General features: G+C 45.7%; 2 protein-coding genes across 2 annotated transcripts; one reads left to right on the top strand and one right to left on the bottom strand.

The window, feature by feature from the left end:
- The first annotated feature begins 43,397 nt into the window (after nucleotides 1-43,397).
- LOC104365590 (homeobox protein NANOG) lies at nucleotides 43,398-47,670 on the top strand. Its single transcript, XM_042795431.1, has 4 exons — nucleotides 43,398-43,674; nucleotides 44,177-44,445; nucleotides 45,144-45,233; nucleotides 45,712-47,670. Exons 1-4 carry the CDS (start codon nucleotides 43,434-43,436, stop codon nucleotides 46,117-46,119), a joined length of 1,008 nt encoding a protein of 335 aa, XP_042651365.1. The 5' UTR covers nucleotides 43,398-43,433; the 3' UTR covers nucleotides 46,120-47,670.
- A 5,498-nt stretch (nucleotides 47,671-53,168) lies between these two features.
- LOC104365581 (homeobox protein NANOG) lies at nucleotides 53,169-59,779 on the bottom strand. The gene is made up of 4 exons (XM_009972401.3): nucleotides 59,608-59,779; nucleotides 55,384-55,658; nucleotides 53,958-54,047; nucleotides 53,169-53,531 (listed from the first exon to the last, which is right to left on the bottom strand). The coding sequence occupies exons 1-4, from the start codon at nucleotides 59,777-59,779 to the stop codon at nucleotides 53,169-53,171; spliced, it is 900 nt and encodes a 299-aa protein (XP_009970703.3).
- Nucleotides 59,780-71,413: the final 11,634 nt, after the last annotated feature.

Below are 71,413 nucleotides of genomic sequence, written 5' to 3'. Positions count from 1 at the left end.
TCTGCTGTGTCGAATACTTAACAATGCCCAGCCAGTGATGAGAGCCTTCTCTGGTGGCCATATGAAGCTCATAGGTCAAGGCTGCAATAGAAAAGACTGCAAGGGACTGGCTTTTCAGGTCTTGTAAATGTTATGATGCACAAAGCAAGCTTGAAAGCATGCTGCTGATGCTTGTTAGTATTCAGCTTGCCAACAACGGAGGAAGACCCTAACAGGAAGAAAGAAACATCAACATTAAAAATTAGATACCAAAAGCTTAAGTTGTCTCTTCAACATGATCCAGAGTTTGAAAGAACATCATCTAGTCCAAGAAATCACCCTGATCCACCTTCAGCGTGTTAAATAATCTCCCTTGGGTCACAGCTTTCCAGACAGCAGGGTAACATCTCAGAATTTACTGTGCCATGTAAACCCCTCCTAGAAATACAGACCACACAGAAACAGAAGCATTTAAAAGGTGGTAGACTGCATATTGGAATCCAGAGCAAGTGGAGTTAGATCTTGTGAAAAGACAGACTTCTGGGGGTTAGAGAAGCCTTCTAGAGGTCTCTAGATCAACAGCATGTTTGTGGCATGGCTAACTCCAAAGCTACATCTGGCAGCTCAGTATCTCCAGGCATGGAGGTCGGACATGGAGGCCCTCTCTGGGCACCTGTTACAGTAAAGCACTGCTGTCAGGGGAGACTTTTTTCTTCTGTCCAGTTGGAATTTCCCATGTTGCAGCTTGTGCCCGTTGCCTCATTTTCCCTCTGTGTGGCTTTGAGGAGAGTCTGGCTCTGTCTTTGCTGCCTTTATGTAGTGGAAAACTGAAGTTAGAACCCTCTTAGCCTTCTTTTCTTTAGGTCTAACAAAGCCAGTTCCCTCAGCCTCTCCCTGTGAGGCAAGAACTCCAGGCTCCTGACCATTGCAGTGGTACTCTACAAAACCCCCTCCAGTTCCTCAGTGCCTTTCTTATGCCAGGGAGTCCAGGACTTGATACAATGGTCTGTATTTCTCTGGAGCATGTGCCTGGAACTCACTCTCCTTGTTATGACTCTTCATAATTAGTACAATGGGGCTGGGTGTTCACAAGGGATGAGAACATAGGTCTCCTCCTTCTTTCTGTGAAGGGTTGGTCAGTCAGAATTACTGATAATGGGCCCTATTCATCTTCATTTTAGAGGTGTCTTGAGTTTATCTGAGACAGCAAACGCAGCATGAGTGCCCCAGTGCAAACTTCCTAGCCACCAGGACTCTGCAGTAATCAACAAGGTTGCCAGGTGCACAGGGAGGGACAGGTCTTTGTTAGCTGGATCTTGGAAAACCAAGACCTGAAGGGCATATTCTCTTTGTACTGCTGCCCAGGGAACTGTGCTAAGTCAGCTGTAGTCTGTCAGTACTCACATTCAGCAGACAGATCTGTTCAGCTCCCTGGTAAGCATCACACTGTGCATTTGATTGTATGCTATATTATTTAATCATCATCTCAGACATTAGGAGACTTGGAAGAGCTGAAAGCCAAGGGAAAAAAATATCTCCTAAACCGTTACATTGAATTAACTACTTTGTTAGATCAACTGATTGACTGGATAATGCCACTGACTGTGTATCCTGTCACCTGAATGTCTTAGAATTAGAAAGGCCAGGTCCTGAGGTATTTGAAGACCTGTGTAAAATTTGAGGTTGATGGAACTGAAATGAAGTCTAATGCATACCTTTTCCTCAGTCAGAAATAACATAAGACATTTATAGCATCCTACAAACAGGTTAGTTTTTCTCCTTCTAGACCTTAAATTCCTGTCTGTATTATGTAGCTCTGTGCATCCCTTCCTCTGTCTCCTGCCATCCATTCTGCTAGCCCCTATTCTACATATAGTGACCAGTTCACGCAAGAACTGGCTTGCACCACAAAGGGTAGCTGAGCCAGGAAGTTAAGTCCAGCCCTGGTCTTCTCTCCTGTTCAGCAGACCACCTTATCTTTCTTGTATAGTAGGATGTCAGGCCACAGAAATAGCTTCTGCAGTTGTATGGATTGCAAGAAATAGGGAATGAAGATCTCAGTCATATGATACTCTTATATGCAAGATTCTATCCTAAAAGTGAATCCATGCATCTGGGCTTTTGAACTTGCTGAGAACTTAACTAAAACCAGTGACCCTGTCCTGAGAGGCAAAAAGAGTGTACTTGAATCATGTTTACACAGCTGAAGGAGCTTTTGGGACCAAATAGCTCCAGTAAGCTCCAAGCTAATGAACTTGTAGCTGATCCATGTAAAGGGCTGAAATAATTTACTGTTTCCTTGGTTAAAAAAATCTGAGAGTATTGCTAAATCTCTTCTCTACTCCTGGGCACAAAGGCACAATGTAGCAGCACAGTCCTGGGCAGTCTCTTGCCCACTTGGCCTTCTGTTCATGCAGTGTCAAGCACATGCTTGTTTTTCCTAATACCATTTTTGCTAACATCATTGTCAGGATCCTCCAAACCATCCTTTTCCTAGGATTTTGCATTACTTTTCACTCTCAGTGGTTTTTTTAAGTGCCTACTATCCAAAGGATATGAAAGAGCTCTGCAGCCAATAATCATCCTCTCCATGTTGGTATGCAACAAATCTTTTCCAGCAGTAACTGTAATCTGAGAAGATATATCCAGTCATTCTTAATGAAAGGCATGCTCAGTTCTTTCTGCATGAATATGTCAGTGAGTCACTTCTTTCTCAGTAAGAAAATGGGAAAGGGCAGGAGAAAGATATTTATCTGAGGGTATTCATGCAAGGGACCAACAATGGCTTGCCATTACACAAACAAGTTAGTGGAAAGGGGAACCAAAACTCTACAAATAGCAATATGTCTAAAAAGGGGAATTGCCAGAGAGAGAGAGATTAGTATAGTGGCTTGGGCAACCCCTGTCACAGATAGCACATCAAGGCATAAATCCAGAGCACACTGGCCAAGGGAGAAGGAAGCAGTGACTGGCAGGCTGCGCCTTTGGGAGGGACTGAAAAGGGAAGTGGCACGTGCAATCAGGGATGTTCAGGCATACCTTTTGGCAGCCTTGTGCTTGACCACAGCAGCTTTGGCTAAGACAATAAACTCATTGCTTCAATGATGAATCTGACTTATCTTGATGATCAGGGAAAACCTGAACACTCTAATATTTAGCAGTTTCATGTTGATCTTAGTGTCCATAGGATGGCCAGAGCTTCTGTCAATGCTCTGGTGGTATAATCCCAGAGACAGGTTCCCCAAGATAAGCAATGATGTCATTTAAATTTGCATTTGACCTGGTAGGTTTTGTAGCTGCACGATCCAGTAGTAAGTATTCAGACAGGTATGTGAGATTCATGTCTTCGAATGTACGTTCCCTTCTGTGAGCTGCTTGTCTTGACCATTTTGAACCAGCAATGTATGCTTGCAGCCCAGAAAGCCAACCGTATCCTGGGCTGCATCAAGAGAAGTGTGTCCAGCAGGTTGAGGGAGGGGAGTCTCCCCCTCTACTCTGCTCTCGTGAAACCCACCTGCACTACAGTGTCCAGTTGTGGAGCCCCCAACATAATAAGGACACAGACCTGCTCAAGTGGGTCCAGAGGAGGCCACGAAGATGATCAGGGGGCTGGAGCACCTCCCTTATGAGGACAGGCTGAGAGAGTTGAGGCTGTTCAGCCTAGAGAAGAGAAGGCTCCAAGGAGACCTGATAGTGGCCTTCCAGTGCTTAAAGGGGGCTACAGGAAAGATGGGAAGGGGCTCTTTATCAGGGAGTGTAGTGATAGGAAAAGGGATAATGGTTTTAAACTGAAAGAGGGTATATTTAGATTAGATATAAGGAAGAAATTATTTACTGTGAAGGTGGTGAGACACTGGAACAGGTTGCCCAGAGAAGTTGTGGATGCCCCCTCTCTGGAAGTGTTCAAGGTCAGGTTGGACGGGGCTTTGAGCAACCTGATCTAGTGAAAGGTGTCCCTGTCCATGGCAGGGGGTTTGGAACTAGATGATCTTTAAGGTCCCTTCAGACCCAAACCATTTTGTGCTTCTGATTTTTACAGTCAAACATCATCAGGCAAGCAAGATATACATGCAAAAAGACACACATGCAAGACGTCCTCTGTGATGCATCACCTGAAAGTCTCCTTTAGATATGTCTCCTTCTGTACTCCAGCTATCCATGGAAACCAACTACTTGCTGAAGCTTGCAACCTGATCTACATATATATGCCAGGAGGGACAGGTTCTATCTTTTGCTCAGGATTTTTCACTGTATATAAAGGAGTTGTGGGTGGCTACAGAAGTACATAACTCTCCTGGTTCAGATTTGGCAAGAAGAAATGACCATGATGGTCCTTCTGCTGTATGGTATTGGGGAAGAAATAAGGCAGAAGAGAGCGGCGTTTCTGCACTCACTGGTCCTCCCCAATGCCAGTCATCACCACTATTACAAAACACAACTGCTGAGAGTGCACGTAATCCCAGACCTTTCAATCCACACCTAGACAAACCAAAGAGTAGTTGGGTTACCTGCAAGATTCATGATATGTATAATGACTCCATTCATTGCCAGGCTCCTGATCCCTTGCCAGTTACAGATATCCAGGTGCCTGAACAGCTGGGCTGCATATCTTTCCAAGGCCACATTGGAATGTACCCTCAGGAATTCCAGAATTCTTCTGAAGCATTTCCCACAGGGTGTAGTAAATAGGACCCAGGTGACAGAGCAAAAAACTGATGGCATGGCCTTGAAACAATTTTCCAATAAATTGACTTCAGCATCTTGCTTAGAATTGTTTGAGCACCAGCTCCTCCAGGCGGTACCTCTGATCCACCTGATTTCATACATCAGGTACACCACCTTTGGATGTTGGCCAGGCAAAAAATTTCTTTTGAAGTCATTTGGCTGTATCTTCCACCTGCAACAAAAGTACCCGCAGTACTATGATCCTAACACTTCAATGATGTTTGGTCCCATTGTGCATTGCCTGCTCTCAACATCAGCCAAGCCTCCCACTCTCAGTCGTTTCTATCACAAATGAGCAGCTTGAAGACTGTTGCAATCTAATGATCTAAATCTGGAATTTGATGAAGGCTCCGGAATTATTCCCCTAGAGTGTCATGGCCATGGTGAAACACCCAAGGTTTGAGAGGTGTTGGGAGGGTAAGTAACCTCATCAACACTCTGAGATCAGCACTGGCCAAAGCATTGAAACAACTGGAAAGGAAGATCAGAAAAAGGGACGGTAAGAAGAAAACAAGACACAAATATTCTTAGCTTTACCCTTCTCTGGAAATTGCCATGGGGCCCAGGCAGCACACGGTGATAGAACTATAGCTCTTACCCTTGGTTGCTCTCTCTGGATTCAGGATCTATATAGAAAAAATTTGTGAGTCATTTGGGATAGTAGATCAGAAAAAAAAATTTCCTCTATACCTCCTGTCCTGTCTCCTTTCAGTCTATACACTCCCTGCCAAATCTCTTTTATCTAAAAGGGCTTAATAAGTAATCCCTGTATAGCAGGATAGACATTCTGGGGTGGAGGAGTGGTGGATTTCTACCTGGGAGCTAAACCTGGTGGTTGTTTAAACTATGCTGTACACGAACCCTTGTTCACTTTAACACATTAGGGTTGACTGTGATCTCACTCAAGTTTAACTCCACTGATTTCAGCAGTACTGCATCTGCTTTTCCATGACTAATGTAAGAGCAGAATCAAATCTTGTCTGTCTTTGTATTTTCCAAACCACTTCTACTAGGCAAAACTTGAGCTGTTTTCTTGTTGGTACTCATAATGTCAATCTAGACAAACACATTTTCACAGCCAACGGTTTTTCTTTTCTTAGTATGAAACTGTTTCAAAAGCTAAAAAAACATCAGTGCCAAGGAAAAATTATCAGTGCAGAAAGGAGGGTGATTACTGACTAACAAATACCTATGGGGTGTCACCACAGACCTACCTGATTATGTACATTTTGCCTCTTGTGGTGGCAAGGAAGCTTTACCCTATGACTCATTCATTTCTTCCCAGCTGACGGTCTAGATGAAAACAATTGCAGGTGGACACTTTTGTAAAAGTCCATCCATAGCAAACTTAAGGATCTAAAAGCCCTCATTTTGTTGAAGAAAAGAATTAAGTTACTTAGAATTAAGATACTAAAGACACTTTTCCATACACAGTGAAATTACATTTCATCCAGAATACAACAGTCTTCCACATCAACAGGGACCCAATCAGCTCTTTGCAAAGCCTTATTACACTGATTCTTTTGGAGGCATTTTCTAGTTGTTTATTGCACTGAAAACAAAGTAGGCGAAGAGATAAACCAACTAATTTGGTCTGTTCCTAATTACCTTTGAGATATCTTTCTATATTAAGAGGACTTCTGGAATTTTAATTCTTCCTGCCTAATGCCACATCAGGGTTAGCAAAATTATATTAATATTTTGAAGCTGTACCTAAGACTCAAGATAAGGTAATGCATTCAAAGAGATGACACACACAGGTCCACAAGGGTCTCCTGTGTATCTTCATGTGCCAACACACACATTTGTCTGTGCTCACTAGTTCCTTAGATACAACTACAGTAAATATCTACAGTTAATATGGAGAAATAGACCTGCTTTTCACATACATGTACTTACCTCTATCAGTGACAGCAGCCATGGATATTTCTGGATTGTCTGTTGCCTCTTGGGTGATGGATGTCCTTTTATTAGTCTTACTTTTGTTTCAGTTTCTATTCCCAAAGACTGAACTTTAGACGTTAGTAATGTTATTCAGCTGAATATTTCCTCACTGTGACTTGTTCTTATGCAAATAACCTACCCCACTGGATGAAACTGAAAGCAAGTTCCTGGCAACAAAAGACTGCAAAAAAGGGTAAGTCGCATACAGAAGTGGATCTGGGTCTGTAGACAAGATTGCCTGCCAGAAGCTGGAATTAACAGATGAGACATTTTTTTGCAGCACTGAACAGAAATTATACCTCTTTATTACCACTAGCCCCAGAATAGAAAAGCAACTCTTCCCCAGTCACTCCAATGCACCAAGAGAGAATGAGCGTCTACACAAATGGCATCAAGTCTTATAGCTGTGGCATGGCAGGTAGCTTTTCTGGCACCCAGATACCATGAGAAAGTTGAGCAGAACAGGGTGGAGGGAGAGAAACAGAGGATGTCATCTGGAGAAGTTTGTGATTTTATGGCTCTCCAGCAGGTGGTGATGGTTACTGCCATTTCCCTTCATGGGACCATTCTGTGGAGTTCCACGGACCACTCATCCACCCTTGAATCTGGGTCCTCACTTACACCCTCAGTGTGTGTGAGGACACATCTACAGTTGCGGTCAGAGACTGAGCAGACACTCTCAGGCTGACCCTAAGCAAGCTGCCCAGCATCCAGGAGAGCTATGGCAGTGGACAGGTTACTGTGGTAGAACACACAGATATTTATGAAACGTCACAACTGAGAAGAGCTCTGTACTCATGTGGGCACCCTGAGAGAAAGACCTGAGCCAGCTGGTGAGTATCTGCAAAAGCTGTTGGTCATGACAGGTTAGTTCCCTGATGTGAAAATAATAGACTTTTTCCAGTGTCCTGAGAAATCTGCTCAACATTAAGAACTGGTCCTCACCTTCCTGCGATCTGTTCTGTAACTCACACAAGATGCAGCAAAAAAATATTTCCTGTTTAACCTGAAAAAATTAGTGAAACAATGGTAGTTGCTAGTGAGAAGCTTTCCTCTGATTGATACACCCAAAACTGGCTTGCAGAGCAAAGGGATTACAAAAGAATTCTTCATATGGCTTAGCTAGAGGTGACTGTGCTGAGTCAGGCTCTATGATTTACAGTTTCTTCTGGTTTTGTGACATAATTATTTTGTGGCTGCAGATACGGATCCCTGGCACACATTACTACCTGAGGACAAAGCCATTGCCTTCCTCTGACTTGGGATTGTAAAGCTAGGGGAGTGACTTATTTCTATTCTTCCAGGCCAGCCCTCAATAATTCTATTGTCAAAAAAATATTCAGTTTCCTGCAAGGGCAGAACAAACAGAAGTGAACATGAATGATGGAGTACAGAGGAGAGGGACTCGGGTACTGGCAGGACCTTCTGTGAAGGAGAAGGCTAGTCATGGCAGGTGCCGACACAGCGTCTGCCTTCAGGGCCTCTTCTGCTGCGAGGTCACCACTCCACAGCACAAATGGTTCCACAGTGGTTGCATTAGTTCACACCTTAGGAAGCGTGAATGGGATCAACTCAAACACTTCAGAGATTTCTTGAAGCAAACAAAACAGTGTTTGATTAATGTGTTTTTGAGTTCATGGACATGATACTCAGTAAGACCAGAATTGCATTGATACTATAGTATTCTCTTCATTTACTTCTCTCTGTGGTATATTACAAATTACAAATATTACAAATTATAAACTATTACAAATATGCAGTTGCAAATTAGGCTTTGAGATGCTTAGTCTGATCTGCAAGAAATAGCTTGATTAGCAACAGTGCTCTGTAGCAGTAGTTCCTGGTATAAAATGAGCAATGTGCCACAGAAAGCAGAGAAGAAAAAGTTAGTCCAAACAGAAGCAAGGAATTTGCAATGCAACATTTCCAGCTGTCTCCAGAAAGCTGAATGTGCTTTATGATACAGTAGAAAACCAAAGCTTAAAAAATAAAAAGAGTAAATGTCATTCTGTCATTCCTGGAAGCCTAATGTGAATAGAGGAATCCCTTCCAAATTTGTCCAGCAGTTGGTTTAACCCTAACAAAATCAGAAAGGCAAGGTTACCACAAAAGTGAATTTTCATGCTTCTGGAAGAACTTGCATATCCTGTCTACAGGGATCAAACTTCAGTGCTTCAGAGGATGGTGATAACCTCCAGAAGAGTCATATATCTAGGTGGGAACACTTTTTATTGGCCTTTATGAGCAAACAGCAGTAATCCAGCATGCCCTTAAATTGCTACCTGTTTGTAGCAAGGGTCATATATATGGTTGGGACCTCATATTACTCAAACAGCTGTGACCAGAATATTTTTTTCTATTTCTCATGCTGTCAATTATCTCTCCTTACAGAAGTTGCTTAAGACTAGAATGTTAGGCAAGTGTGAAGGTGGTTTGTAATGCTGAGCTATTGGTAACATCTGAATATATCTCACCCACTCCAGCAAACGGGGTTTTTTTTAAATAACCACCACCCTCATATACATACCTCCTGAACGTAAATGCATTTTGGAGGAACATACACAGCAAAGGGGACACAGAATGGTGGACACACACTCACTCATGACTCCTTTAGCCACCAGGTTCCTTAGATCTTCACGACAATATTCCCTTTGGTGATAGTAGAGCCATGCTGTATATATATAACCAGATTCACCTATAATCATCTAGAAATGTCACAGTTTCTTCAGAACAGTTTGCAGAGGGACTCCAGGATATATACTAGCCAATAGAGAGGTGGACAGAGCCACAGGGAGTTAGCTCCCTACAGATGTCTCCCAGGAAACAGATTTCAGCATAACAGTCCTGCAGCACGACAGTATCACAGTAGTGGTGTCTACTGGATGCACCACGCCCCTGATTTACTTCACTGACAGCTGTGTCTCAAGAGAATGGTGACACAATTTGTAATTTTTCTCAAACACCTTTTGGCTTATCTGACACATGAAACCCAAGATGTGCGTCTGGCAACACCAACTCTAGCATCACACCGAACAATTTTATTCAGCATAAAACACAAGTTTGGACTGAGGTAGAAGTCATATAAATGGAAATGTATGGAAGAAATTAGGAAAGACAAGCAGGTTAGAAAGAAGAAAGAAGACCACAAAAGAAGGAAAGTTAGATCAGACATCATGGAAGACATAAAGGGACAAGGTTTGAATCAGCCAAGATCCCAATTTTCAAATCTCTGACAATTTTACAGGTACTGAGCTTTTATTCTCTGGCTGAATGATCTATTGGAAAGAGGTGAGAGTCACCCGTGGAACTCTGGAAGCAAGGGGGAAGGCAAAAATTAAATGTGACTGAAAGCTTGGGGCCCATGCCACACAGGCTTAGGTCTCAATCTCCACTTAGAAGCCTGGATTTCATTTGTAATGGTAAATTTTGTGTTAGTTCACATGTTCGGTTGATGGCACATTTGACAGTAAAAGGAAAATCCAGTATATGTTTGTCTGGATTTAATGGACTTTTCTCACTAGATATCTGCATTTTTATGGAAAGAAAAAACTCACAAAGCCTTTTGAGATTTACTCTGTGAACTTCAAATTTAAAAAAGGGCTAAAACATATCTCTGTGTGTGTACGAATATATATGTATGAGTACACATTCATACATATATTTAGATATAATGTATGCATGATAACGCAATAATGCATATAAAAACAAGCTTGTAGATATGCAAATGCACATCCTTAGATGCATATGAGTTTACAGCTCTGACCAATAAGCACACCCATCTGTGGCCTTTTTCTCTCTCCCAGCACCTTTGCTTTCCTTTCCTCTGCAGGTTACACGTCATCATCGTACCTCACCGAGACTGTGTTTAGCTTCCATACGTGGAAACTGAAATGTGAGAGATTAAGACAACTGACTATTCCCTGCTACTGCTGAGTGAGCTTTATGAGTCCGATGCTGAACAACAAAGTGGAATGGTAGCCAGCCATAAGAGTGTGCGGGCAGAGCCCTCACCCAGGCAAGGTGGACAACAGGTGGTTAGTGAGAAGGACTTACATTTGTGCTCAGTTTAGTATTGATTTTTCTTAGATAAACAAAACATCTTAATATCCTTGTAATATAATTCTTTCACATTAACTGGTGAGGATATAGAAATCAGAGAAATGGATCAAATATTTCATGAGGAGTCAGTGTGAAAAAAAAGAAAAGCTGCAAGTGAACACATCTGTATTTCAGACTATGATTTTCTACTCTAAGCAGTCCTTCTACCGTCATCTCACACTACTTTGTAACACAGAAGTTCTATATATTTATCTTTCTGATTTTGCCTCATTTGTACCTCTTTGTTTCAATGCATATGCTGTGTCAAAGCACTTGGCAGAACAGTAAGTACCTCAAACCCGGTGGACATCAGACTTTGAGAGGCTGAGTCTGGCACAGTCATCACACAACTGGCAGGGTTTTAAATAGCGAGGGGGACAACAAAAGCAGGTGGACTTCACTTGAAAGAAAGCAATGATTCATCTGTTCCTTTCCTATCAGTCATATCAGAAACATTGTGCAGAGCAGCTCTAGGAACTTTCAGCGCTGAGCTTTTCTTTTCCAAGCACTCAAGGATTGCTCAACAGTGACCATATTGTTAAACTCTCCCCCAAACTCACCTGTAAGCTGTAGCTCCCATGGGAATTAAAACCTCCATCAGAAGCAGAAAATGTCTGCCAGAACCAGGCATTTACAACCAATTGGCACCATCAAGGATGGAGTTCATTTTCTTCGTAGCAGCCTATACGGTGCTGTGGTTTAGCCTGGTGACCAAAACAGTGCTGGTAAGACACCAGCATTCTCGCTGTTGCTGAAGAGTGCTTGCACAGCATCAAGGCCTTCTCTGTTTCTGACTTTACCCCCAAGTGAGTAGGCTGGAGGTGGGCAAGATGCTGAGAGGGAATACAGCTGGGACAACTGACCCGAACTGACCACAGGGATCTTTCATGTTATCTAATAGCGTGCTCAACAATAAAACTTGGGAGGGGGAAATTTTCTGAAGCTGCTGTTGTTTGGGGACTGGCTGGTCATCAGTCTGCTGGTGGTGAGTGAATATCTCTTCATCATTTGGGGTGTCTTTTCTTTTTTTCCCCTTCACTTATTAAACTGTCTTTATCTTGATGCATGAGTTTTCTTTCTTTTGTTCTTCTGATTCTCTCCCCCATGCCATTGGACAGGGAGAGGGGAGAGCAAGCAGCTGTGTGGTGCTTAGCTGCCTGTCAGGGATAACCCGCCTCACCACCTCATGTCCACAGGCAGGCTAGATATCCACCATACTTGGGTATCCACAAGTAATCTGCTAAAAAGGTCTTGTAAGAAGTTTTCAGAAGACTTCAGAGATAGGGGGTTGCTCTGCCAGAATCTTCATGATTCAGGCCCTATGTTACTCTGTAAACATCACAGTTTCTTCTTTCACACTCCTTTTCCTGTCACTAGCATGAGGTGGGACTGTGAGATAAGAACCTGTGTGCCTAAACAGCAGTAAGTGCTTTATGCTTTATGATATTTCTCACAGCAGAGGCAGGACAATCTTCAGGGGACCGTATATCAGCAATCTTGATAGCTTTGAACTCAAACACTCATGGCATGTGGCACGGGTCTAGGAGACACCTGGTACAGCTGTGAGATAACTATTTAAGGGAAGAGATTTAGGGAATGCAGCTGAAAGGGTGGGTTCCAGCTACCTTTTCCCAGGTTGAAGTTGTGTTGCTTAGTCCAATCAGCAGAACAAGGAGGACCCATACCTGCCACTGTGATGGTTATGGATTATGTTCATTGTATCTCAATAGATCTTAAGAGAAGTGAGGGATTAAAAGGTGGATAAGGGGCTAAGCAGTGTTTGTGAGCAGCAGATGGCAGAAGTGGAAAACAAATGAGATGGAAACCAAGATATAGCAGTGGGTGAGGGTGAAGGGGTGAGGGTGGAAGGGCAGAGCTTATATCCAAAAATCCTGCTGAGCTGTCGTGATTCACTCAGATGAGTACACTCATTGGGGTCAGCATAGCTCATCAGATCCAGCTATGAAAGTGGCCTGAAAATCATCTCCAACTACCCAGATAGTCTTGGCCCTGGTACTATGAATTACACATTTGCTGATCAGGATACTGCTATGGAAAGACTTTGCTATGGGTTAGACCAATAATCCAGATGGTAGTTGGAAGCAGAGGGATTTATGATACCATGCCTCAGCAATCTGCCCTGTCTCAATTTTCCTGTCTTAGAAAAGTCATGCATGATGCTGACAGAGAAGCCCTGTCAGATCTCACTATGACAGTTAACACAGATTTCAGATTTGGAGGCTAACACAGTTACTGCATTTCCTGTAAGACTGGCAGGGCTGCAGAATGGGGAACATATCCATTTATACCTCCTTTGCCACAGCCTATTTACTGCTCAGTCCACAATGCACCACCATCAGAGACACTTAAACTGAGACATTCTGCCTCCCACCACCATGGCTAAGCTTCAGGGATGAACAGAAGCTTCATCTGGCAGGAAAACTGCTCTTGGTTTAACCAGACCCATGGTAGCAATGCATGTATCACAAACAAGGCAATGCCAGTGCAAAGTACTGTGGCTCTGCATCACATCTCTGGGACTGCAGATCAGGAAGCCCAGCTGAGCTAGGCTCTCTCAAAGCCACTTTGGGAAGATAAAGCTCTGGCTGCTCCCTGGGTCTGTTCAGAGCTCTGGGATGCCACCAAGTGACCACCCACCACAAGTGGGGTGGTACATACAGAGCATTCTGGCATAGGAGCTCTGATCTGCTGAAGGAAAAGTCCAGGCCAAAACAGTGATGGAGCTCTAACCTCTTCAGTGCCTGACAGTCCTGAGCCTCAGCAGGGATGCTTCAGGGAGAGACACAACAGCTAGCAGCACCTCTGTCCAGTCAGGAAAGAGTCTGTGATCAGTCATGACACTGTGTGGCAGGACATGAGCTTGGGCTAGAGATGGAAGGGATGTGAATAGACCATGTAGCCATAATGGAGTGCTGGATGAGGTCTTACTCTACATATGATACATAACCTCTAAATGACTGCGTTTAAACACGTATTTTAGTCCATAGGAGACTAAAATATCACATGCCTCAGGCAGGGAACAGGAAGGCCACAGTGCTTAAGTGACCATAGAGGTGCCACTTGGGACTGGATTCAGGCCTTTCTGTTTCTCTGTACATGAGAACTACAAGACATCAAAGTACATAACATCATCCCTCAGCTCCCAGATCTTTTTCCCAGACTCATATGCATGTGGCACATGGCTAAATGGCAGTGGTCCAGCCAGCTAGGGCAGCAACAAGAGCATTCTCCTGTTTCATGACTTGGCTTTTCTCTGCCACTTCAAGAGAGATGGCTTCTGATTTCTAAGTTACTATTGAGAAACACTGCTCAGCTGCATCACTGCTATTTTGCCTATTAGGTCTCATTTAGTGTGTTTATTTTTACTATTACATTAGATACAGCATTCTGCATTTCATTTCCTTGTTCTCCTCTACACACACCCCAGGGAGAACTGACCTGAAGGTGATGTCTCTTCTTGCTTACTGCTCGACCACAGACTGATTTGCTAGGCAAATGTGACTCAAAATGAATGGCTTGAAACACAGATTTCATCATAGTATTATAGATAAGAAGAATCTAGACAAGTGACCAGGTGTTCAGAGCCACTGTTTCCTGTGATCAAGTCACAGCAGCTCTTGCCAGACATTGTCAGGGCACAGCAAAGGCCAGCTACTCCCTAAGGAATGAGTAGAGTCAAGCAAGATAAAGCAGACAGCAAGGAAGGAGCCTTGTTAGCCAGGGGCCATCTCAGTGTACCCAGAAAAGGAGAGCAGGGCAGGCCCAGGACTAGCATCTAGGATCAACCAAGAGTCCAGATTTTCAGGCAGGTTCATGCTGACAAGGCAGGTCCTAGGTCAAGCTGGATAGTCAATCCTCAGGTCAGGATCAGGTTCTGTGATGGCAACCAAGGCCACACACAGACACAGTGATCACTGGGCTGGTTCACAAAGATGAGACAGGTCTGAAGTCAACCCAGAAAATCAGTTAACAAGTCAAGAAACAGATCAACAGGATCCATGTCTGGTCATGGGCATGGACATAGACATGGATGTGAGAGATGGAGACAAACACACCTACGCCATAGCTCAGGCTGGGACTAATAGCACAGACCTGAGCTTAAATTGAGCTCCTGGGCCATCTGGGGGCAGTGTGTCAATGGAAGACACAAGTGAGGGTGGTCAAGGCAACTAAATTCCTTTTAATGCCCTCAGGGGCCCTGAGAGACACAGACCATAAGAATTGCCTTCAGTTTTTACTGTGAAAACAATTTGAGGTTCTTGCTTGTTTGTAACATAGGAATGTCACAGCTTTGCTTTGGTCAAGAGCTGCTTACAGTGCAAACAGGGGCTGAGTGTGGTAGGCCGAGGACAATGTAAGTAAGAACTAAGCATAATGAGCCTTGTCATGGACGGTAGATGAACAAATGACAGAACCATCCCCAAAGCTTCTGGGAAGGTACACTGTGATATCATTTGATTGGCAGCCTGTGCCACCTACTAGCTACGAACAACTTCAGTGATAGAGATTGAGGGGGGGACATGGTTCTTTTCACAAATTGAGCTTAGTGGTTTCACATTGTCTGCATTTCTCTTCCCCCAAAAAGACTTGTGTGATCAATTTTCTCTGCCTCTTTAAGACCAGCTTGAAAGCATCAGCTCCTGAACTTGTAGGATGTAAAGACCCGTATCTAAACAAGGGGACACATCTATTAAAGTGGGCATGACTTAATTAAGGAGTGCTGCCATTTTGTGAGTTACAGGTTGTCATCTCTTAGTTTCCATAAACCAGATTCTCTTTAGTCTAGAGTGGTCCAAAACTCCGAGTCATTCTACTGACTATGTTAAAAGATTAGCAATACAACTGAGAGAAGAATCATGCCCAATCATAGCTTTAGAGTTTAATGTCTAAAATGGGTATAAGTCAATGAGCATTTATCCCAGTCTCACAAAAATAATCTAGTATCAGGAATAGGAGCTGGAGAGAGGTTCCATTCCCAAGCAGTCGATACTGACAGCAGTGCTTGTAACTTTACACAGTACAGAGGAGCAAACAACCCAGCTTGACTACTGCAAAGGATACAGCTGCATTCCTGCAGTTCTTTATGCAGCCTAGTGTGCCTTGTGTTCCAAGAAGTTTCCAGTGAATACATCTAGTTCCAGGATGGATTTCCGGATAAAAATACTTTCTTACTTCTTCTAGCCAGCTGAGTGGAGCTGCTGAAAAACAATGTTCGTGGATAGTGCAATTATCATTTCACAGTCACACCATTTGGTAGATGGGGGATTTGATTCTGTTGAATGGAGCATCTATGGATTTTTTAAGTTGCTCTTTTAAGATGAAGTGCTGCTGTCAGTTACATGTTATAGCTCCCACTGAGCCAGTGGAAAATTCTCTAGGCTAGAACAGTCTTTCAAATATAGACAAGTGTTTCAGTGATTAATGGTGAGACACTAGTATAGCAACAACTGGCACTTATTGTGATTAGTTGATCAGTTTAAAACAGCGACAAGTACTTATTTACACAGCAAATTGTGAACTTCTGGAATCTGCTGTGAACACAGGTGACCAGTTAGGATCAAAAGAGATCTGAGAAATTCATGGCAATAAGTCCATAAACAGACACTAAAGGGAAGATGCAAGGTTCCCAGCCATAGTCATTGTGAGTACTGAGGTAGTGTGACTGGATCGTAATGAACCACAAATAATGGCCAGGCTTGTCTGCTCTCTCTAAAAATCATTTCCTCCTGCTACTACTAGTTACAGTGTCTGGACTATGCTCTCTGTCCTAATGGGGCATTTTCTATGTTTTTAGGTCCACTTTTGTTCCTCTTGCAACATGAGGCAGGAGACATGGCTAGGCGAGAGGACAGCAAGTCTCTAGAGATGTTCCTTTAGGCACCCTGACCTTCTCTTGACACTGATTAATTTTTCAAGAGTCAAGGAAATAGACTGTTTTCATCAAAATGCCGCAGTTGAAGTAAGTTACAGTGTATTAATCAACTGTTTGGGTGCTAATTTAGCAGTCCTCTTTAAGTACCCTTTTCCCATCAGCCCATGCACCACTGGGCCACATCAAAGGAAGAGCAATGTTAGCTCAGTATTGGGCTTAGGACACTGTTCCCCATTCTGGCTGCTACCTGCCTCTATTTTCATAGCCAGAAGTTTCTCATTGGGGATATTTAGCACTGTCCAGTATACTGAAAACTCCCAGTGTCAAGCTGTCTGTCCAGGATATTGGTAGCTTTTGGAAACTGGGGAATGTAAGCAACATTTTATGATTGTTATCTTCTACATACAAGCACTAAGGCAGCTGGCCATCTTCTGTGAGTGAAATCTCTTAGTAGAGAATTTGAGAGAACATCGGTCCATTACTTAATGAGGTCGGTCACCTCACAAAAAGGGATATAGACAAAATAGAGATGTTTAATACCTTCTTCACCTCTGTCTTTAACACTAGTGATGGGCCCTGGGATCCCTGAAGCCCTGTGTTGGAAGACCATGACTGGGGGCTAATAAACTCCCAGCTAGCCCTGAACTTGTTTGACACTTGTAGCTCCAGCTGGACGTGCATAGATCTATGGGGCTTGATGGGATTCATCCCAGGGTACTGAAAGAGGTGGCTGATATTATCATGGGACCTCTCTCCTTTATTTTTTAATGGTCTTGGGAGTCTGGAGAGGTCACAGCTGACTGAAAGCTGGCAAATGTCCCAGTTTTCAATAAAAGAAGGAAGACTCTGGTAATTACATGCCTGCCAGTCTCACTTCAGTGACTGGTAAAATTATGGGGAAGGTTATTCTGAGAGTTATCGAAAAACACTTGAAAGACAGAGCAGTCAGCGGTCATAGCCAGCACAGGTTCATGAGGGTAAAGTCCTGCTTTACACTGCTTAACTAACTTAATTTCTTCTTATGACAAGGTGACCCATCCAGTTGACCAAGGGAAGCCAGTGGATGTGGTGGGTTTGGATTTTAGAAAAGTTTTTGATACTGTCTCTCACACTATCCTTCTGGATAAGCTGTCCAGCACACAGCTAGACAAGTCCATAATACGTTGGGAGAGCAATTGGCTGACAGGTCAGGCTCAAAATGTTATAGTAAATGGGATTACATCAGTCTGGCAGCCAGCCACCAGTGGGGTCCCCCAGGGTTCAACTGTAGGGCCAGTGCTCTTTAATGTTTTTATAAATGATCTGGACACAGGAATCAAATGTACATTGTCAACGGTACTAAACTAGGAGGGGCTGTGGACTCCCTTGAGGGTAGAGAGGCCTTACAAAAAGATCTGGATAGACTAGAGAGCTGAGCAATCACCAACCATATGAAATTTAATAAGAGCAAGTGCCAGATTCTCCACCTGGAACAGGGTAACCCTGGTGCTGATCTCCTCTCTCTGGTGGCCAGCAATAGGACAGGAGTGTTACAGAAATTACAGATGTCAGCTGTCACAACAGCATTCGACTCCAGGTTTCTGCTGAATGGATAAGCTAAAAGATAGATTCCTCTATAAAAGTACTTTTTATTAATAGCGCTACAGCTGGAGCTGGGTGCCTCTGAAGAGGGATCTTGAACAAAGAAATCCCTTACAATCCAAATTCCCCACCCCTCATGTGACAGCTCAGACCAATAATAATACTAGGGTCTGGGGTCTTCCCATTCTTCATTGGGTCCCTTCATTGTCTCTACACAAGCCATTTCTTTTCTTATCTCTAAGGTTGTAGCTTCTGTTAATGAATGTAGCTTCCTTATCTTCCCACTCTGGGGCCTTCTTTTACTTGAGTAGGTAAAAGTTCAATATACCTAGGTGAAAGTTCACAGCTTGCAGCTTAAGGTTTCAGCAAATTTAGCTACTAGCACTAAGTAAGTTATATTAAATAAGTTCTATATAGGTAATATACCAAATTGCACAACAGGAGGAAATGGAATGAAGCCACATCAGGGGAAGTTCAGCTTGGATGTTAAGAAAAGGTTCTTCACTGAGAGGTTGGTCAGTCACTGGAACAGGCTCCCCAGGGAAATGGCCATACCACCAAGCCTGTCAGAATTCAAGGAGTGTCTGAACAATGCTTTTAGGCATATGGTTTAGTTTTAAGTAGTCCTGTAAGAAGCAGGGAGTTGGACTCAATGATCCTGATGGGTCCCTTCCAACTTGAGATATTCTATGATTCTATGAACGGAAGGATCCTGAAATGAAAATAAAACTATGACATTTAGTTCCTTTCACTTTGCTTTTGCTTTTGGACTTGCTGTGATTTGAAATGGACATAGTAGAAGTTTTTTACTTGTAGTAGCCCAGAATATTTCTTTTCCACGGATACCATATAAAATGGATTTCCCAGATGTTCAATGACCTACTTAGCCATAGATTTCTTTCACTCTCTTTCACTAAAAATAGCATTTGTTTAATACATTGAAATCAAAATGCTGCTGAACTTACATTAGTTTTGCTAGACTTCTTTTTGTACACAGTCCTTCCAGGACAAGGATTCTAGTAGGGTCTCTTGTCTGCAGGGGCACAAACTTTCGGCACCGTTGGTGAACACATTCTCTCTTCTCACTCCTGCTGTTCAGGAGGTCTGGCACGAAACAAAAACAAAGGTTGGATTTTCCCAGGGGACGGACATTCTCTTTTGAGCAGCCTTTCTCGCTTCACAGAAACTGCACCCTTCAGACCAGTAAGGGAAGTTGCTGAATCAAATCAGGGGGACTTTAATGTAGTATGTAGGGGCCCAGTGACTGGGAGGGGGTGTCAGACCACTGCAGATGTTGACAGAAAGCAGCTGAGTAGCATCTTCTGGTGAACAGAAACCCATGCTTAGATCCAGATTAGAAAGGAATCTGGTGGAGGGTTTCTCGGGTGAGACTGGAGTTTCAGCTGATAATCAAGGGATCTCCCACTCTGGAGTCCAAAGGAGAAAAGCTGCACTCTTAGCCTTTGCTTTGTAATATGATGGAAGAAAATCATCAACACTTCTCTCCCAATGGGACAGAAAAGTTCCTATGATTTTACTATATTACTTTTTCCAAAACATTCTGAAGCACTCTTTAAAATTCAACTAGATATGAACAGCTTCTTTCCTGCTCTTTACAGCTCAGTGATCCCAGGCTGAAAATCATTTAATGTGGTTCCCCCCTATCCATCACAGTCTGCTAACCTCAAAGATGTCCTTGAACTTCAAACAAATCTTACTTACCTCTGACTGAAAGCCCATAGTCTAGGAATCATCATCAGCATCTCCTTGGATAAAGGTTTTCCAACAGTAAGTATAATCTGGAGAAATGGAAGCAAGATGACTAACCTGAGTTTATTCAGATACCAGACAAGTACAGGGAACAAGACTTTTTAACTTCTTCCTTGTGCCCATGACACAGAGACAGCTTGGCTGTGGACAGACCAGCTGACGGATGCTGTCCACTCCACTTTTGGAACCAACACCATTCTCTCTGGACATCTTTTTTCCCTCTCTTATCAGCAGAGAGCCCCTTCAGCCAGCCTTATCCCAGCAGCTGCATTTAGTCCCCTAGAACAAGGGAGAAACACCCTATCTCCCATTCCCTCGGGACTGACAGAAAGACGTAAACAAGGGAGAATTGTCATACAAGTCTGGTTGCTAAGAGTTCTGTCCCTCTTCTCCTGCATTACTTGACATCTTTTTTTTTGGACGTGATGCTCAGGCACCGGGTGCTGACGGATGTGCCCCCAAAGAAGCTGGGCAAGACACTGGGCACAGAAACCAGACCATACCAGATTCACCCATGCACAAAGTTCACCAGTTCACCCTTGCCTGCTCCCACAAAGCACAGGAAACCTTGCCTTTAATTTTCATGACAGCAATGGTCACTTCTGCCAAGCTCATAAGGTTCTGCAGACCTTGGCAGTTTTTTTCATCTTCTGTGCAATAAAGCTGTGCTACATATACCTTTATGTTCACATTTGAGTGCTTAAGAAATTCGGTATTTCACAGCAATAGTTTGACAGGGGCTCCAGGACAAGTACCAGGTGACGGAACAGCTGACATCATTATTGGATCTTCTCATATTAAAGATCTTCCAGGAAGCAGACTTCAGCATGGTAATGGTCATTTTTGACCCAGTGTACCCAAGGCATTCTGGTCTTATCCCACATCAGTCTCAATCGTATGTATGTGTCCTGTGGAGCCTTACATGGGTCAAAATGATGCTTTAACAGCTTCTTAGATATATGCATGCTGAAACAGAAGAGAAAGTTCAAGGAATCACAGGTTACAACTTTGTTTTCAGTAGCTCTCGAGCACACAAAAAAAGGCAGAGGGTGGAGGAAACGAGAGCATAACTGAGAAGGGCAAAACATAAGAGCAGTGCAAGGAAAATGGAGAAGTGGGCACCACGGCAGGGTTAAGGAACTGAATCCCAAACCATCTAATCCTCCCTTTGCTGCAATACAGAGCTTTCACCACCTCAGCCCTCCCTGTGGCTGTCCTCTTCCTCACCAGCATATTTCTGAAAGCTTTCTGTATCTTTTTATGCCAGACACTTTTCCAGGGCTCCTATGTAGCCCTTTTCAATGTAGGAAGCCATTGCAAATTTTGTAAAAACTGAAAAAATAAAAGAAATAAAATAAAACCACTGATGAATTATGAAGCTGAGTATTTGTCCTTATTGGATTATCTTGCTGTTTGTATTCTCATAAGGATTAGCGCAGTCAGCACAATCCTACAAGAGAGAAGGAAAAAGAAGTGCTCTAGACAAAAAGATGCAACTCCCAAGAATTACATTTTCTGACAGATAGTCCATCTCTTAGATCCAGATCTATTCAGTTCAGAACAGACCTCTAAATATTGTCACTTAAGTAACTATACAAGACTGCTAGTGTTGGTCGTGAATGTATCCTTTATATCAGTAATTATCCATGATAGATAAATAATATATGAAGTCACCACTGGCACTTTGTAGCCTTTGTACAATTGCTTTATGTAGGGATTTATATGAGAATGCACTTCAGATATCTATTTTTCCACATTAGAATAATTCAGAATAAATCTATTAGACAACTGGACAGACCCTTAAAAGAGAAGCACTAAGCCTGTAGAATGTTTTATTGATTAGTACACACCAATAACGAAAACCCACTACTGTCTGAACTAAGGACAAATGAAATCTTGCAGATCAAGCAACCGTCATATAGCTGCAGAACACATCACCTATGTAAAAAAACATCTCATTTATTTGAGCCAGTCAGAAGGCTTTGTCTTCTTACCATGTTTCCTTCCCCATCCCAGATTCCTACGCATTAAAATACATATGAACATAAGCCAGTTTATAAACCACAGAGCGTATCTCTGTTTATGTTCTCCATATAAACCCTGTGTATATAAATCACAGAAACTATGCATGCAGATTTCTATATCAGACTTTCTATTGAATTTATGTAAATGTAGCAAATGTAAATGTCACCAAATGTTTAATCCTGGTACAGGAATAATGGTTTTTTATTATATTTAATTCCTTTAGTATGTTGTTAAAAAGCAACAAGGAGAGACAAAAATGAAGCACAGGCTTAATTTTTATTTTTTCTTATTTGAAGTGTTAAAAGAGAATATTTTTTCTATTTCTATTATGTTATTTGTAACGTAATGCCTATTAGCTTATGTTTATTTAAAACTTCATGATTAGGGAACATATATATATAAAATAAGTATATCATATATACTTTATATATATATAGTGCGTGTGTGTGTGTGTACATATAAGCAGTGAATATAGTGACAGTGGTTTAAGTTCACCAAAGAAAATACACTGAACTCCCAATACTCAAGCCCAATCAGTTCATCATTGTTACAGAAGCTGTCTTTAAGGTTTTGGAAAGCAGTTTTACAATAGATCACAGAGATCTGATCTGTTCAAAGGTATATGTAGTTGTTAACATCTGAGCATAACATACAGACAAGTTAAAATTTCCAGGTCTTACTTAAAGTGGTCTTAAGCACTCTCTTGCCTGTGTCTTGACCATAAAATATTGCAGTTTGGATAAGATATTGCAGTGGGCATCCTGTGCATATTTTCAGGGACAAAAAGCCATTTCTTTAAAACAATCTTGCAATACACTAATCTTCAAGATATAGCCACCTTAAAGATGTTAAGCCAAGCAAAATTTATTGTGCAATCAGCTTAATGCAATATAAACAAAAGTCTGAATTCTTATAAGTATCATCTATAGATATAACTTGTTATTTTTAAAATAATGGATTAATGTAAATTTAAACAGCTCTAACAGAAGGACAGACAAGAAACTTAAAAATCAACATAAAACATTCTCATACTACAGAATATATATAGAATCCCAGCACTACTCCCTTTTCTCCCCAGGCCAGATGAGGAAATACTTAAAATAAGTTGTGAGTTTACAGATAAATTGCGCAAAGCCATGAAATCACTTTAATTTTTCATTTTTATAGCTATCACAAACAGCCCTTGCTGTTCCACATTGTTATGTATGGTACACATGTATACATGGAGTCTAACTCAAAAAAATCAACCATTTAATAGCTGGTTCCTTGATATGAATATGAGACAAGATTAAGAGTTAACAAATAAAAAAAATAATAAAATTTTTAAAAACTGCAAAACATTTTTAGTTTTCTTTCTAAATTTGTTTCATCAATCTCATGAAGGTGAATTTGTAACCTTTTCAGAATTTAAGAGCTGGAGAGAAATAAACGAACTGTAAAGACTGATTGAATATTTGAAAGGTCAATTGCACCCAAAAATATTTAGAAGAGTTAGGGGAGAAAATGGCAGAGGGATGACAGACAACATAATTGTCTCCTAGGCTTCATTTTGTTTTCCATTAATATGCAGCTGCTGTGTAAACGTGCATTAAACCTTGAAAAATTATTAACTGATTACAAATATCTTTTAAAATGTGTTATTTATATCTTTTCTATTGTCCCATCATCCATAACTTGAACAGGAATGTAATGAATTTGTTTTAAAATGTACTAATTTTATGAAAATAGTTCCTAAAATTAATATCTCTCTTATTAAAACTTTGTGTAATAAACTGCACCATTATAGGTATTTAATAATTTTCCTCCCTTCCTCTAACACTTTTTATTAGAAACTATTTTAAATTCTGCTTGTTGCAAGATGATGATAATAATAATAATATCTAAAAATGTATGAGCATAGATGTGTCAAAACTTCTTTGTGTTTTTCCTCCATTGCTAACGCTTTGCACAGACAATGCACTTCTTTAATAAACTTTGCATTAAAACATTTTTTTTTTTCCTCCTCTATTGTACAGGAAATGTCTGGTCTGACACTTGTTTATTTTGTGGCACAACAGCCATTTCAAGACCTCAAAACAGTGAAGAAGGGAAAAGGCAGATTCTCCTGCTGCCTAGCACTGGAGTGACCAGATCCTGCTTTAGCCCTCCCCCGAAGCACCTCCATCTTTCACTCGTTTTCACTGGCACCTTTTGTTCCCTGCCATTTTATGTCTCCTGTGACAGTTTTATGCTGTTGGGAATTTCCCCAACAGGCTCAGGCTTCGTTGTGGCCCCATGCCCACTGCAGTTACACCGGGGACCAGGGCTCCCACGTGGGTGTGCAGGCACCAGCATCGCCCTCGCCCTTCCCCATGCAAGGCAGAAACTTTGCACAGACAGCAAGCACACCCCAGCAGTGACGAGGCGAGGGGTCCCCTTGGGTTGGAGCAACAACAACACAGAGTTGAAGGTGAGGTGTGGGTTTTTGGGTCAGGAATTTTTTTTTACCCTCTCAGCTTTGTCTTCGACATGTATTCACCTGTCCCTGTGAACCCTCCTTTGGTGCTGTCCTACTTTCTGATCCTGCAGACAGGGCTCAGTGCCAGCGGATGACACAGCACACCCCCCAGGCTCTGCTGGCACAGGGTGATATCAGAGGAAAGGTTAAAAAATGGTTTGACTGTGGTTACTATCACATAGTGACACCTCTCTACAAGCCTGCCCTTAGCAGCACTCTTTCCTCACACCTTAGCTGGCGAGTGAGGGCTGATACACATTTCTGGTTAAAAAAGTAATATTTGAATATTTTGAAGACTGCTTGCAAGTTTGAAAGGGATGATAATGCTTCACTGGCAGAAAAATGGGATTTATTCTTCTGTGCAGGAAACTCCTCCCAGTAGCGCAGTTGTTCTGTGTGACACTCCAAAGCAGCTGAAGCTTGGTTCTGTGGAAAACGTGGCGATTTGTCTTCACGCATCACAAGATCTTTGCATGTGGCCAGAGCTTTGTCAAGGACGAAGTGCTCACAAATACCTCTGATGAGACCCTTCACTCGCAAGGTATCAGCAAAGCTCACCTTCCCTGTTAAACCCAGAGGGTGGAGAGTTCCCGCTGTGGAGGAAGAGTGTGGGCCGTGTATTGGGAGCCTTGCAGGAGACAGGGCGTTTGATGAGCTGGTGATCTCAAACTGGCTGTGTCTGCTCTCTCAGGCCCTGTGCTTAAGGACTGAGAAGCCCATATGCTCCTGATGTAATCTGTAATTTATACACACCGGACTGGGCTGGGCTGGGCTGCAGGTGCGGTGTGGCCCCCAGGCCGTGCCATGCTGCCCAAATCCCTTGGCCACAGGATAGACTCAGCTGGTGTATGGTAAGAGAGGAGGCTGCAGGCAGTTCCCCCTCGGCACCAGCAGCCACACCACCGGCCTGGCCCTGCCGTTATCTACATGTGCAGCAGGAAGTTTGAACGTCCTTTAGGAACAGAATTGTCTTCCTGTAAGAAATAATAGCTCAGATGACCAAAAAGGGGGAACTTCCCTTTGCAGACCGGATCTGGGGAGTGTGCTGGGTACCCAGTACCTGAAGGAATGCTAGATTTGCTCACTGTCTATACTCCTCTTCTTATTCTGACTTATTAAAAATGCTGTTTTATTAAGCCATTTGTTGTCAGACCTTTGTTACTGAGATTCAGTAAGCAATCTGCACCATCTCTCTTGCACATAAGTGATCCCGGCCAGGCCACTGCGATGCACATATCTTGGTGCTCATCAGTATATGGATAAGAGTGCAAGGGGGGAAAATCCATTTATTTTGAGATTTGTAAAATAAAATGACATTCCCCTTCCTTAAGGTCTTTCTGAGTTTTGTTATACTATTTTTCTGTGGAGACATTTAGGAAAGATAGTACCTCCCAAGTCCTACAGAGTTACTGCTGTTCACCTAACTACTACGCTAGCAGAAGACAGTACAGCTCAGCAACTTTGCCAGCCCCCTTCTGAAAACACGGCCAAAGCAAAACTAGCAAGACTCACAATCCTAGGGTGATATCGAGGAGCAGCTACAATTACCAGTCACTTGGGAGCTCATATTCTGCTTGAAGATTAACTGCACTAGGGATGCAGGGAGCTTCGCTGGCTCCATGCAAAGTCTGGCCGGGTTCACTAGCTGAGGCCCAGCACTGCCTGCTCAGGTCTGGAAACATTACAAATCCTTTCACGGGACACCTAACAAGGACCAAATGTATCCAGAGAGAGCACTGCAGAGACTCTGCAGACGTGTTCCTGAAACAAGGAGCCCAAGGGAGCAGCGGGCAATGACAACGAAGTGACTCCTCCTAGACCCAGGAAGGGGCCAGCTCTGCCCCAAGGCGTGCTATGCCACACTTTGCATGCTGGCAGCACTCTGTGTTCCAGGAGGGTAGGGTACCTCGGGCTCAACACTGCTCAGATGCACAGAGCCAGCTTTGGCCTAGTACAGAGACAGAGCTATTTAGCTCTCCAGGAACTGGCCTTGGGTTTTTTCCATTACCTCAGATATCCCAAAAGTCCATGAGTTGACAGTATGAGGATTTTGGTTTCCGTTTCTCTTTTTATGGAGTACCTGAAGAAAAATGCTAAATCCTGTCTCTTCTGAGGGACGAGGAGCTTCAGTGATTTCAGGGCTGATGCTGGAGCTAGTGACAGATGTTGACACCAGCTTGTCAAACTCTCTTGGCTTGAGTGCTGACTGCCTCAGAAATCACCTCTTTCCATGAGGGACAAAGTGAGCACTGTGCACTGTTGGCTAACCAAGATATGCCACCCTAACCTGATGGGCAAACTATGTGTGTGGCTTGGAAGAGGTAAAGACATGCATGACCAGTGTGCTCATTTTGACGAGGTTGGTTCTACATGCATTGTAAGTATCTGTAGCAACAGTGCAGCTTTCTGAAAGCTGAAGAGGATCACAGATATTAGCAGAAAAGGTCTGCTAGGTTTGCATACATGTGAGGTATTAAATATGCTACATCCATAATAAAAAAAGCACAAATGGAAGTTTGTGGTGGAAATTCATGAAGATCAAGGTTATGATAAACTCACCTACCTTTGACTGAAAAACTGACATTAATAAGGAATGGGCTTCTTTGGAGATTTCAGATTGAGATACAGAGCACTTCTAAGATAAGACGGTGACACTCAGCCTGTAATGGACTGAGTGGAGATTTGATGGGAAAGTTTCCTGCAGGATAATGTGCAATATGCGTCTGTTTATATGATCCATTCCGGTGACCCTGCTCTGATAACAATAAAATTCAGCTCAGATTAAAAGAGATTTCCTAAACTGCAGCAGCTCTGTTCACTAGAATGTGCCTCTCAACAACAACTTCTAAAGATGTAAGCAGTATGTGACAGGCTGACACTAAGCAATGCCTAATATCACTTCTCCAGAAGCCATTTCACATTCTACATATTACTTCACCTCTAGCTCCACACAAACCATATTGCTTGTATCTGTGACCCCCTGAAAGCCCTTAGTGGACAGACACACAGTCATTGAAACAGTTACGATTTCTTAGGATTAGTAAATTTACCTGTGATTCTCACTCACATACTCTCCATCATGCAGCCAACACTAGTGAATGGCACAAGGGTATAAAACTAACACAGCTTGAAATACAAGAACATAACATTTCCTAGGTCAGGTTCTCTTTCTGTCTTCCAGGCTTCATCATCTCTTGTGTACTGCAACAGCAACATGGCATGCTGATCTGGATTTCCCACAGCTTGGGGAAAGAAATGCTTTTGCTGTGTGTGACAGCTTCACATCATGTTGCCAAGTCACAAGTTAACCTTCTCTGAGTGAGATGGAAACAAAAGGCTGGATGTTGGGGGTTTCCAGTTTCCAAATGCTCAGACTTGAACTGCCTCCTCCTGCTGTTGCAGTGTCCTAGGCCTGGATGAAAATGACACACTGCCCTGCAAAGATAATGCTAGCCCTCCCACCACAGTGTGGGATGTCTGTACTTAAGGTCATGGGATGGTGATTGCCCACTGCGACAGTCCCTTCCTGGGAAGCTGCCCAAATATCTGCTCTGTGCAACAGGAGCGCATCCTTGCAGCAGACAGCACAAGTCATGCTCGGTACCACCTTTACCACCTGGAGCACCAGCTTCACACATGCAGGGCATATGCTGGCACAAAATCACAGCTGGGGAGAGTTGGCAGAGCCCTGTCAGAATGTGACCAGGGGCCCACACTGTAGCTAGAATAAATCTGCAGCACCTATCAATGACCAACAGCACTGCCTGGGTCTGGTATTAACAGTCCGGGGTCTGCCAGGTAATTAATAAGTATTATTAATTACAGGGGTCTGACAGGGTTATAGAGAAAGCAAGTTAGGTAACTAGATTGGTAGACACCCGATGCAGAAAAGAAGAAAACAGATTATTTTGACTGATGTATTGACAGTCATTTTGCCTTTTGAGCACTCTGGCATATTTGTTATTTTAGTGAAAGATTGGATACCACAATGAAAAACGGGATGTGAGATCATCAGCAGGTAGGTAACTCAACCAGGAATACAAAACATCTTGTTCTGACAGCTCAGTCATGGTACCTATGAGTCAGAATGTTTTAGTTCAATTTATCTCATTCACTATGCTGCTCTTTATTACTCGATGAAATAGAAACCATAACATAACTGTATTTTTGTGATTAATTTTCCTCTTTTAAAAGCTTTCAAATTAACAGGGAATATTTCCTATGCACGTATTGGACACTGGTCCCCCACCAGCTGGCCTTTCTGTCCCCCACACCTATTTGGGATCTCATTAAGGAGCCTTTATCACCTCCCAGGGTTGAATAGGGCAGGAGAATCTGTACAAGCCAGTTGCTTTATAGGAAACAATTGTTACCAAATCCGGTATATCACAAAACTACAGCATTCCCCAGCACATCTCTCCATAGCCTCTTGGATGTTGTTGTCTTTTGATGTCAGGTTCTGAAGTTTTTCCTTATATCTCAGTCCCTCTAGCCTCAGACCTGAGTCACAGCCACTCATCTGACAGTATGTATTTGTTCAGGCCCTGGGGCCAAAGAAAAGGAGGGACAGTTCAGAGCTCAAAAAGCAAAGGGCAAATAAATACCCCAGAAAAATTGCTGATCCCTGTCATTAAGCTTGTTTCCTTGTTTTATAAGGCACATGCTGCCCTAATGATTTTCGAAGAGTTTGAATTTGATGATAACAGGGGCAGACAGTGAAATAGCTTCTGTTTTGAAAGCTGGTGTTTGAAGAAATAAAAAGGGAATGGGAAAAGTCTGTCTGAGCAGTGCAACAGCATAAAGGATTTCTATCACTCTTTAAAGGAGATTTCTCTTTCCTGCATCATCCATGTGCCATCCGAATGCTTCTCTCCTCCCTGCCAAGAGACTGCCCTGAATGGTGACACTGCCCTTCAGTTACTCCACCTCAATTAGCCAGCCAAGGAAACTCTTCCCATAAAGCAGGAACATGAATCAGACAGAGGCAAAGAAAGCCAGGCTGGGATGCAACACATTTCTGTGTAGCTCCAGTTGTCCATTTGCAAGGCCCTTCAATTACCAGAGGAAGTTCTTGGAGACATTTATGGAAACAGTAGCCAGTCCACCCCTCAGCATCACTCATCCTCCTCCATGCCACCCCAGAGGCAGCAGGCCTCTACCTACACACCCGTGGCACTGCAGTATGAGGGATGGCCCAGCAAAGCTGAGTAGACTCAAGCAGGATTGGCCCCTGTTATCGCCCGTGGGATAACCTGCACTGGGTACAGCCAGTGGGGAATCTGCCTCCACGTGCTGGGGCCATCGATGCTCCTATTCCCAGCCTGGAAACACCCCATCTCATTCCAGACCATGTACAACCCTTTGCTGCACCAGCACAAATAGCTCTGGGAAACCTTGACCGCCCTGTGGTTCAACCCTAATGTCCACAGGGTTCTTTGCAGACACAGAGCATCACTGAGGATCACAGAGATGATGTAGCTAGGCAGTGGAATTTGTCTCTGATCTCTGTCCCCACGTCAGCCCTGTGTCCATCTCTTGTCTTGAATCTGTGTGTCTCCAGAAAGAAAATTCAAGCTGCAGCAGTGAGTAGAAGATGGGTGAAAGGAGAGATGGGGATTAAGGGCATGGTGCCTATGCAGGAGGTGGTAGGGCCAAGGGTTTTGGCAAAAGCCCATGGCAAGAGAAAGAATCCCAATTCAAGTGAAATCTAATGTGAGATAGGGAATGAGGAAAACTTCATTTTCTTCTCTCTGGCCCAGTTTGTCCTGGGTCTTTAGCCTTAGAAAGATACAACTTGAGCCAGGACAGCTTTATCTTGACTTCAAGCAATGGACTGTGTCTATACTGGGATTTTGTAGTCATGCCTAAAGGAGAAGGAGCAGGGTGAGTTGTAAAATGGGCTCAAGTCCACATCCCAAAACAACAGTCGAAGTTGCTTTATTGGGCTTGCATCATATCTCTGTGGATGGTTTGAAGCAAGCTTGCTCCACTTACTACAGCACAAATCATTCATAGGGCTGCAGTAGGACTATCCCTGGCTCTTTGTTACTGCTTTCTGCTGTCAGTTACCACCCCTGAAGTTCTGTTATTGGGAAGGACAGGATGAATCACCTCCTCTGTAGATTTCTTAATGTTTAATTCTAATCCAGTCAGTTCTGCAAGAGGTAGTAAAAGAGCTTGGAGAACAGCTCTGCAAAAGAACAGATGGATTTTGGCCAAAACTAACCTGGCATGCGAGCAAACCAAAATGGAAAGCTGCAATGTTGATATGAAACAAGGTATCACAAACTTGGGAAATCCCATTTTCCCAGAAATACTTTTCCTGATTTACTTCAGCCAAGCTTGAAGACAGCTGGCCAGAAATCAGCTATTTGGTTTCCTGAAAAGCATCACCCTGATGAGATATTTTTATTCTGACTCACAACACAAACACGGTTCCTCCTTCTCTTCCCTCCCAGTCTCACTGGCTTCTCACCCACATACTGTGTTGTACTCCGAAACAGCTGATAGCCTGTAGCATGCAGCTGGGATGCCAGAGAGCCAGGTTTAAAAAGGGGTATGGACCTGAGTCTCACCCAGGAGTGGCTACCCAACTAACCTCCTTCTTTTCAGCCCGGAGAAGTCTTCTCCAAAACAAAACAAAACAAAACAAAACAAAACAAAACAAAAGCACACTAAAACTTCCCACAGAAATCTTTTGGTTCAGTCCAAGCAACCTTCCCCTATGAAACCCTATGAATCCTGGCCAGCTCAGCTCTCATTCCTGCATGCACTGATTTATCCTAAGATAGAAACCAAGTCAAAGGGCTGCAGAAACAGTGTCCTTAATTGAGAACAAAAACTAGGACTGAGCACTTACTGGTGAGATTTATGTTTTAACAGCTTCATCCTCAGAAAGCTAATGCTTTCCTTAAACATAGCCATCAGGCTCTGCTGCTTTAGGAAGTACAGCTCCTACCTGTTCTCCTGATGTCTCCCACTCCCACTGTCTTGTTGCTGCTACTGGGGCAGGAGGGCACAGTTCCCTCAGGTGAGTCTCTAAGTTTTAAATAAGGTGTGAGCATTGTCAAAGCCAAAGGGACTGCTGAGCTGGTTAGTGTCTATGGCACACTGAAAATAGTACGTATATTCAACATGATAGTGTGGGAAAGTCATCCTGCCCTCAACAGTGAATGGTCATGAACTCCTAAACCTCACTGTGCTACAGCCACAGAACCTTTGTTTTGTTGGTGCTAGTAGATGTTGTTATCTCCCCCAGTCTGGGATCCTGTCATTCTTACCGTCAGGCAGGAAAGGAGTACCTGTGAGGCTGTGCTGCAGCACACTAGCTAGGTGGGCAGGGCTTTCTTCTAACACACGAATAAAGACCATCTGCACACAAGCAGACATTGAAACAGGTAGAAGTTGGAGATTAAAAAACCCTATTGTTACTTTGGCCCCTCCAAACACGAAAAGAAGCCTGATGCACTCTGACTGTGATTTCGGAAGCAGAGCTGGAAAGCAGATGAAGCTGCCAGATTGGTATCGTTCCCTGGTTTGCTTGGAGAGATTGCCACCATGCCAGAGAGGCTGTCACAGCAGCATGGGTGGTGGACAGGTCTTACCACTGATGTCCTTGACAGTGTCCTCAGTGGTGACAATACCATGCATGCTGAGAGCACCTAACTGTTCCCACATTATAAATGGACAATAATAATGAAGGAGGATCATAAAACAACAAGTGAATTCTACCTCTCCATGAAAAATAAATAAATAAATAAATTTTAAAGGCATTAAATAAAAGAAAATAGAAAGGGTCAAAGCAGAGGTCTGGGCTATACTGGTATGATGCCTGCATTCTTGTAGCTGATGGCAGCTACTGTTGCAGTCACATTGGTACAAGCAACGAGTGTAACAAAATCAACTCTATCAGCAGCTATGTTTGTCTTCAAATGAAGTTATCTTTGGTTACAGGCAAGTAAGGAAACAGAGCAGGGAGAGACACAGTCGTGAAGGCAAAAAACTATAGGGCAATGGGAATTTAGAACGGCAGACCATCTGGAGAACAAAATGATCGGGGGGAAAAAAAAATGCATTGAGAGAAATAATAACAAATAAGAGAGAGAACGAGAATAAGCAGAAAAACCTGAAAGGAGATCAGAGACGGGCCAGGCACAGGAGGCTCCCCCGGAATGCCACACTTCCCTCCTGTCTGTACAAGGGGAAGAAAATGCTGGATACCCCATGCAACGAGGCTCACTCATCCCATGCACAGAGGAGACAGACCAGAAGAGTACAACAGGTGGTGGAGGGGAAATAAATCCTTTTCCTAGCTCAGCTGAAGCCTTTCATCTTTGCCAGCCTGGCTTCTAGCATATGCCCCATCCCTGACAGGAACCATCAGCAATGTTATCCTAGGGGAGGGGCAGTTCAGCCTTATTACATATAGCCTGACATACCCTTGCCATTTACACCCTACAGATTAAGATCTTTAGAGCCCATTTTAGCTGAAGGGTTTATTTGCACAGGAAATTTCCCCTGGTTGTGGCCTTTATCATACAGGTATCTGTCGAGTGGAAACTCTAGTGCATGAGTCACCTGCAGCACAGGTAGCAAAACCAGCATCCATGGAAAATCGGAGTGGTCTGCAGCAAAGCCAGGAGCTGGTAACTGTCATACTGAAAGAAACACAAGTAAAGAGTAGCAAGTTTCAGTGTCACTGAGAACAGAACAACTGAGTCAACACCTCTGCAAGATTTCTAGTGGCACTTTCCGTGCTTCCTTTGCAAAAAGAGTTACAGTCTGGCATGTCACCCTCGAAAGGATGCTAGTCCCTCCCTCGGTGCAAACAAGCGAAGATGTGCATTTTGCACCAATTAAGCTAGGCCCAGCTTGCAGCCAGTTAAGTTGATGCCAATGCAAATACCAGTTTATAGAGGTTGTGTCTGGGACTTGCTGCCAGCAACAGAAATCACGTCTAAAACACAGGTGCAGAGGAGTGCTGTGAGCCTGAAGAAGAGAAATCAAGCAGAAGGGAAAAGCAGAAAGGCACAAGAACCATTGTGCATGGGGCAAAGCTATGTTTTCAAGCTTTTATTTTTAATGCAAAATGAGTGAACAAGATTTAATGGATTTATGTGCTGTCACGGCAGATATCCCTGACTATCTTATTCAGGTTCACAACACTCTCTGGATGTCTTGTGAAGATACCTGAAATGGTCTTCTCAGGAATAGCCTTCAGGAGCCAACCATGTTATAAATTATTAGACAAGACAAGAGGATAATAAAAGAAAAAAGCTTGTGCCACTAAATTCCCCACGGTTTTACTCATGTGGTAGCAATGGACAATCCTACAAGACAAAATGCACAGCATTCCCCCTTCCAAGGAGAGGGTCATGTTTCCTGGTTTGTCCTATCCCTCAGCTGCATCTCAGCTCTTGTTTGGAGACCTGGAAAGAGTTGTGTGTAGAAAGAGAGGCCCAAGTTTGTAAAAGACCTCTGCACTTCAAGCCTGTCCCACCCTATGTATGGAGCAGCCGTTACAGAGATCTGTGTCCGTGGTGCCTTGCTGCGGTGTTCATAGCAAGCTGGTGACCAGGAGGAATTTCTCAGTCACTGGGGCAGGGAGCAGTTCTGCTTCATTAAGCTGCCAGCTGGAGATCTCCTGGAGAGTGTCACTGAGAGATGGGAAGGAGGGAGGCAGGACAAATGCCCCCTGTGTATAGCAGCCCTGTGTCTCCAAAGGCGCTGGGGCACCCGGGGCACCCCCACTGTTACACCGAGTTCTCTGCAGCCGCTCTTACTCAGCACCACTTTGCCCTGCCCGGGAGGGGCAGCAGTGAGGGGGGTAACCTACCCCACCTCAGCTCTCTGCCTTTGCCTTGCCCAGTCCTGCTCCCCTCATGGGAGACCACCAGCTCCCAGTTCCCTCACTGGCTTTCCTTCCAACCCCCCCCCCCATTTTCCACGGGGAGGCCTGGGGGCTCCCCCACCGCTCCCGCGGCTGTCTGCTGCACCTCGGTGGCTGCCTGAGAGTGAAGCAGAGGAGAACCAGGGGGAGCCCCTCTGCCTCGGCCCCTCAAGTTCAGCCCCCCCCCGTGACCTGTCCCAGAAATCTGCCATCCGGGGCCAGATTCTGGCTCCCCAAAAGCGACCTGTCAGCAAACGCTGGCTGCGGGGACCTTCTCCACCCATTCCCCATCCCTGCGTCCCAAGACCAGCTGGTGGGTTCCCAGTTGCAGTCCCAGTTCCACCTTCTTTTCAGGGTGGGAGACGGAGATGATTGCATAAATCAGAAACTGCTTACTCGGGTCAATGCAGTTATTTGAACTAGTGTTAAGCGACTCACTCCTTGCCTGATGCATCATTCCCTTGGAAGTCTGAAGGGATTTGAGCACCGCAGTGCCCCAGCTCAGGTAAGGCCAGGCTGCCCCTCTCCCTGGGCAGCAGCACAAGGCAGGAGCACCCAAGGAAAGTGTCAGAGCTCCCTGCAGCTATATTTTGGGATAGGCAATAGCCAGCTTCCACACTGCCCTCCTGGCATGGGGCAGCCATCCCAGCAACCCAACAAAAGGCTGTGGGAGAAGCTGTCTTAACAAGTACGTGATGAACCCAAACAGCCTCCTGCCCTGCTCTGTGCAGTGCCTATGGCAGTGTCACAGCCTGTATACTCTTTCCCTAAATACAAGCAGCAGTCTGGTCAGGAGGCATTGCCAGCATGTGATCCCCAGGCCAGATCTCAGCCTAAGAATGCAAGGTGTCAAAGACGTGTGAATTACCTGATCCTTGCTCCAGGCCTGACAGGACAGCAGGCCTCCACAAAGCCTTTTGCCTCAGTTTCCCGGCATGTGGGGAAAACAAACTCCATCATTATCCATAACCAAGCCACAGAATTAATTGCTGGCTTGGAGATGTACCCTAGAACAGTGGTCCCCGTGGTAAGGTAAGGTCTTTCCATGATATGAAAAGCTGCCTGCAGCTGAGTCAGCTGATGAACACGGGCTTGTGATGGACCCAGCACAGTGGGGCGGTGGAGATCCTTCAGTTAGCTTGGACATTTACTGTATTCTAAGAGACCACTTCCTAAAATACTGGATCAGACCAGCTGACCAGTTATCCTTTTTCTGATAACTCATACAAAGAGAAACTCTCCTTCCCCCCAACATCAGTTAGCAAACAGTGTTGGCAGCCTCCAAAGTCAATTGACTATAGCAAAAGGACAGAGCTGGGGAGTGTATCCCCCAGCCCTACTGACCTGATTTTCTTTGTACCTGACCCATGTTTTCTAACTGAAACTTCCCCCTACTTATCAAACCACCCAGTCCACAGTCTTCTTGATAACCCAGTGGCCTCAGACCAGCATACAGAGATTCCTTTAAGGCTTTGAAATCAACAGCTGGCATCTACTGGTGCCATCAGCTCCACTTTACTGGTACAGGGAAGCTCTCTAACTCCGTGAAAATCTAATCTATGCAGGAGGCAGTGCTGTCTCCGGGGTCTTAGTAAGGCTGTACTACAACATACCCCAATCTCACTGCTTTGCTTTCCAAGTAAAAGGTGCACTTCTCCAGCATGCACCTCAAATGCAAACAGTTGTGAGCACATTATGAACAAGCTCTGAACCAAGCCAGATAACCCAAAATTAAATCCTCCACAACACGTGCATCCTGCGGGGAGGATGAGAAAGAGACAAAAAACCACACGTGGCGGATCTGAGTCAGGGCACTGAATACTCCAACCGAAAATGCTCAGCCACCATAACGATGAAGGCAGTCTAGGAACCTAGATGGAATAGACTGGTTTTCTGTTCTCTTTTTTCTCATTCATCCCCTCTACTTAATGTGGCCCACCTTTTTCTCACTATGTCTATTTCCTTGTCCAGGAATGCATATACTGCCATGGTTAAATAAAGGGTCAGATTATGCACTCAGGTACACTGTTACAAGAAAAATTTCAAACCACAGTGCTGCCCAGGCTGATGTGAAACTCTCTTTGACTGTCATGGTACCAGAATCCATCCCGACTGAGGAATTCTTCCAGTTACACAGAGGGAACGGAAATCAGCACCTGGCCCCCTGGACTAATTCCATCTCATTTGGCCTTAACTTCAGGAGGTTGAAACCAGATGCTCTCGTGTCTTACCACAGGAGAAGTTTTAAAGCTAGGTAGAGGATGTTATATAGAACAGCCTGATCCTGAGCACTTGCTTTTCCTCCTGTTTTCTGTTGCTATCGCAGATTGCTGTTAAGCAGACTGCCAGCAGCCCTTTGCATTTCCATGACTGCATCATTCAGCACTGCAAGGGCCAGGTTCAGGTGCTCCAAGTGGCCCTCTCAAGCCACTGAAATGTCAGTACATGAAGGACACATGCAGGGGACAGGCATTGAATCCTATGACAGTGTACACCTATTCTCTGGGGATCAAATCACAGAAGAGGGGTGCAGCAGGGGCTGGCCTTCATCACTGAGCTGTGCTGGAGAGCTTGTTCAACCGCCTGCTCTGGCTGCAGGGTGATGCTGCTGCGTGTCCCCATCCTGGCTACACCTGGTGGACAGATCAGAGATCACACCTCCAGCTGGGGCCAGCACACAGCTTTGCAGAGCAGATGGGTACTGATAGCGAAATTTTCGGTGGTTTGTGTCAACGTGCCGTCTGTGAACTGCAGTGTCTGAGGAGAGATGAATTACATCCGCTTGACCATTTCTGCTGCAGAGATGGGGAAGTCTGGTGGGTGTAGTAAGTGAGGACAGGCAGCTGAGCTGTCACTCTGTCAGAGGGTCCTGCTGGATCACAAATCAACACCTGCATCTTTGCACCAAAGACATGCAACACTCAAGGTTACTTTGCATCTGCAGGCGCTTTGACACTATTATTAGGCTGTTTACAACTACAGTAAAGCAACTTAGTCATGAATGGGGTTAAGAGAAGGTGTTCCCAGGCCTGTCTTAACCCCAGAATTTGCATGGAAGACACAACTGGGGTTAGAACAGGAATTTTTAGCAAGATGTTGTTCCCAACACAGACAGTCATGGCTGCTCCTCCTCCTCCATGACTAAGCTGTGCTGGAGAAAAATTTTTATTTTGTCACAGCAGGGGCTGGGGGTCTGGAGTTCTTTCACTGTATGATTCTGTGACTTTTTCTAACCTTGCAGCCTGGGAAGAGATGCAATCAATAATACTGTCTCTTTGATTTTTCCTTTGCTGCCCCAAAAGATGTGCTTTCACAGCCTGATATGAGCTGGTTCTCCATAGACAATCTAAAGGAGATGAAGTACAGATAATTTTTACTTTTGCCACTAGCTGATGTCAATACTGCATTCCCCTCCCCAGCCTCCACCCTTCACTGGATTCAATTCCTAGACAATGACACCCAGTTAAAAAAGCTACAGCCTCTCACTGTTTTTCTTTGTCTCTTTTTCTTTCTATCTCAGCTAAGTCAGCCATCTAAATATTGTTAGACAAAAGCAGGTAAATCTTTTTCTTCCGTCAGTCCCAGACAACATCCACTTGTAGATCCCATTCCACAGCCCTGGGCTTCAAGGGCCCTGCCATTCAGATGTAGAGCAGGTGCCAGCCAGGGAGCCTCAAATTCTAACACTTGCTAATTGCTCATGAATGCATGTGCAAGAGCCAGTCTTGGAGAAAAGGAGAGGGTGTATAGATGGGAGTAAGAGCCAGGAGTGTGGGGATACCTGTCTCAACCCTCTACAGATTTGAAAGATGAGCACCCTTTTCCCTAATCCCATCCTTCCCTGTAATTAGACACTTGCCTCACAGGTGACATGCTCTTATGGGGACTTTCTGGGGCTTAAAAAATCCAGATGGCGCAGAAAGGACACAGTGACCCGCTGAAAAGTATGAGCTAACTTGGAGGAGCTTGGTTAGTGGGATGTATTAGCAGCACTTGCAGACTGTGTGCCCATTTATGACCTGCACAAGTGTAATTACAGTCATACACTTGGCACATAATCCTCATTACTTCTGTTCTGATATGCATTAACAATGGTGAAATATGTGGGATTGGCCTCAGATGAGAAATGTGAAAGAAAGCAAGTGCCACAAATCACAGTGAACTTGAGAAAGCCTCCAACACACATGGAATCTAGCTACCGCTTCAGTGCCCTGCTCAAACCAAAGGCTCTGGCAGCAATGTATTTACAGAGACTTTTCCCACTGGGTAAACTGAAGGAAGCTGTTCCCATTGGAATGGGGAAGACGAGCAAAGAAGTCTCACGAAAAAAGAGCTTCTGTTTCATTTCAAAGTTCATAAGCGGTGTGTGTTTGGGGAACAAAAGGAGAACTGCCTGATACAGAGCATCCTTTTGGAGGAGACTGTGGGAGGTGAGTCATGTTTTGAGGCTTCATAGGGTCTTTGTACACTGAGAAACACAGGATTTGCTCTTCCCTGTTGGCGGTGGAAATGGCAGAAAGCATTTGAACACAGCTACATCTATGTCGTTTGCTTTTGATAAGAGAACATCTAAGCGAGCCTGTAGGAACAACCACAATATGGGTAAAGGGAATAAGGAAGAATTCAAGCAGAGGATGCTTAGAAAGTTTTTGCCCAATATGCACAATCTCTCTGTGTACCCCGGGACTTGGCACAACCCTGGCTCCAAGCTATGCTGCTCACAAGTCTTCCCATGGGAAGACTATTCTGTATTCCAGCTGATGGGCACTGGTAGGGACTGCTTCTTGAGATGAATGCTTAAAACTATACCATTCCATCATCACATGGGTGGCAGGCATGGATGAGGGGTTGGTAAAGAAAGAACAGACACATCCAACCCTGGAAATCTGGGCTGGCTCACTAGCCTGCCTCCCACCTGCTTTTTGACACTCGGCTTTCCCGCCTTTTCAGGGAGTTGCTTGGTTTTGTGCTATGACTCCTCTGTCCCAGTCTGCCTCTCTGCTGCTAACAAAGGGCTACATCATCCAGTAATTCTCAGGTGATTGAGAGACCTGGCTGTTAATGGGAGGGAGAAGCTTTGTCCTTTTCTGACCTGCTCTCCTAAAGAGTCAGGCGAAAGGAAAACTGTATTTTAATATGAATGAGGGTCTAATTTTGGGGGGGGTTTTTTGTCCTCTTCCTTCCACAAACATGACATCTTGGGTCCAGACAGTGAGCTGTGACCACACTCCAGAGCACAGGCTGTCCGGAGCCAAGTGCTGGGCAAGTACTGAGAGCTGCAGGGCAGGAGTGTTTTCACACACATAAATTGAGGAGTGGTCAATTTTAGGGAAAAAAAAAAAAAAAAAAAAAAAGCAGATGTGTTTGCTTGGGAAAAAAGCCAGACAAGCTTAGCAGAATACAAGGGAGGTATTTCTACCTGCCTTCCCTGACAGAGGATGATGGCTCCCAGGTAAACCTCTGAGAGGCAGTGGGACTCAGGCCATGATTCCCTGTTCACTAACACGAAGCCTGCAGCCTGGCACCTTGCTGAGCCCCAGGAACATAAGCAGAATGACAAAGCGACACTCAGTGACAGCTCACAGTATTAACCAAAACACAGATGAGCCAGGTTTAAGCTAGCTACAGGAGAGCAGAAGAGCACTTAATCTCCATAAAATTTGAAACAAGCTCTAGCGGTGTAAAATTAAGCTGCTGATTAAAAAGAGTTTAGCAATGCTCTGAGGTAGGAACCCACAGCATTTCTGACACAGCGGAAGGAGCTTCAGAGCTGAATTTACAGTATCAGCCAGCTGCTGCTTCCCCAGCTCCACTCTATGTAAATTGGTGTTTTCATCCCTTCGGTGCGAGGTTGAACTCCAGCCCTCTGAAGGTAGTGACCCTACTGACACTGCTGGGGGATCCCCTTTAGGTGAACTTGCTGGATGAAAACATCTTCCAGGCACGGTCCTGTCTCACCTGTGCTTAGGCCAAGAGGCCAAGGCTGCTTTTACACGTGAGCTTCTAGCTCTGTTGGTGAAGGACTATGGAAATGGCTTGTTAAGGCATGCTGCAGCCAGGTGAGTGATTACATTCACTTCCATTCACTTCATGAGCCAGCTTATGCTTACTCACCTGACTAATGCTCCACTGTATTAGGCTTATAATGAATTGAGAACTGCAAAAGGGAGAGTGGGACATAAGCTTGGGCCAAAAAGACCGAAATTGCTGCTGCCATCTGGTCCTGTTGAGAGGAACAGGACTAAACTAGAACTGGCCCATGTTGCTGTTCCAGATGAAAACAGCTACAAAAGAAACATGAGTTGATACTTGCATCTGCTCTATGAGTCATTCCCAACAAGTATTTTTTAAAAAGAACATCGATTCTAGATATTCATGAGTTCCAATTTGCAGTCTTATGGTCCCACAGGGCAGATGTCCCAGACCTAGCATCCTGAGGAGCGTCTCAAACATCTACATCTTGCTTCCCATAGCATTCTCTGTGCCTGTATGACTTCTGGATTTACCTTCCCAAGATGTTTTTATGTATATAATTTATTTAGGGGGGAAATAACTGGATTTCTTTTCCTAAATAAATTCTGACTTTAAATAGTATGGTTGTATACAATCACACAAGTCTTGTTTCACAAAAGATATGTTTGGTCACCTGATTAGAGGTATGGTTGGAGAGAGGGAGAAAATTATCCTCACTGTAAATGAATATACAGAAAATAAAAGAGATTTGGTGGTTAAAGCATAAATCCAAAGGGAATGGCAGACAAGTGAGATGACAAAAATCAATATATGGGCAAAGACATACAAAAAGAAAAAGGAAAGGGGAAATGAAATCAGTTCCATTCACACTACAAAGCAGGTCTGTCTCTGAGATGGAATCTGATCTCTATATGAAAACCAATCCACATATGAAAATTGCAAACTATGAGCTGTTCTGCTGAGGTTCCAAACACACACACACAGAGACAATTCGCCGAAGGAGGATTTGCTGGCCTAGACTGTGCTACTTTGGCTGTAAAACCCTAATCCCTCTGCCATGGATGTCCCTCGAAGCCATGTTCCCTCCAATAACTCAGGGGTTCCTGCAAGCTTGTGAGGGGACAGGCAGTGCCCCCCGGAGCCCACCAGGCATCAGGGTCTCCAGCCAGGTGCCCCTGCCTGTGGTATGATATCAGTACAGAAAATCATTTTGCCTGCTGCGTGCTGTAGAGGCAGAGACGGGGAACCTCTTAAATTGTCATTGCCAAGAAGCAACCAAATGTAAGGGCTTTGGTTTGTAGACACAGTTTCCCCACCCTGCAACCCTGTGTTTTCCTCCATCTTTGCAACGGGCTGGTTCTGGTGAACTCAGAGAGTCCCCTTGGGGAACGTGCGTGTCCCAGGACAGCCCTGTCCACGGGGGACTGTGGGGACTGGCAGCCCTCACCCCCACAACAGATGGCACAATGGCTTCTCGCCCGTGGGGGACTCCCTTTCTGTGCGTGTGTATCGGCTGGGCTGACAGCAACAAGCCAGCGACCTGCCCAAAACCCAGAGCCCAGGATCTGCGAGGGCAGGGGGAGCACCCCGGGGCAGCAGGCAGCACCCTGGCTTTGGGGCTAGAAGCAAGCTCTGACTCTAGCTCTGTATTTCATCCCACTTGCCCGACGACTATAATCACTTTCCCCCACGTTCCTAATCATCTCTCCATCTGGATCCTGTCCAGATTCTAACTGAGAAACGAAATCACTGTTAATTAGGAGGTGATCAAAGGTGGGCCTGCCAAGGACTCATCCAGGCACGCAGCACCCCACTGTTACCCTGCAGGGGTTGGCTCAGGGCACCAGCTGGAGCTTGTTTCCCATCATGACTCAAGCGGGGAGGGGATACAGGGAAGTCAAGGGAGGCCCCTCTCTGTCATCTCCAAAAAATATTTACCAGTGTGACAGGTCAGTAGCTATTGCCCTGCCTTTGTACACCGGTAGGTGCCTGTGTCTTGTTTCCTTGCACTGGGGTAGGTGGGAAATTTGCTTTATGTGTCATAGGCCCTCGTTTCTACTTCTTCCAGATTTTGTAAATCCTGGGCTGTGAGATCCTCCCAACAAGCTTTTCATTTCCTTAGTGGAAGCGGCAATAGTTGGGAAGGCGGGGAAGGAGTTTATCTTCCTCAGGTAGACTATAGGCTCTGGCTGCTAATCCTTGAGATCTGTAAGGTTCTTTAGCAGAAAACAGCTCTCGTTTTCTCTGGAATCTGACCGGGTGATTCACACCTCCCGGTCACGTAGCAATAATAAACCCTTTTTTTTTTTTTTTAAAAAAGAAAAAAAAGTTATCACTTTTTGCAAAAGAAAAAAAGAAAAAAAAAATGTCAAATGGCCGAGGAAAGAAGCTTCAAAAAAAGGTGAAGTACCATTTTTCTGTGCCCCTGCAAAACAGGACTGCCTGTCCCAGCCTTGGGCTAGCCGCTGGAGAAGCAGCTTACTTTCCTTTGAGCCCCCTCCCCCGAAACACAGACCCCGCTCTGCAGCGCCGTCCCCCCCGCGCCCGGGCCGTGTTCACTTGCGGGGGGGGGGGCGTGGGGGGTGGAAGGTTTATCTGTTTGCAGGGACGGTTGTGATCTGCAATGCAGACACGCAGCGCCTCCGCATGCCCCGGGGCAGGCTCCCAGTTCCCGTCCATTCTTTGCATTTGGGTGGGGGCCGGTAAGGAGGCGGAGGTGGGGAGAAAAAGTGTTAAACGGGAGGGTGTCTGCCCAGCCCCGTTTAACTCACCAGGCGGTTCTGCTCGGGCCGCCTGGCCCTGAGGGGGAAACAAGGCTCCTGCCCCCCCCAGCAGGGACGAGCCTGTGGGCAGCAACGGCCTGACCCCCGCCGCGACACCTGGGAGGCGAATTGGGAACCGAGGCCTGGTGTCCCAGCCCTCCCCCACTCCCTGAATACCCCCCCCCCAAAGCCCCTCCCCTCCAATCAACGGACCTTTAACATGACAATGGCCGTGACAATCCCTTCTGGCCGTGGCCGGGCTGAGGAGGACATAAAGCATCCCCCCACCTCCGCCTAATGGGGTGCCTGCCCGCAGCCTCTGCCCTCAGCTCGCTGCCTGCTCGGGGGTGGGGGGGGCCCAGCCCGGTCATGAGCGCCCACCTGGCCATGCCGCCCTACCTGCCCTACCCCGGCGCGGTCAGGTACGGGGACTACTTCTGGCCCTCCCCGGGGAGCGCGGACGCCGTGCCCGCCGGAGAGGCCCCGCCGGCGGACGCCCTGCCCTTCCCCGCGGCGGAGAAGGCGCCCAGCCAGCCAGGTACGCGCCCCGGCGCGGCTGACCCTGCGGGAGCCATCGGGCCGGCCTCGGCTTGGGGGGGGGGGGGGGGGCTGTGTCCTTCTTGCGTCCCTCCCGTCCCGGGGAGCGGGGGGGGGCGATGCCGGTGCTGCCGGCGCTCCCCCCCCCCCGCCCCACGCCAGGGTGCGACGGGCGCTGCTGCGCCGGGGGCCCCGGTGGAAGCGCCGGGCGCGGGTGGGAGCGGGCCCTGCGCGGCCCCTGTGTCCCGGCGGGACGGGACGGGACGGGACGGAGGTGCGAACGGAGAGGGGTCCCGGTTCCGCTGCCCCGGGGGTGCCGGTGCCCGCTTCTCCGTGCTACGTTTCCTGCGGCTGTGGAGCCCCTGCAAGTCCCCAGGGCAACGGCGGTCTTAAAATTCTCCCAAGAAGCTGGACTTCGAAGTCTTGGGAGTATTTTCCACCCTGACCCTGTTCACTACAGTTCTCTCTTTTTTTTTTTTTTTTTTTTTTTTTTTTCTTCTCAGATGTCTCTCCGGCTTCCTCCAGCTCTGGGACACTCATCCAGTACACTCCCGACTCTGCCACTAGCCCCACCGCAGAGCGCCCATCTCCCCATCCTTCTTTCCAGAAGGTCAAGGAGGAAGGCGAGGGTGTGGTGAGGAAGGCCAAGAGCCGCACAGCCTTCTCCCAAGAGCAGCTGCAAATCCTACACCAGCGATTCCAGAGCCAGAAGTACCTCAGCCCCCAGCAGATCCGGGAGCTGGCTGCTGCCCTGGGGCTCACCTACAAGCAGGTGAACATATTGCTCTGACCAGTTGAGTCACATCCCTGGGGTGAAGTGGTAATGCGAGCAGATTTTTTTGGGGTGGTTTTTCTTCTTTCTTAGACCCCTGAGACGAGTTTCTTTCGTGGTCTCGTTTATGCCGTTGCTTATGTGAGAGAGCACAGAGTGTGAAAACTTATGACTCAGTCTTCCTCTTATGTTTGCTTCCAGCACTATCCACCCACTCCCTACAGGTGTTTGAAAGTGCATACAGAGCAGGGCTTTGCAGCGTCAAGATTACTGTTCTGTGTGGACACGTGCTGTCTCTGAATGTGAAAAGTCAGATACTGGCACTGCTTTGCTAGTTGCCTTTCTTAGAGTGGCACCTGGGTCTCTCCCTAGGGAAAGGGTTCTTGCCCTGCCCGTGTCTGACTAAAGGAATGACTCACTCCTGAGGCAGCTCTGATCCTGGCACGGCAGTGAGGTGCTGTTCCTGTACAAGCTGCATTTCTGCAGCTGTCTTGACCTGTCTTTCAGGTAGGGTTTTTGATGTCGTGAAAGATCCCATAGTGATCTGAGGAGCAAGAGTGTTAGTTTTCATGTTTCAGGTCTATGATTCCATGCCTAGCTGGGTCTGCTGCATATTGTTAACGGCTGAAATTATGTACAGTATTAGAAGCCAAGCAGAAACTGGATAATGCCCTATGTCTTTTCTCTATCACTTATAGGTGAAAACATGGTTTCAGAATCAACGGATGAAGTTTAAACGTTGCCAGAAGGAGAGCCAGTGGGTGGATAAGGGGGTGTATCTACCACAGGTGAGAGAATTCCCCCCCTTGCCCCATCACCACCAGTCACAGTTCCTCCAGTTTGTGGGCAGAAGTGCATCATGTCCAACCTGCTAATTCTAACAATGCACAAGACTGTTTCTTGTAATAAGGCTTACAGTGGCATCTATTTTAAACCTGCCCTGGCACCAAAAGAGCTTTGTCTCCAGTCCACTTATCTCACATGAGACTGAAAACAAAATAGCCAAAGAGGGCCAGCAAAGCTATTCATGCTTTTTTTTTTTTTCCCCCAGCACGGTGCTCCCATATATGCTGAGTTGGAGGTGACTGACTTAAGATCTTGTCATCTCTGGTATTATTAGTCTATAGTAAGGACAATGAGTATGAAAAAGATACTGTTGTTTGGCTTGGGGCAGGGGGTGGGGGAGAAAGGAGGACCCGTCCAAAAGACTGGGCACAGTTGGTGTGGCACGCTGCGTTACTGAACAGCCTTCTCTGTCTCTCCTAGAATGGGTTTCATCAGACTGCGTACCTGGATATAACCTCCACGTTTCACCAGGGCTTCCCTGTTGGTGCCAGCAGAAACCTTCAGGCTGTGACCAACATGCACCAGCCTTACGGCAGCGGCCAGACTTACGGGAGTGGGCAGAGCCTGTACTCGTTCATGGCTGTGGAGGATGAGGGGTTCTTTGGAAAAGGTGGGACAAGCTACAATACCCAGCAGGCCATGGGTTTATTAAGCCAGCAGATGAACTTCTATCACGGCTACCCTGCCGACATGGATTATGTCAACCTGGAGTCAGAAGACACCTACAGCTTTCAGAGCACCTCTGACAGTGCCATGCTGTTCTCAAGCTCTCCTGTACGGCACCAGTACCAGGCCCCCTGGCATCCCCTGGGTGGCTATGACTCTTAGGTCTGAAGTATTTTTTTTTTCTTCCTTCTGTTTTCTCTCATGGGGTTTCTAGGGTCTTGACTCAGGGATCCAGTTTCTATTCCTTTCCCTTGCCCTTCCTCCCCATCTCCTGTTTTAACCGTTGGTGGGGCTCAGTACCCTGCTGCCTTGAGCTAGTTTTCTGTTTAAAGGCACCTGCTGTCTGTTCACAGCTAACCCTTGGCAGGGGTGGTTTGTGTGTGGATAGACTAAACTTAATTCATGGAGAGGAATGTGCAATGCCACAGCCAGGAGCAGCAGGGGTGGTAAAGGTCTGTATTTGCTATCCCAAGTCCGCTGCCTCTATAGCAGGTGATTTCTAATCCCTGCCTTTGTGTGTCTTGCAGCAGACCTTTGCTGGAGAAGAAAAGTCTGTACTTCAGCATAATTCTGCTAGAAATACCCTGTTGTAGTCCAGAACCTTTCCTGCTGTCTTGCTTACTTTTGCTACCTCAGTTAGCTAATTGCTAACTCTTCATCTGCATTGTCTCCTCCCTCACTGAAAAGCTATGTGAGATCATCAGATTTCAGATGACTTGATCCAGTTACTTTCAGCAACTCCTCCTGGAGGGGTCAGCGCCCGTCTGCCCCATGCCTGTGGTCCTCCTGAGTACACAGGGCAGTTCAGAGGGGAGAAAGTGCAGTAGAGTATTGTCCATATCTTACATGGAAACTTCAGTTTCCAAAGCTGCTAACCTACCTTGTGCCTCTTGGCTCATTCAGGATGGTGTCTCTGGAACTGTCTCCACGCAGTTTAGATCTTGCCTTTCTACATCTATCTGCCGAGAGACTGTTTGCTTGTCCCAACCTGTGAGTTGCAGCAGAGGGTAGCCCAGGGTGCCACTGTTGGAAGTGTGAGGAGTGTCTGCGTGTAGTCATCTTTGGAGTGGTGAGAACAGTCTGCTTATCCATACGTGATGGTCCCATAGCACTTCACAAACACAGCACTGCTACAGTGCAGCTTTCTCTGGGGTAGAAGCACACAGCTAAGTAAAGGACTTTGTTATTTTACAGGTGATGTTTAAAGTCACTTATCCTGGAACCTGGATGTTGCAAGTGGGGAGTCCTGGTGGGTCCCAGCGGAATTGTCATAAGGGCCTAGAGCAGGATGGTTCCCCACGCTTGTCTAATCTCAGTGTTAAGAGTGTAAACTCGTAGGATTTTGGTCCCTTCCCCAGGGCCTTGTTGAATCTCTTGTTATTCTGCTGAAAAGGGCACTGGGTGCCTCATCTGACATAAGTACCCAAGCTCTAGGGGAGGAGAAAGTTTGGAGAAACCTAGTTCGATAAAATGAGGAAAATACTAATTAAAGCTTTCCATTTCATTTTTTAAAATAATTGAATCATCCTTTCCAGTATGGAGAAACCAAAAGTCAGTTCCAATTTATGTGAAGTTTATCTTTTTACAAGATGTGGAATTGCAGAGTCTGGTCTGCCACTGTCCAAGAATACAAAATGGCGTGAGCCGGCAAGAGTAAATGGGATGGTAAAAGCATAAATATTTCTGTGGTTAGTGCACAATTTTTACTGCAGTCTTGTCTTCAAATATTTGCACAAGGGGTTGTGCAAAGGAGGCAAATGTGTTGTTCCAGAATAGTTTTTCATAGTGTGCATGTTTTATACTATGTTCATGTTGTCTTTTATGACTTTGTTTCTGTTTAATGTTCTTACAAATTTGTTTGAATTTAAATAAATTACTTTATTTTAATGTTGAAGCAGCGTTGCTAGCTTGCATATGAACTGCCTGCTACAAGAATGGTTAATCTGCAGAGGTTAGACCAGCAGTACTGAGCAAAGGAGGAAAAAAGTAACCGTACTGTGTTTCTCCCAGAAGTGGGATCAAGCACCTGCTTAAAAAGGAGTAGGTCACAAGTCCATCAGGCCTGTTTTTAACATGCAGGTGTGTTTGCCTAGTGCTCAGGACAGGCTCCAGGAGTGGGCAACTGTAGGGCTAGCTGCTGGCTTGCAGGAATGCGTAGCCCCATAACATGTTTGTATTAGTCCTTAGACCGCAATACTTGAAAATAACTATTTCATTTTCAGGGTAGGAGCAAAAGAAAGTGTCCTTTGAGTCTGTGGCCAACTGCAGCTGCCTCAGAGGATCACATTGAGGCTACAGCTCTCTTGGGGTTCTTGTGGTACCCTCAAATGGCAGCAGAAGTTTGTGCATAGGTAACTGATTCCTGCCTTCAGCACTGAAACAAAAACTTACTTCCCTACTTTGCCCCAAGACTGCCTTTGTCTCCTGTTAGCAGCTGGGAGCAACATTTAAAAGGTACTGAAACACTTGAGGCAGACACATTGGGACTGAAGCAGTGCATCAGCAGACACCAATTTAAAGACTCCATGAGCCTCTCTGCTCAGTGAGCTTTGGTTCATCAGACCCTTGCTTTCCTTATATCCATGTTAGTTTGAACACCTGTGTAACTTGCATGCAGCCAAGGGCTGCAAGTGCCCATGGGCAGCAGCACTAAGGGAACAAGGTGGCTGGCTGTTCAATCGCTGATGCTACTGCTCTATCAGCAGAACCAAGCTCCTATTAATACTCATAGTTTAAACTAGCAAAAATAATCTGTTTGGGTTTAATCCCAGGCTCTTTACACTACAGTATGCCACTAACGCTTTTCATCTGTCTGAAAGGGGTGTTCAGTAGATACTGAGCACAGTTAGCTAAACTGACAGGTGACTGTTCAGGCTCAAACTGTCACAGGCCCTTTAACCAGAATCTGCTTGTGTGGGTGCCAAAGCATGTCCACTTTCCTTTTGCAATACTGCTCAGCTTCTGAGGGTGAGGTGGAGTAAGTGCAGGAAAGAGAGGGAGTGAAAGTTTGAGCCTGTAGAGGAGGAAGAAAGGCTAAGTTGCCCATGTGTGGACTGCCAACCTTCAGCAGCTGAAAAAGGTAAATCTGGCCTGGAAGAGGGGGAAATTCCAGGTTCGTGGTATTTCCTGTATTACAGAAGAGAGATCTTTTTTCATCCTGGCCTGAGACTCGTGTCCCAACATGAGTTTGGATGAATTCTGGGTAATGCTCTGGTAGTAGTGTTAATTTCAACAATTCTTTTGAAAAAACAAAGCTGAACTGTGTATCTATAAAAGTCATAGATACTAAAGTCTTGCCTTTCAGCTTTAAAATTAGAAGCTTTTTTTTTTTTTTTTTTTTTTAATGCAGACTTAAATTCAAATATACAAGGTGTATAGCCATTTCCAGAATGATTGCATAGGATGCTTGCTATAGATTGCCTGTGTTGCTTGGGTGTGTTTCTCTCCCATGTTTCTGCCTATAGGGTAAGGATGTAGCCAGAGCTCTGCTGGTGTCTCTCCTACAGAAACAGATATTGTTGCTAAAATAGCCCTGGGGCTGAGCTCTGCCTGCTGTGGGTTTTGTTACTGCATTTACCATGAGAGCGTTCTGCAGAAATAGAGGGTTCCTTCACGGGTGTGTGACTCCCCTGGTTGTTCTGGCTGGGTTGCATGAAGGTTTGGCAAGCACACGTAGTTGTAGGGCTGGAGGGAACATGCAGAGTGGCTGTTGGAATTTTGGCAGGTGGGCTGGAAAGGACTGCTAGGAGCTCAGGAAGAGTTTCTAGAAGCTATGGAATTAAGCAGGACTCTGCTTTTCCACAGTGCTGGAGCTCTCTGTTACCTTGACATTCCTGAGTCACATCACCATGTGAAACAGATGCACAGGTAGTTGCAGCACTACTACCAAAACTGGTGCAACTAATCCCTCCAGACACATACTTCCAAAGGGGTTTATATCAGTTCCTCAGAGGCAGTAAGTGCATGTCAGCAAAAGCCCTTTCTGTTGGGATACATTACATCTCTGTTAGGACTGCTGCTTCTTGTGACTGTGCTGTGTAACAGTGATTTCTGCACATTGCAAACTTGATTTTCCTTGCCAGGAAATCTTTTTAGGATTAAGCTGTAAACCCATATGGAGCTCTTTATATGTTTTATAGTTTCTGTGAATACACTACACTTTCACAGTACCTCTGCACTGTCAAGACTCCAGTTTGTCAATGCTGCAGGTATATTTCCAGTAATGCAGAGAATAAACAGAGGAAATAAGATCTAGTACAGACTGTGTAGACCAGGGTTTATTCTCTAGTTAACTGGGTCCCAGTGTTTGCTGTCCCATAGGCAAAATACCAAGCAAGTACAGTGGTGCAAGCAACTTCATTCTTTGCTCTCTGTGTCAACATGTCCTGCACTGGTGTTTTACAAGCTACGTGTTTCTTCTGAGTGGCCCATGAGCAAGGGCTCACGCTCGTTGTCTCTACAGTGCAGATAAAAGGCATGATCTTTACTTTAACAGGCTCTTCCCTATAGACATGTGTAAACGTTATATTTAGTTATCTAACTACTCTGCATGACTCAAATGCTGAGCTAACAGGGTTTTGGAAATTTTCAGTAAAGTATTACCACACATCTCTTGCTTGGCCAATAATCAGAGGCCAACAGCCATTGGCTGATTCTGAGCAGTCAAGAGGCATGAAGGAACCAAAATCACGATATTGGTCTTAGACAGAAAAAAAAAAAAAAAGAAAAAAAGAAAAAAAGTTTTTCCTTTCCTGTGAGATCCATGTTGTTTTTATGCTGTCCACAAATTTGAAAAGCACCCTCAGATCATATCTGCGAATCTCTTTCATAGCCAGGCTAGAATTAATTTCTTACATTTAATGGAAATCCATCTGCTCACAGACAGGGTGTGTCTCTAGCAGTCTGAATCACTAAATTTTTTACAAATTACTATCAGGACTGCTGCCTTGGGTGAGCCCCAAGCTCCATCCAAGTCATTGCTTAAATACAAGGGAAAAAAACAGAAGAGAAAGCAAGTTCCCAGTGTCCCTCTGTTTGGTGGTGGCTGAAGGACTGCCTATAATAGGAGCTGCATTCCTGCTGTTATTACACAGGGCACTGGAAATGCATCTCCTGGTACAGCAGACATCAATGAACTCCCTTCCTGGAAGTTGCTTACTTGCCTGTGAGAATTGCTGCAGGCTTTCAGTCTCCAGAACCACCTCTGTGGCAATAAGCTCTGTCTTGGAATGATGGCCTCTGACAAATTTTATGGGTCTCTTGAGGAAACTACAAGATTTGGTAGTGTGTGGTAGCCCACTTTTGCTGTGAAGGTGGGGAGGTCATGACTGTTGCTCTTATAGCTAGCATCCTTCTTGCAAGCCAGCTCAGAGACTTCACGGCAAGATCCTGCCTGTCCTGAAGCATCCCTGAAGAAACAGGGACTCGTGTTCCAGAGAATTATTTGTGAGGAGCAGTCACAAGCTCAACTTTTTCACCTATTGCAGCCTTTAATAGGGTGGCATGGAAAGTTTTCAGATGACATACAGGTTAGTAGCAGCACTGTTGGTTCCAAAGGGGTTGAAAAAACTCCTCGCACTCATGTGAGAGCCCTGATATTTGCTGCTACTGTAGTCCATCTTCAGACGTTAACCAGAACCTTTTTGGTTAAGCTAACTCAATCGATGCCCACCCCTCTGATGGCGCAGTGGTTGCAAAAACATGTCTTTCCCAAGCTTAGGTACTTGCTGGGTGAAGGACAGGTGTGTATGGGGCCGTGCTTTAAAATGGATATCCAAAATTATGTGACTTAGAAATCTGCTCTCCAAAAGGCCTTATTTTTCCCCAAATCATGCTGGCCATACAGTTTACAGTATGGCTTTAGAAACAGTGCAGCTGAACAACCAAAGGGTCAAGGAGTGGCTGCGTGAGGGAGCAGGGGTAGGAATAAACAGCTGTGAGGCACAGGGTCATAAACCAGTTTTGCCAACAGGAGACCATGCCTCTTATTACTCCAGTCACATGCATCAATTGCCTTCATTTTATGCTTTTTTTTTCTTTAACAGCAACAACTACTTCATTGCTTTAAGATAAAGTCATTGTCATCATTAAAGAGTGATAGAAAACCTGTGACACGTGGAACTGGTACTCTGTTATTAAATATACCTTGATACACACATCTGGTTTTAGGTACTTAGACACTTATATAGTATTAAATTTAGAAATGACTGTACTTCTATGTTTTAGCCAATCCCAGTATTAAATATTGCTGGTTGCAGGAAATTCTTAAGGTGGGTGGTAGTTACCTCATCCTTTGACTCTAGATATCTGGCATTGCCAAGAGTCACGAAGTTGATCCACTAACACACAGAAAAATCTGTGTTTCTAGTTTCAGAGACAAATCAGTGACAACAATGTCATACGGTTGCTATGGCTATTTATGCTCCATCTGGATTTCATATTGCAGTGCTCTATTATAGTAGAAAAAAAGGTACAGAGAAATACATAATCCATCTTAAAAAATATTGTTTGCCAAATTGTGTGTACTGTTTGGTTTTCTTGAGAGGAGGCACAAAAAGATACAGATTAGAACAAAGGGCTTATTTATTATTTTGATGCTTATATGATCATCTCACCAGCCTTTCTGCAAGTTGTCACATCTCTCTTCACTAAACACTTCATCAATTCTCTACTTTGCTGCTGACCTACAGAACTGCTGATCTAACCATCAGATGGGTGCCTGGCGTGTGACAATAACTTCTCCAACTTCAGTGAATGGTATGTGACCAGCATCTCTCCATACAGCCCACGGCTTCACAGATTATGTATACACAACTGTACAGTGATGTGTATAAATGAGATCCCCAAAGGAATCTGTGCTTCCTGAGACAAGTTACAAGATCCATAATTTAGAAGATCCAGGGGATGATCTAGATAGCCAGATCTTGGGTCTTGCTATGAGGGAACTTGGTTGTGCATGCCAAGAAAGGGGGGAGAGTGTGTGTATGTGTGTGTGTGTGCATGCATGTTTAAGGACATACTGTATGTACACATATCAGCAAAGAGGTATCTGCATGGCTGTGTGTCTGCGTATGCTTGCAGGCACATATTTGGATGCCAAAACAGGTTCCAGCTACGTGATGCCCCTGAGTTGGAGAGCACATGAATAGCAAAAGGAGAAGTGAGAACGACATTTGATTCCGGGCTGCCCTAGTACCCCACATCCACAATGCTTAGGAGTGATAGAGATGGTGGCCAGCAGTGGCTGGGAAAGTAGCCCCCATGGTGGCCGAGTGGTGAAAGTTGCAGCTGTCACCTGTCTTTGTGCCTGGATATTCCACACTGCCAGGACAGCTGTGGTAAAAGTCTACTTTGTGCTGTGCAATGAAGCCCACTGTCTGCTGGACACTGCAGGTGCCCCCGCCTTTACCAAAGACTCCTCCATCCTCGCTGGTCACAATTGTGTAAGTGTTCTGCCCTACTCCATAGTGCTGATGGGGGGGAGGCACAGTTGGGATGCTGCTGGCTGCAGTGATCGGGTAGCCCTTGTGGAATTTGGGGTGCACATCCAGGTAAGTACTTGGCTGGAAGCCACTCTGAAAACGAAAGACAGTGAGTCAGATCACATAGCTTCTCCCCTCGTGTCCAAGGCCTGACATGAACTGGGGCACTGTCCCTTCACATCTCATGTTGTCTCTTGAGCAGCAGCAGTGACATGGAAGGACAAGAACAACCATATCCACCCCCATAGCTCAGGGATAGATACATAATAATATATATATATATATGTATGAGGAAAACAGCTTTTCTCTGGAAGCATTTCAGTGGCACAGTCAGCACATTGCTAGGCTACCCAGAGAACATGGAGGGCCATGCCAAGTCTGTGCCTCTGTGCTGAGCAAGCCAGAAGGCAGGGTACACTGGTATTTGGAATGCTTAAGTTGCCCCCACGGAGGAAATATATCACAGGACTTATCTGCCCAGCTAGAAGGCCCATGCTGAGCCACATGCTGTGTTCTTACTTGCGTGAGGCACTGAGCCCGTTCACTCCACAGGCTATGCTTCTGGCACCTTTTCAGCTTCATCCTCCGGTTCTGGAACCAAGTCTTCACCTGGGTGAGGAAGGGAGAGCAGAGAAAACATCAGCAAAGGAGAGGGAAGAGCGAGTGTTATCAGATTGACAAGCAGGAAGAACCAGGGTGAGAGTGGCCAGATGGCATAGATACATGGGCAGCAGCAGATAAAGGCCTTTCAGAGCTTCCCGGTGTTGTGGCCAAGGGGAGATGCCTGTCTCGCAGCCTCAGCAGGTGGCTAGTGCATCTGCATGGTGGGGGGAGGAGGTGGCATTGTGTCCACCAGACACTCATAGCTGTGACAAGTTGACTCGTTTCAGTCATGGAGATGAAAGACGGGTGGAAATTAGACCCGCCCAGGTCTCTACAAGCCCCCTGCGCTACAGGCAAGCTTCTACGATACCGTTTCTGCACACATATGAGCGGAGAAAGGAGTCTTGCTCCTTGTACCCAGCAGTTCCCAAATTCAAAGCTCCTTGTTGGGGTGAATTGCAGAAGCGTTTCCCCCCAGGGCTGTGTCTGCACTCTGACAACAGCCTTTGCAGGGATGTGGACTGAAGGAAGGAGCAGATTGTCCCACCCGTCTTGTTTTCCTGTGTGTGTGCACGCACCTACAGTGCATATATAACCTTTTTAGTCCTAGGGCATGAAGGGACATCCAGGCCATCAAGCCCAGCTCTCAGGTCGAAATTCCAGGCAGGTTTTGGACTTGTAACTGCAAGCACTTCTGCCTCGTTGCCCAGCCCCCTCTGCTTTAGGAAGGTATCATTTGAGCCAGCACCAGTTTACTACAGACAACCTCCCTGGAGATCAGCAGAGTTCCTGAAGGGCCGCAATGCAAGGACCTAGCAGTACCCACACGGAGCAGGGAGCGGGTGCCAGACAGACAGGCAGTGCTGCTTGTGGGACGTTTTTAGATACTGGACAAGATCAGCCCTGGGAAATATTAGGAATAGCTTTCGGCATGTTGCAGCTCTGGGATTCAGGGAACTGATACGTGCCGGGGTTTCTGTGAAGTTCACCAGTGCAGAGGCAGAGGCTCTCCAGGGTAGAGGCTGTTTGTGGCAAACAACATATTCATCACTGTGTTTCTACTACACAGTGTTGGCATTCTACTCTATTCTACTACAAGTGTTGGCAACAGTACCCTTAACTGACCCCTCACTGAGGAGGCCCCAGCGAGGTGCCACCGACTCTCCTCTACCCCAGAAGTGCTGCTGATCTCCAGGCATGGATAAGCAGGGGAACAACTGTTAGCTGGCACCTTAGCCTCTACTCTCTGCTGGGGACCCATCTTTCCATCCTGTCACCGCCTTATGCGATCATTCAGCCTCTGTGTGACAGATACACCATGGCTCAAAGTCTCCATGTTCACCTGCTTGTAGGTGAGCCCCAGGGCAGCAGCCAGCTCCCGGATCTGCTGGGGGCTGAGGTACTTCTGGCTCTGGAATCGCTGGTGCAGGGTTTGCAGCTGCTCCTTGGAGAAAGCCGTGCGGCTCTTGGCCTTCCTCAGCCCCTCTGTGACATCTTCTCTGTCCTTCTGAGACTTATCTGCACACTGTGGGGACAAGGATGCCGAATGTGGACTGGTGGCTGAATCTGGTGTGAATTGGCTGAAATTCCCAGAACTAGATGAAGCAGGGGATACTTCTAGAAATAAAAAGACAATGGGAAAAGGCATACAAGACATAATGCACAGCTGTGTGGGTATAAGCGTGCTACCGGTCTGCTGTATGTAGAGCTCTCCTTGCCTACCAGACAGGGGATCTCTTGAAGCAAAGGCCTGTGTCACCCTTCTTCCTTCATGGTTCTGTAGGCACAGACAAGCCCACTGACAGCGAGCAGCTTCCCAGCTCAGCCCTCCGGGATGCCCGTGTCTCCCTTTCGCCAGGTGGGGCAGGGAAAGGAGAACGGTGCACGCTGGCTTACAGTGTTACTATCCTCCCAGTAATATTTTGGCCTCAGTGTGGCGTAAAAAGTCCTAGTCATGACTTTGACTTTTTTTTTAGCATAGCTTTGGGTTGGTGACTGGGCTGCCTGAAACTGTTACAATTTACAAATACCCTAATGAAATAGCTTGAATCTTAGAATATTATTTTGATTTTTGGTTATATGAGTGATATAGAGTTACAGTAGTTATGAGAACATAGGATATGTTAAGATCTTAGGAATGAGCAACTAGTATTGTGTTTGCCTCGATTACTGTGGAAATAGTTATGGACTCTGAATTAAAACAATGGGTACCAGAAGAAACTGGCCTTGGTTTGGGAGATCAGCCAAAGGATGAAATGCGCATGCAGAAGGATGGAGTTCAAACAGCAGACACAGTGAGGAAGACTGTTGATGACCACCAGAGGACCCCCGTCCAACATAGCTGCACATGCGTTAGAGACATTTGCATATGATAATGATTTCCAGGAAATATCATGAATATGATAATGATTTCCAGGAAATATCATGAATATGCTAATCACTACCCTCCCCTCTTTGATTTTAATATCAAGGATTACAATCAGTGAGGTTATCGAATGATTACTTAGAATAGAAGTATGGATAAGGTGAGGTAACTGATAAAGCCGATCATTACAAAGATCAAATTAAGAAGTGAGCACTCTATGTGGTTTTGAACCTTATGTAACAATGACTCTGCTAAAAAAGTGTATAAATATGTTGTGCTTTGTGCTTGTTGGTAAACACATCCTTGGTAGAGCTATCCCTCATGTTCCCCAGTGCTGGAATAAAGGAGTGCCTGCTTATCTACTTTGTCTAGGTGAGTTTTCTTCGTGATAGCAACTGCTAACAAAACTGCCTGCCAAGCAATCTCAAGAGACTTGATAGACAGTGGCAAAGCAACCTGTGACCAGGGTGTATGGTGAGCAGTTGATGCTTACAATGATGGGGCAGCAGGTGGAGAGCATCAGTCAGGCCTTGGATGTGGGCTCACTCCTGTTTGCCAGCAGCTCCCCCACCACAGACCATCCCACTGCTGGAGACACATGTATAAATGGAGGGACCTATTTGGCTGACGGAGGCTTTTGGTGAAAGGAGAATGAAGGAGAGAAATTTAACATGGAAGTGGGAAGGGAGAGAGGAAAGGTGGATGTGTGGAACAGGTGAGAAGAACCAGTAATCCTGTACCAGGGGCATGGGGGACAAAATTCAAGAGTGCAGAGGAAGGTGTCCAAGCCCCTACTCATTTGTTTTGGTACATGTCTTAAAGGTTCTCTGTTGAGGACAAAGTAAAGATAAAGATCAAAAGGAAAAACTTCCTAAACAATCTGGGCTGCTAGTCCAGACAAAAGCTGCTAAAATGCAAAATGCAAAGTCATTCAGTCTGCCTGAAAAAGAAAATGCTAACAAGATTACTCCAGCATCTTTGTGTCAGGTGCCTGGTTGCTGGGGTCCGTGAGAGTCTGAGACCTTCTCAGGCCAGCCCTGACTTAAAGGCTGCAATGACAGTCTCTCCCTTTCCCCATAACTGCAAAGATAAATCTGTCCATCCCTCCTTCCTCCAGCTACTCCACTGAAAACCCTTCTTCATGGTCCATCCCCTCTCCTACTGGCGTTTCAGGAGAGCATGTGCGCAGTGAATGAGGCAGTGCCATTTTCAGTACACACCTTCTGCCTACTGAGCTTAACCACTAGCTCCCAATCTCATTCCTAACCACCCGGAGAGCTGTGACTGAAGCCCACTGAGATACCCTCCTCAACCTCCCAAACATATGTCCAATGCAAAGTACTGATGCCCTCCTGAGGAGTGGGCTTCCCATCCACTCTACCAAACCCTTCCTTCTTCTGTCCTAAACTGAGAGGCTACTAAGCAATCACTCAAAATCTTGAGGTGTTGGTGGGCCTCAGAAAGGTGACCGTGTCTGTGGTACCTTTTCCCTTGTTACCCTCCTGAGGGAGGCAAACCTGTCTTTGTGGTGCCTGCCACTCCGGGGTTGACTGCTCTTGCAGGCTTGCTCTTGGCTATTTCCTATCCCTAGGAGATGATAACCACTCAGAGCATGGGCTGTGTGAAGAGGCAGGTGTGTGGTGGGGCAGGTTTCTAGTGCTGGGGAGCAGGGCCATGAAGATTACGAAGGGATTCTGCCTACAAGGAGAAAGGAGCTGTCAACAGAAGAGGTGCAAGGGCCTGAGGTGTTATGTGCATGGGGGTAGACTGCAGAGCCTGAGAGGATGCTGAACATCTGTGACCTGGATGCACAGGAAGATACAATTTCATCTGGATCCAGAGGATGCTTGACTTCTGCAGGCTGTGCAGTAAAAACCTTATAGGTAGGAAATGAGCATGCTGAGAATGTGGGCTGGGAAAGCAGAAAAGTCTTCTGTTACACAGGAACCACAGCAAGACATCATAGAAATAAAGCTGCCACACGTTCTGCTCAGCTTGTCATCCCAAACCCCCATGTAATTTTCCACCTGCATCTTGAGCTCAAGACAAAGGCAGTCCCTCTCCCATGGTAGTGAAGGAAAGAGGAAGCAAGAAACGCAAGCAGCAGCGCAACAGACATAAACGTGAAAACCTAAAGCAGACCCACTCCCACGAGCCCTTGATATCTGTAGGCCTTTGCTTCCATGACTGGGCTCTCTGTAGAGAGAGGCACCAGAGGAAAGTGTCTGAAGATGGGTTTTAAGTCTCTGTACCAGGCACACTGGGGGCATGAATGAGTCGATCTGCCTGCTGCCTCTGTGGAGCAGGCAGCATGCAAAGAACCTAAGCCTTTCCCCAGACAACATGGCAAGTACACCTGTGCCAAGTACCCACTAGTCAGTATGCCCGAGCTTGTAGCTCTCTATAGCATCTGACAGCTTGAAACCATACTCCAAAAGCTCACTCTCCTCCCATCCATTAACCTTACAGGGCTGCTACCCTGATGACCTGCTTTCATCAGCTGTTCCGTTGCCACTCACTAGAGTGGGAGAGGAATGTTAGGAATAGAAAACGCCACCACAGTGGGGCCTGGAACTTTTTTTGCAAAAAGGGAATGGCAAGGCAACAAGAGCATGGAAAGGAGAGGGAAACGGAGAGAGGAAAATGGCAAACTAAAAGAAGCAGAGAGTAACAATGCTGGATTTAAAAGGGAGCAGATTTCCCAGCATAGCGATTCAGAGCATGCCTTGGCTCGAGTTTAATGAGTGAATGAAGGGTGCAAGGAGTTTGTAAGGGGATAAGGGATGCCACAAGCAGAACTACCTTCAGGATTTGTTTCTCTCCATAGCACACATGACACCATTTGACCAAAAGGAGGCCCAGACATTCCTGCCCCGAGAACTATGAAATTTCATGAGACCATGTTGTCACACTGCCCTTCAGCCTGGGTCACAGACCTGACAGTGCCTGGACCCTCGCAGGCCCTATTGGGGTATAGGAATCCGGTTCACAATCAACAAAGAAAAGTAGCACGGAAAGGTGGTGTGACTGCCCAAGGTCACCCATCCGCCTTCCCTACTAGATCACACTTTGCCCAGCTCACACATTAGGAAACTAAGGCAGGGAAAGAGAAAAATTTGCTCAAGGTCTTTAAGCGAGCAGCTGACCCGGGAGCACAGGTATCCTGGAGATCAGTTCTAGGACTGAGCTGAAATGCCTTACCTGCTGTCTGCCTTTTCCCTCCTGCCTCTGGAGACTGACTGGCTTCTGCTGGCCCAGCCGAAGCAGGGGCATGTTCTGCCTCCTCCACCGAGTTCCAGTAAAGCTCCAGGTACCCCATGCCGGTCCTGCTGGGGTAAGCCTGGTAGGGGGGCAGAGCCAACTGTGCACACATGGCAGGCGGGTGAAGGGGTGGTTCCCCCACCTTTTAATAGATGTCACCTTCACTTGGGGGGAAGATCTCACCAGGGAGCTGAGGTAGCCCTGGAGTATAGACAGGCGGTTACCTTTATAGCTGGCTATACCCTGTCTGGGACTGCAATATTCACCATCATCTGCTCCTTGAGGCTCTTTGTCATGTTAAAGAGTCTGACTGGTGGGGTGGGGACAGAGCAGGGTGGAGGGGGGGGATAAAAAGCCACACATGGCATCAGGGCTAAAGTATGTCGCCTCTGAATTCTTCCCATTCTGCAGGTTACTCCTCTGTCACACCTGAGCAGCGGTCTGATCCAGTGCCCCAGGAAGCCTCCTACTGCTTGCTTCTTTGGGCTCAGCTAAAATCGTCCTGTCACAAAATAATCCGGTGAGCACAGATGTCCTGCAGAAGACAGCTGTACACTGCATTGAGAGAACAAATCCCAACCACTCTCCACTACATGGGAGTGGACAGGAGGTAGATCTGGTGCTAAGGTGCCTCAGTACCATGCTGGGCAAACCCAAGCCCTGGCTCCAGGTTATGGGGAGGGTTCTGAGACCTTTTCTTTGTGGCTTGTGTCACATTGACACCCCCCACAACACCCACACAAACGTGCACCACACCCTGCCCACCTGGCAGCACTTCCCACTCTTGGTGCAGATGTCAGAGATGGAGCAAGGGGGAAAAACAAGTAAGACCTGGTGGCTAAAAACTACTTTTTTTTTTTTTTTTTTTTCCCACTGAAAAGGAATTTCCTTTACACAGGCATTTGAAGGAGCCAGATGAGTTTGGCCCATCTTTCACATCTCTGCCAGAGCAAAGTCACAAACACTGGACAAATCACGTCCAATGCCAGATCTCATTTTGCAGAGCAGACTCAAAACCTCAGCTGTCTGGTCTACGGTGGGACAATCAGCAGAGACATTTTCACTATGGAGGTAGGAAAAGATTTAGTGCAGGTAAGGGCCACGGCTAACAGATTTGCTCTCCCGTGGGCTTTCAAAGTCACATCCTTTCATTTGTGTAGTCTTGGCTGTGGCCTTTGCCACTCCGTTTCAGGCCGATTGCACTAAAGAAGATGAAGAGTTTCCTTTAAGGCAGCATTAGCTGATGTTTACTGACATATGGCCCACCCAAGGGAGACAGGCACCTGCAGAGCTATTCATTAAATAGCTAGAGGTAAGTGAATGAGCCACAGAATTCAGCTATGGGCCTGCAGGTTGGTCTGCTCTATGGGCTTGCACCAGTCCCTTCCCTTTAGGAGGTTTTGATCTGCTTGCATTTAGGAAGATTTTATTAGTTTCATCTCAAAAGATGTTGCAAGTCTCTAGCTAATGTCTGTATTTCTTAATGTACAGACAGAAGTCCCAGGGTTAATGAAATATTTCCTGCTTGAACCAGCCTTGCCTTGGCACCAGAACATATGCATGCCTCATGTCAGAAGGTCAGAGCTGAGGGTACAGATCCACAGAAGTGTATAACTATTTAACCTGGACTGTTCCTGCATCCCTATGTGCCTCATTGATCCACAAGTGGTTGTTGCTGCCTTCTTCCCAAGCCTGTGGTAGCACCCAGTACCTACCTGCCCAACAGGCCAGAAAGAGGAACCTGCTTGCTGCGAGAGTACTCAAGTATCATCAGGGAGAAGAAACAGACAGGTGGGGGTGAACAAGACCATAGGAAATGTGATTTAGATCAGTTTAAAAGGATGTAGAACCCCATTTCTATGAGCACTTCTGCTTGCTGCCCTGTGTCCCGTGGCAAGTTACTAGTCCCGGCTTCTCTGTCCATAGACCAGGGGCAACTTGGAGCCTCCTTAGATCTCTGCATTGGAAACCAAAAGGAGCCGCAGGACTGGCCTGTAAGTGAACCTGAAAATCAATGCAGCTTCACTTGAGCCATCATGGGCAGACCATTCAGCTCGCTTGCCACGTCACAGCTTGATTCTGCTGCCTTGGGACCATCCGCTTTCTCATGAGGTACAGACTGGAGGGAACTAAGGGCTTATCAGGGGTCTCTTTAACTTGACACTCAGTATTATGTTTTCTGTTTGCATGAAACACTTCTCTGTGCCTACAAACTGCATGGACTGACATCTCTCTGCACAAGAAATGCAGTTCTAAACATGAAATTAACTTGAAAAACTTGCAGGAAAAAAAAAAGGGGGTTTGAGTACATCTGCCCTGATAGAATCCCAAGAACATCCTGAATATGGCAAGTACTCCGTAGCAGCCTCTAAGTGGTGGTTTTGGCTCAATTCTTACTTCTAAATTGTTTCACATTTCAGAGCTACAGTGCCCCAAGAGCTCAGATCACTGTCCCTCATATCTGCACTCAGGCCCTGGCTGATTAAGCAAAGGGAGAGACACCAATGGATGACATGAACCGCACAGAGCTTGGCACCCTGCCGGGAAGCTGCAGCATCAGGGGTTAAGGAAGAGTCGTGAGCTCCTTCGTATGCGTGTCTGGCCTGTTACTGTGTGTTGGTGTTCAAGTTTTCATGGCCTGAGGTGTAGTTAGAAAATCAAAACAAGACAGCAGACCTGGAGGATATCAGCATATCTTTTAAAACTTTAATCTGAAAACTTGGCAGAAAACGTGTCATGGGTGGCAGTGGGTGTCTGTGTGCTGGCTGGCTGAGCACTTCACACTTGATCTCCTCCATATCAGCTACTTCTGAAGGTGTCTGGGATCTTTCTTGCAAAGTGCCCGGAGGTGTAATAAAGTTGCATAGTCACCTGCACTACAAAGTCCCACTGGGTGGAAACTGGGGAGGAGTATGGTGCTGCCCCTGGGAGCAGAGCCACCTGCCCGACTGGACCGGTGAGTGGGGCAGCACAGAGGGAGTCACCTCCCCGGAGGCAGGAGGGGGGAAGGAGAGGCAGAGGAGCTGAAGGAACCTCAGGGCCTCACCCCCGTGATTTCAGAACAGCACCACCTCCCAGGGAGCAGCTTATCTCTCCTGCACGGCAGGTGATGGCCTGTGGCACAGGCAGCAGCTCCCTAAAACCAGCACTGCAGGCAGCTGACAGATGTGGCTTGGCACCAAACTGAGCCAGACCCTGGTTCTGTGTTATTCCATGCTGGGCCCAAATACTCACTGTTATCTCACAATGGTCACCACAAAAGCCTTCCCAGGCTCACGCTCTTGCTTCAGAGGGCTTTCTAGTATCTTACACAACCTTTATCTGCTCTTCTGTAGCGTGAAGCTGAAAGTGCAACAGTCATAACATTGAAACAGTAGTCTGTAAATGACCAGGTTTCCTCCACAAAGGCAGCAAGGTAGAAAGACTAGTAGTTAGGCCAGGAGGAAAGAGGAAAAATCCTCTTTCTCTGTCCCCATGCTCTCCACGATGTGGTTGTAGCTCATGCTGACGTGCCCAAGATAGCCACAAAGTAGTGAATGCAGGTCCTACTGACAGGGTAACTCCAATGACACGGAAAGCAGAAGAGACTGAAAAACAACCTTGAAAACTGAACTGGGGTTATGGACATCATAAGATGCTCAAGCAGAGAAGAAGGTGGAGAACATGCTCATGAAAATGTTCTCTGTAACTAGGTCCTTTCACTGGCACAGGCCATGTGGTTGTGACAACCTGATTTTCTTAAAACAATCCTTGCTTATCCATGTTTGGTGTCTGCCCCAGTGTCTTGTACACCTTTCATAAGTGACCTCAGCAAAATCATCCTTCCAGGCAACAGCTTTTTATTTGCCTGGGCTTCTACTTTTCACTGGAGTTTTCAGTAATAAATTACCTTACAAACCTCTTCTTTGTCAGTTGCTGCTCTTTTACCCTAAAAGAGGAATCAGACATGGTCAAATGGGAAAGCTCATATCTGGATAAAGACAGTGGACTGACCTGACTCTGAGATGTCTGTGTTCTGGCAAAGTGTCCCATGACAGCTAACACTCAAACAAGTCTTGATGTGTGCAGCGTGGACATAACAGAGCAAGAACTGAAAGTTAAAGCTGACAGCATCCTAAACAGACTTAGATGTTCAGTCACAGCCAGAGCCCTTGTGGTTCACCTCTTCATGGTGTAGCTCTGCCCAGCTGCCTCTTCAGTGAAGGTACAGCCGATGCCACCAACAGGAATATTGCTACATCTGCATTCTTGTATTGTTGGCAAAGCTCTGGCAATGTGGGCTGCAAAAGTTTGTAAGTCCTTATTGGTCCCACTACACCAGGAAGACATCAAGTTTCTTGGAGGCTTGTCCTCACCAAACCCCACTCTGGGGGTGCACGGGGAGCTGCAGGCTCACGTGCTGCTAGCAGCAGAAAAACACCTGCCAACCCTCCGGAGGCTTTCTGGGCCGTACAGCCTCTTTCTGAGACTAGTAATACTGGCAAACAAACATTTTTTTTCTGTCCAAGCTGGCTTTTAAAAAAAAGCATGCTTTTCAGTCCTTGAACTTGCTGAATGTAGTTTTGGTTAAGTATTCCAAAATAATTAATGCCATTGTTTTAAGGAAAAGGCTTTGACAGTATTGTTTTATAGTATTTCTCCTTTCTTTGAAGCTTTAAACAAATGCGCTGCTTTGTTTAAACATTTGCAGGGATTTTGTGATTGACATTGATAGCAATTGCTTAATTGAAAGACATTTTTAAAATCAAAAAAGTGGAAAAGCACTACAATTTGAATAATAGGAAGCAAACTAGCTAGAGCATTTTTACATTGCAACATTCCCACTCTGCTGTCCTTTTAACCACTTAGTTCATCATGTTAATTCTTTAATTGTAACTCAAACTTAAACTTACTTCTCTTAAAGCACCATATTTTTCTCCAAATACTTTTATTTTTTGGTGATTGGACATCTTCTACATTTTCTCTTTGCTTTGTGTGAGACTGTGCTGTAATCTAGTCAGATCCATGTGTTTGCCTGTTCTCACAATGGCCTTGTATTCCTTGCACATACTGTTAATAATTCTGAACCAGAAAGGGAGTTTTTTTCACTCTAACACATACAGTCTTGCTGTGCTGAGGATAGGCAGTGGAAAGGAACATTTATTCCAAAACATCATAAACATGCTGCTGCTTTTTGGGGTTTTTACGTGTATCATGCTGGGCTGAAAAATCCTGAAAGGGGAAAAATTTATTCCCAGTGAGGGAATATGACCAAGTTTCAGTTGGATGATCAAAAAAAATAAAAGGAAAAGGATTTCCTTTCTCTTCTTAGGCTGTTCTGGGCCTAAGGCTAAATAGGGCCAGAGCTGGTACTTCACTGTACATAGCAGCCATCCAGAGACACAAAAAAAAAGTTAAGATCTCTCAGGGCTGGAAGATATAAGGAGAGCTATGGTAACATCTACCAAAAAAAGACTGTGGGAGGGGCTAGGAAGTCTGCAAACCTTAACAAACATTCATCACTATTTCCTAGCTGCCTTCCATTTCTCCCTCTGTAAATGTAATTTAGGATCCAGCTTCCCAGGTGGTTTTGTTCATGAAGGAAGGGAACAATCTGCAGAGGCCCTTTCTTTTAAATTATTCAGAGTAACAAAAGCACAACTTACTTTGCTGTGCAAAATTTCCCACTAAAATCAGTGAAAGGTAAAAGTGAAAATCTGTGCCACACCCACACATATATATACATATATATATTTAAAACCTCTCCCTCTGTCTCCTTCTCTCTCTCTCATTTTTTTTTTTTTTTTTCCCTAATGTGTCCAGTGCAAAACATGTAAAGGCTGAGAAATTAATGGGCTTAGTTTCCAGCAAAGCAGTTTAGGGAAATCTGTTGATCATTATCATGAGATGGATTTTTCTGCTCATATATCTTTCCTGAAGTCCTTCACACAGTGAGGCCCTCTAAGAGAAGTGTAATTTGACCCTGATGCCAAGAGGAAGATGAAATTGGGAGACAAGGACTCTGCCAGTGTTGCCAGCACTCCCAGTCTCCCGAGTCTCACCTTTAGTATTTTACTTCCCCAGTCTGCTAAAACAAAATGTGATCAAAGTAGGCAGAAGAGAAGACCCTGGACAGTGTCACACCACCTACCACTTTTAGCCTCATTACAACATCTCTTGAAATGTAGTGGATGATTCCTCTGCTCTCATCCATCCTTCACAAAGCATTTTTCAGTCCAGCTTCCTGTCTCTTGACCTTATGTTTAAAAGGCATCTGTGCTTACTGGCCAAACCAATGTCTCTGGCTCTGTGGCTACAAGCTTACGACCAGTGTGCAAGTACAGCAAATTCTCAGCCAGCCTGATGCTGCCATATGTGTCCCACTCCCCAAAGTGCCTGTCCACACCATGTGTGTGCCACCAGCAGAAAGTAGTTTGAGTCCAGCATCAGAAATGGAAGGTGTACTTTCCTCCTTCATTGGTCTTCTTTTCCCTTTTCAATGCATGTTTTGTCTTTGAAGAAAGAAGTTTGTATGTAAAGGAGCAGCAATGCTATGCTCCAGGTCCGTCATTACTAACTCCCCTAGAATGATGGATCCTAACTGTTGTTAATCTTATATGTGGTATATTTTCTCCACAAAAAGAAAGAGGAGTGAGGGATTTTCTAATGCTTACATTTTTTCAGTACTTGAACTGTTTCCCCTTCTCTTTAACAAAAGCTATGAAGATTTTAAATGATGATTATTGCCAGGGCACCTAGCTGTCTAAGATCTTGAAATCTCAAGTCGTGTTTAATCATTTTGTGTAATACAGAACATTATAATCAACATGTATACATAGAAAAATCACTCCCTCACCACTGGAAAACGCAGTTGGTCCTACAGAGATGTGATCCCCATGTGACCCCCCTGACTTGTTCCTAGGCAAATCTTCCAAAGAATTCCCACATAAACCCAGTTTGCAAAACTGCGGGTTTCCATGGCCCCTCTTCCAGCTCAGCTGTCAATACCTGGGAATCAATCTCACTCATCCAGCCCTTTGATATTAGACTTTTGACCAAGACATTTGAGGTAGGCTAGGTTCAGACTAGGTTTTCCGTGCTCCTTTCATGGTTTTCACTCATCCTGCTTCATGACCAGTGGATCAGTGCACAATCTCGTAAAGGAATGGTGAAAGGGTCCTCACTATCTTGTGAGCATGCGGCACACAAGTAGAGCATGACCTGGTAGGGAAATCTGCCCACAGAACAAGGCAGGAGGAAGAGGAAACTCTGCTGGGACACCTCTGCAGGGGTATAAGATACAGAGAGAGCAGATGATGGATTTTTGGCAGGTGAAAGCAAGTTAGAGGTTTCTCAGATTCATTAAACACAGACAAAGGTTGTCTTAAGGCGCTTACGGGCCCTGGAGCATCAAACCTTACAGACTTTTTGACATATCTAAGACTGAGAGAAGAATGCAATGTGCTCCTTTTCCAGTCACTGGGTCTGGTATCTAGGATTCCACCAGCCCAAATGTGCCAGGAATTAAGTCTCTCAGACAAACAGAGATAACATAGAAGAGCTCTGATCAAGGGACTGATATCAAAGGAGCAAATCTCTCAGCCCGGGGGATGAATCATCAGAGCAGTTTATTCCAACCTTTTCTCCTCCTTTCAAGTATCAGGTTCAATTGCAGCAAAAGCAGCACAAAAGGCTTCACCATTCTAGGTGCTGCAAAGACTGGGAAAACACAACTGGGAGGAATGGAATTCACAGGTGATACAAGGCTGGGAGGGTGTTGCAAATACCACAGAGAACAAAGAAGTAATGCAAAAGAAACCTATCTTGCTTGGGCAGGGAGGAAGAAGGAAAGATGGGGGCTAGTCATGCAGTCATGCACCTGGGGAGAAAGAATCCGAAAGGTAGATGTCTAGAAATCACAGCATGGGGGAAAAAAAAAAAAGAAAAAGAAAAAAAAAAGATGCATATTAACCAGCTGAGGTTGATCAAATTCAAGCAACAGCAGTACTATTTTGCAGGCATGCAAACATTTCACAAAAATCTGTATAATCTAGTTTTTATGGATAGGGAAACTGCAGCACCACATGGGCTCAGTAAAGGACCTGCTCTTGTGCAGCGCTGGCCACATCTTGGCTAGGCAGAAGCACCAGGTTGTCAATGCAGAAAACTTTTGACTTAGAGCTAAAGGGCAGTATTATGCACAGCTGTGGTGAGACTGTGTGAAGAAGGTTACATTCTGGTTTGTGTGCCCTGCAAAATGAGGGGGAAGAGGAGAAGGAGGCCCCAAGGAAGGGCAGCAGGCACAGGAGTGTTATAAAACACAATTTCTCTCTGCTAACCAAGTATGAAACCAGAATTGCAGCATCTCATCTTCTCTGCTCCTCAGCAATCTGTGGATCTAATCTCTGTTCACACATAAGGAGAGAACTGTTTTGTCTGAAGGCATTCCCAGTGCCAGCTCCACTCAGGTTGCCCTTCCCACAAAGCAAGTGAGGACAGGTGGAAGGAGCTGAACTGGCAGACACAGTACCAAAACAAGGGCTTGAATGAAAGTAAATAAGGTTGTGTGTCACTTCAGCTCTGCCAGTTCTTCACAATCATCTTACTTGTGTACCAACCCACTCTGGAACAGAGATGAGCTGGAGAGCCAAGCCAGGTCTGGGCCTCTGCCTCATCACCATCAGTAACAGTTACGTTGGATGGTCCTCCAGCAGGTTTTACTGGGGCATCAATTGCATCATTGCTGGATCTTAAAAAACAATGTTGTTAATGGGCCTGGTTCCCCCATGCGCTGTGTTAGTTCTGCAGAGCAAACAGGACCATGACTGTGAATTCTGTAGAAAAATCAGCTGATCTCTGAAGCCTGTAGCACTGGCTCAGGTGCACACCAGGGGTCACAGACCTGGTGCTGAGTCGTAGTCTGGTTTGTGTTGTGGTTTGGAGTTTGTGGGGTTGGGGGGGGAGGGAAGGGGCTGCATGTTTTGTGGGGTGGTGGCATGGCGTTCATGTTTCAGAGCAGCCCTGTGCTTTGCCATGTTAAGATTTACCTCTATGAGCTATGAGTTGCTGTATAAAATCGTTACTGATAATGACATTGCAGATGAATCTAAGCTTTTCAAGGAGAATTGCAGGGTGGGAGTGGATGGCAACCATCTATGTGGACTATTTGTTAAGTGTGAGGAACCTGGAAAACAGACATGCTGCTAGTGTGTTGCCATATAACCAGGCACGTTTCCGTGCTATAAACAGGGTAACGTAGAGTCAGCACCCTCCGGTGAGGCTGCGCTTGATATCTTGTTTTTCCCTCTGGGCGCTGGTCTCTAGCAGGAATGAGAGACCTCAGCAGCAAGGAAGCAATTCATGGCCCAAAGGTAATTAGTTTTGGGGAGGTAATGTTAACTCATTGGGAAGACAGAGAGAGCGGGAGGTTGGTGGCCTGTGGAATCTGAGCATGAAAAAAAGCAGGAGAGTTTTTAAAAGGTTGTGATGTTCTTTTGGGACATAGGTGAAGAAATACCTTTTGCTCACAGCAGAAGAGGCATGTAGCAAAAGTTGCCTGGGCTCACCACAGAAAGCAGAGCCCTCAGGTTTCTCCCAGCCCCAGGCCTGGGGGCTTTACTGGAGTGGTGCCTGAAGATCCCTGCAATGAGCCAGCACAGCAGGAACCTCCACCTGCAGCAAAACCCCTGCCCACGGCCCCGCTGGGCACTTCCCTCTCCAGCACAGCAGAAGGTACAGAAATGTGACCTTACACTAGGGCAGGACTTGAATCATGCAAGGATGGCAGTAGGAGCATCCACGGGGCCATGGTCCCTGTGAGACAAGGCTTTGCCTTGGATTTAAGATCAGCAGGTCCCCTGTGGCATGTAGAGTAAGGGATGGGCTTAATGCAAGTTTAGTCACTGCCCAGGACAACGTGCCTCAAACCTCCACACCCTCCCCCAAAGTTTTGTCCACAGGGCTATACATCTTGAAGAAAACCTGAGGCAGGGGAAGGACAGCAGTATGAAGCAGGGCTTAAATAAGGGGAGATGAGGAAGAGGAAAGGGGAAGCAGAGAAGTGGGGAAGAGCGGGAGAGATGCACTGAAACATCAGAGAAAATGCAGAGACAATCCCAAAAACGTGAAGGAGTGTAACTCCAAGTCACCCTCAGCTCTGTGTACAGGCAGACCCTGCAACACACGACATGAAGCAGAAGGAGCTATAGGAGAAATGGGTCCATCAGAAAGCAGTGGGAAAATGCCATGTGGTACAAGGAAGGACCAAGCGAGGTTCAGGGGCACAAGAAAGGCCCTGAGGTGTGAGAAACAGCCCAGCGTTGGCCAGATTAATGCAAGCCCATCTTCATCCACACTTTCAGTCTACCCACCTTTGCCCTTCCTAAGGCTGAGAGGAGATGTCAGCCTGGTGAAAGTGGGCAGTGATCACCCCAAAGGTGTATTGGTCCTGAGTTCTGGGCATGGACAAGTAGATTCGGAGATAGATATATCAGAGAGCCTCTGAGGAGCAAGAAGAGCCACTATGAGCTGGAAAAAGGAAGGGAGTTTAGTAAAATTCTAGTGACTTCCAAGGCGCTGGGAGATAATGAAAAGGAGAGGAAGTGCCCTGTTGGTGCCAGGAAGTTTATAGTGACTGTGGTGGTGCTTGTGGGGTAGGAGAAAAGACCCTACTCCACTGAATTGAAGAAGATCCTCCACCATCCTCACTATGCCATTTTGCCCCTTTTTTTTTTCTGCTAGCTGGGCCTCTGATGGAGACAAATCACCTAAGGCAGCATTAGCAAGGAGCATGTGGGCTTTTCAACTCTAGTAATAGAGGCTTCCACATGGAAAGTCACGATCTCAGGTCTCTGGCTGCTGCTGGAAGAGTGCTTGGCACTGCATGGCACTCTTCGTGCAAGCCACCACATACATCAGAGGCAAACTGCAGGCTTGGCAGCAATTCTCTGGCCCCCTTGCCACAGAACCACATCCCACCCCACACCCCCCAAAGTATGATATGAGGGTTCAGGCATCACTGGAGCTCTGCAAAAACCTTAGTTGTCTATGCTGCAAAGCTGGGCATGGGTGCACGGCTCTATGATTACAGTGATTCCGCCTTTGCCTTATTTTCCTCTACAGGAGCAAGGAGGATGCAGATCTGCAAGCTGTTTTCAGAGGTCTCAGAAGGCCTCCTAAGAGCTGGCTGGGTGTGTGGACACTTTGGACCTTTTCATTACACTACTGCGGAGAATCAAGCATATGGTAGGTGTGCAACCAAAGTGTTCACACCCACAGAGCAACTACACGGTCATCATGGCTACGCTCCAAAATCTGCCTGGGAGCACCCAGTTCTGAGAGTCTGGGAGTGGGAGATATATCACTTTTGGCTCCCAGATCGTCCCAGTCACCCAGCACCTCCTGCAGCCCTTTGCACTGGCACAAGGGACAGGACAACCCCCTTCCTTTGTGCCCCTCTTCCACCACCTTGCCCTTCCATGCCAGGCAACACTGGGTGGATGATGAAGCACCAGCCGTGCTGTGCCCCCGCAGCCTCCTTCATGTCGGGGCACTGCACAAGCAAATGCACGCAGTGTCTGCACATCCAGTGCAAAATGGGTGAATTGGGGTAGGACCATTCCTGTGTTCCTTTTGGACTCCAGTCCAGCAAGGGCTTCCAACAAACTGAGGTGTGTCCTGCCTGCTCTCCTGCCCAAGTTCAGATTGCAGTGGCTGGTTCTGGCTCCCAAGAGCTGTTGGCATTTCCAGGCATTTCTCTCCCTCCTAA

Source organism: Tyto alba, unplaced genomic scaffold (assembly GCF_018691265.1).
Source record: "Tyto alba isolate M040663 unplaced genomic scaffold, T.alba_DEE_v4.0 Super-Scaffold_21, whole genome shotgun sequence".
NCBI lineage: Eukaryota > Metazoa > Chordata > Aves > Strigiformes > Tytonidae > Tyto > Tyto alba.
The sequence above is the reverse complement of the archived record's forward strand: the minus strand, read 5'-3'. Positions and strand labels throughout refer to the sequence as shown.

What these genes read in the sequence shown, in the direction of transcription:
- LOC104365590 (XM_042795431.1), top strand. Translation starts at nt 43,434, where the DNA reads ATGGGGTGCCTGCCCGCAGCCTCTGCCCTCAGCTCGCTGCCTGCTCGG. An exon ending in GAAGGCGCCCAGCCAGCCAG is followed by an intron (nt 43,675 to 44,176) that starts GTACGCGCCCCG and finishes TTTTCTTCTCAG; the next exon opens with ATGTCTCTCCGGCTTCCTCC. An exon ending in TGGGGCTCACCTACAAGCAG is followed by an intron (nt 44,446 to 45,143) that starts GTGAACATATTG and finishes TATCACTTATAG; the next exon opens with GTGAAAACATGGTTTCAGAA.
- LOC104365581 (XM_009972401.3), bottom strand. Translation starts at nt 59,779, where the DNA reads ATGTGTGCACAGTTGGCTCTGCCCCCCTACCAGGCTTACCCCAGCAGG. An exon ending in AGGGAAAAGGCAGACAGCAG is followed by an intron (nt 55,659 to 59,607) that starts GTAAGGCATTTC and finishes TTTTATTTCTAG; the next exon opens with AAGTATCCCCTGCTTCATCT. An exon ending in TGGGGCTCACCTACAAGCAG is followed by an intron (nt 54,048 to 55,383) that starts GTGAACATGGAG and finishes TTCCTCACCCAG; the next exon opens with GTGAAGACTTGGTTCCAGAA.